This window comes from Capra hircus, chromosome 3 (genome assembly GCF_001704415.2).
Source record: "Capra hircus breed San Clemente chromosome 3, ASM170441v1, whole genome shotgun sequence".
Taxonomy (NCBI): Eukaryota; Metazoa; Chordata; class Mammalia; order Artiodactyla; family Bovidae; genus Capra; species Capra hircus.
In genome coordinates this window covers 117,413-189,501 of record NC_030810.1, presented here as the reverse complement: position 1 = coordinate 189,501, position 72,089 = coordinate 117,413, and the positions used below count along the sequence as shown (strand labels likewise).

The window sequence follows — 72,089 nt, the reverse complement described above, 5'->3', positions numbered from 1 at the left end:
GCAAATAGATGGGGACACAGTGGAAGCAGTGTCTGACTTTATTTTTGGGGGGCTCCAAAATCACTGCAGATGGTGATTGCAGCCATGAAATTAAAAGAAGAAAGTTATGACTAACCTAGACAGCATATTAAAAAACAGACATTATTTTGTCAACAAAGGTCCATCTAGTCAAGGCTATGCTTTTTCCAGTAGTCATGTATGGATGTGAGAGTTGAACTATAAAGAAAGCTGAGCTCTGAAGAATTGATGCTTTTGAACTGTGATGTTAGAGAAGACTCTTGAGAGTCCCTTGGACTGCAAGGAGATCCAACGAGTCCATTCTAAAGGAGATCAGTTCTGAGTGTTATTTGGAAGGACTGATGTTGAAGCTGAAACTCCAATACTTTGGCCACCTGATGCGAAGAACTGACTCATTTGAAAAGACCCTGATGCTGGGAAAGATTGAGGGCAGGAGAAGAGGATGACAGAGGATAAGATGGTTGGATGCCATCACCAACTCAATGGACATGAGTTTGAGTAAACTTCAGTTTGGTGATGGACAGGGAGGCCTGGCATGCTGCGGTTCATGGGGTCACAAAGAGTTGGACATGACTGAGTGACTGAACTGAACTGAACTTAAGCTGAGCCACAGTGAGCTCCCAGTCTTGTTTTTTTCTGACTGTATAGATTTCTCTATCTTTGACTGTATAGAATATAATCAATCTGATTTCGGTTTTGATCTTCTGGTGATGTCCATGTGTAGAGTCATCTCTTGTGTTGTTTGAAGAGGGTATTTAGGATGACCAATGTGTTCTCTTGGTGAAGTTCTCTTAGCCTTTGCCCTGCTCCATTTTGTATTCAAGGCCAAGCTTGTCTCTTACTCCAGGTATCTCTTGACTTCCTACTTTTGCATTCCAATCTCCTATGATGAAAGGACAGTGTGTGTGTGTGTGTGTGTGTGTGTGTGTGTGTGTGTGTGTATTAGTTCTAGGAGGTTTTGTAGGTCTTCATAGAATCTTCATTCTATCTTCATAGAATCAACTTCATCTTCTTCAGCATTAGTAGTTGGGGCATAGACTTGGATTACTGTGATGCTGAATGATTTGCTAGAGGAGAAACAAGAGAAAACATGTGAATATGTTCACTAGCAGACATGAAGAAAATGTCATATGTTCCTAAATCTCCAAATAGGAAATGATAAAGGTCAACCAAGAGTACCCAACGAGAGAAATAAAGTGTTATACAGCATAACAAAAAGATGGTATGCAGTATAATTCCCTTTATATGAAGAAATATCTCAAAATATTATAGCTAAATTACTCATTTTTAAGCTTCATATAAAAGGAATTATACTGCATACCATCTTCTTGTCTCTCTTCTTTAAGTCGACACGATAGTTTTAGTTTCTTCACTAGTGTATTTTGCATATAATTGCATCCTATGTAATGCTTCACTTCTCTCTTTGTGGTACTCTTGGTTGAGCTTTAAGTCGTTTCCTATTGGAGACATAGGGACACTATGACATTATCTTCACGCCTGCTAGTGAACATGTTCACACGTTTTCTAGGGTTCCCAGAAGCACATACATCTTCTCATGCTACCCTAAGGTTTCGTTCTCTGAATTACCATCAATTATTTCAAAAGCTTTTGCCTTTAGATCTTTCTCATCTTGGGTCATTACTTCTGTTGGAGCAAAACCTCAAGAAGCTACATCAGAAAACATAAGCCTAGACTTTTGTATTTGTGGAAAATATATTATTTTATTCATATTTGATGAATAGTTTGGCTAGATGTGAAACTGTAGGTTCAAAAAGTATTCCCCCCTTGAAATTTTAAAGGCTTTGCTCTTTAATCTTTGAGCATGCATACTTGCTGATGATTTCTTCTTGCCCTCATGGCTTACTTAGTCTCTCTTCTACTCATCCCCAAGACAGTCAACTTCTCTCCTATTATTAGTCTCTAAGTAACATCCAGCAAATGATCATGCAGATATACAAGATTCTCAGAGATTCAATTTGCTACAAATGCTTCAATTATTCATCATTGAAAACAGTAAGGATCACCAGTCCTTTAGTCATTTTTCCTGTGTATCAAGAAGTAATTATTATTCTAAGTCAGTAACCTCATTCAGCACTCTTTTCTTAAGAAAATCCAATTATCTTTCAATTTATCAAACATAAGTGACAACCCATATAATTTATTTGTAAAAAAAAATAACTTTGGAATCCATTAGCAATTCATCAGGCAAGAAAAGCAAGTTTAAAGTTATGTTGGTAGAACTGTTCTAAGTCACATGTTCCTTAGATAACTCTTTTGCTCCAGCAGGCCCCACCTAGTTCTCGGACTTCAACATGAAAAGAATGTCACGAAAGCACTTGACCCATCCCAAGACATGCCTGTTCCTTCTGGAATCAGTGAAGAATGTCTGTTTCCTATTAATGATCTTGGTTACTCCATTGTGAAATCTCAGAGGACTAGGCAGGAACAGCTGTCTTCATTTTGGTTTTCTGAGATACTGAGAAAGAGATCAGGAACAAGGCTCAATCTACAGAATTTCTACCTCTTTAAATACCCAGGTTATGTCACTGATTTTTTTTTGTACGACAGCAACCTAGTCAAGACAGAAACATGTGAGATGCCACACATTATTCTTCCAAGAAAGGGCACAAGGTGTGATCTCTTCCCTCAGGCTGTAGGGAGGATCTTTCTTACTAGTTAAGAAGATGTGGACTCTGAAAATGCCTTCAGACTGATGCCTTCAAATTCACAGTGATGTCAGCTAGAACAAAGCAGGGAGCAGGGCAAGGGTCTTAGCAAAGGAGCCCTTACTCTACATAATGCTATTATTTACCACATTTTGGGACATGTTTGACATTAAGAGTAGCTATTCATAATTATTAGTTTTTCATTACTTTTTTCTACCTTTTAGATTTCACATATCTTTTTTAAAATTTATTTTTAATTGAAAGATAGTTGCTTTACTGTATCCTGTTGATTTCTACCATACAATAATGTGGATCAGGTTTAAGTACACATATATTTCCTCTCCCTTGTGTCTCCCTTTCACCCCACTCCTCCAACTCACCTCTCTAGGCCATCACAGAGCACCAAGCTGAGCTCTTGTACTATATAGCAGCTTTTCATCAACCATCTATTCTACACATGGCAATGTATATATTTCAATGGAACTCTCTTAGTTCATCCCATTCTCTCCTTCCTCTGCTCTGTTCACAGATATGTTCTCTATTCTTACCATGCAAATAGGTTCATCATTGTCATTTTTATAGATTCCATTTATATGTGTTAATATATGATCTTTATTTTACACTTTCTGACACACTTCACTATGTATAACAGCTCTGAGTTTACCCAACTCAGTTCAACTGACTTAGATTCTTTTCTTTATATGCGTGAGTGATATTCCATTGTATATATGTACCACAACTCCTTTATCCATTCATCTGTCAATGGATATCTAGGTTGCTTCCATGTCCTGCTATTGTAAATAGTACTGCAATGAACACTGGGGTACATGTGTCTTTTTTTTTTTTTTAATTTTACTTGATAATACTGTGTTGGTTTCTCCTGGCATATGCAGGCTTCCCTGGTGGCTCAGACAGTAAAGTGTCTGTCTGCAGTGCAGGGGACCCGAGTTCGATCCCTGGGTTGGGAAGAGCCCCTGGAGAAGGAAATGGCAGCCCACTCCAGTACTCTTGCCTGGAAAATGCCCTGGATGGAGGAGCCTGGCAGGCTACAGTTCATGGGGTAGCAAAGAGTCGGACACGACTGAGTGACTTCACTTTCACTTTCACTTTCACTTTCAGGTCATATGCTCAGTAGTGGAATTACTGGGTCATATGGTAGCTTTATTCTTACTTTTTAAAGGAATCTCCATATGGTTCTCCATAGTGGCAATTCACCTTCTTAAAAAATTTTATTGTGTTAAAAACACTTACCATGAGGTGTATTCTCTTAACCATATTTTAAGTATATAATACAGTGTTTTTATATACAGGCTTGATGTGGTAAGCAGATCTCTCAAACTGATTGACCTTGCAGGACTGAAACTTTATACCTATTGATTAGCAACACCTTGTTTTCTTTCCCCTCAGTTCCTGGCAACTACTATTCTATTCTTCACTTCCATGAGTTTGACTGTTTCCAATCTCCTTCATATAAGATTCATGCAGTATTTGTCCTTCTGAGTCTGGTTTATTTCCCTTGGCACAATGTCTTTCAGGTTGATCTACGTTGTCTCATATGGCAGGATTTCCTTCTTTTTAAGGAACAATAATACATTGAATGCATATGGTAGAGGATATTTATCCATTCATCTATTGATGGACGTTTAAGTTGTAACCACATTTTGGCTACAGTGAGTACTGCTGCAGGGAACTTCAAAGTGCTATTATGTCTTTGAGACCCATATTTAAATTATCCTGTATAAATACACAGATTTGAAATGGGTGAATCATATGACAGCACTTTTTTCTCTTTTTAAATTTTTGATTAACCTTCATATTTTTCATAGTGGTCGCACCATTTTGCCATCCCACTAACAGGTTCAAGGATTATTTTTTTCTCCACAACGACACCAATATTGTTATTTGTGTGTGTGTGTGTTTGATTATAGTCATTCTAACAGGTGTGAAGTGACATGTCATTGTGGTTTTGATTTGCCTTTCCCTGTTGATCAGTAATGATATTAAGCTCCTTTTCATGTACCTATGGTTATTTATAGGTCATCTTTAAAGAGAATTAAAGTTGTTGTTAAATTTTCTTTGTTATTATGTTGTAGAAGTTTCTTATGTAGTTTGGAAATTAACCCCTTATTAAATATATGGTAGCTCATACTTACTTAAGACTGACCATGCAATGTGCCTTATATTAGGCATTTTGTTGCATTCATAGGAAAATTTTGAGACAGGTATAGTTTTATCCCTAATTAACAACTGTATAATATACTGATCTTCAAGGAGGTTGGGAAATATTTAATGCCACAAAGTACTGGTGTGTATGGATGTCTGCATACCCAAGGCACTCAAGCTTTCCCCTGGAAGGCACAGTGAATAATATTAGCTGAAATGCTACTGTAGTTCTACAAATTATACTAATAAATTATCAATGGGTTCTATGTCACCCATATTTTATTTATTTAAGAAAAAATACCCATGGATTGAATGGCTGAATCAGTGATTCATTGAGGTTCATTCTCTGAGTGTATTAAGAATGTTTGAAAACCCACTAAATGTTATTTAAAATAAAGGGCCTGATAGAGTCAATTGAATTACTGTTGTAAGGGAAAGAAGCACGAGGTATTTAGGAATCAATAGTGGAAAAACTTCTAAAAAGGATATAGCCCAGACAGTGAGTCCATTTTGAAGATAATGCTGCTGCTAAGTCATTTCAGTCATGTCCGACTTTGTGCGACCCCATAGACGGCAGCTCCAAGGCTCCCCCATCCCTGGGATTCTCAAGGCAAGAACACTGGAGTGGATTGCCATTTCCTTCTCCAATGCCTTAAAGTGAAAAGTGAAAGTGAAGTCGCTCAGTTGTGTCCAACTCCTAGCGACTCCATGGACTGTCGCCTACCAGGCTCCTCCATCCATGGGATTTTGCAGGCAAGAGTACTGGAGAGGGGTGCCATTGCCTTCTCCGTTGAAGATAATGAGAGGAGAGGAATATGAGTTCCTAGCAGACCACAAGTGACACATATCATGGGACTGCAGAGATCAGATCAGTGTATAAATCTGCAAAAGTAGGGCTTCACGAAAGGGCCAGAGCCTTATTTGTGATTTATGGCCTAGAAAACTGAGGGATCAGGTTGTTCTGTTCAACTCATGTATGGAGCCATGTGAAAACAGACCTGCCATGAGACTGTTTGCACTGGATAATCAAGATAGAATTTGTGGTTGGGTTTAAGTCACTTGATTGTCAAGTAAAGCCCAGAGACCAGTAGGATATAGTACAAGGGGAAACTAGAAAAAAATGTGTGTATAGGTTAAGGTATATCCTGTTAGCAAACTCTGGTTTCTACCATCAAAGGAAACAAAGGTGAGTGCTGGCAGGTGAAATGGAGTGGAGTGATGAATTTTGCATACCAGATGCTTGGAGAGCTGGGGAGTGGGGGAAATACCAAGGCTGACAATGGAAGAGGAGCACCATTGTCAAAGAAATCCTCATATTTCCTGACAGGTGCATGACATTGGCCAAGGAAGTATGTGACAAAGTATTGAATGAATCACTCTATACTTTCTCAGTGAAGGGTAAGGAAGTCCACGGACAAGGGAGCTATGTGATATCAGCATGAGTGTGGCAAGTTACTTTTGAGATTGGAAGCATGTGGTATTTGGGGTGGGAAACAAGTGCATCATGAGAGTGCTAGGCTGTTCCCCTGGGTGGAGCTGTCTAATCCTGATAAAAGGAGTTCCCCTCACAGTGCTGCTAGTTTCGTGATACTCAGTCATAGGTCTTCTTTGGAGCCTCTGGTGAGTACAACTCTTAGAGGTCTTTTTCGCACTTGGCTGGCAGAGCTTCATCTGAAGGTAGAAGTAACTTTATTTAACCATTTAGTGCTCTCTATGGGAAAAAGAAGATAATGTGTTTTAGGAGTATATTTTGTTATTTGGTCTTGAATGTCATCTTGAATGTGATGAGAGACTTGGAATCAGAGGCACAGTCTTCACCTGAGGGAGAGTAAGTGAGACGAGATGCTGTGCTGTAGCATATCCCATATTAGTTCCTAACGCATCAGTCTCAGCATTCAATCCCACCGAATGCTAGATGTGGGCCTTTGCATTTCTCCTCAGAAACCAACAGTCAAGTCAGTTAGACCAGCAACCAAGACCTCATGGGAGATATAAGTAGAGATTTATTTTGAGATTGGCTACAATTTTAATATCCAAATTCCTCTTCTTCAGACTACATTTGTACTGACACTAGACCTGTGCAGGTAATTTTGTCTTTAGAAAGTGGTAGGATGAGAGATTAATCAGCAAAGACTGAAGGTCTGAGGGCAAGAGGTGCTAAAAAGGAAGGGTAAAGAAGCTACAAAAACCCACAAGGACTATATTTAGGGATCACAAAGGATTCTTGGAAATGGGAGGGTTGTTGGCTCAGCTAATTGTTCTACTTACTGGTAGGACTCTCTGTTATGAACGATGTTGTCTGTTTGTATTTCAGATTCCGTGACACCCAGGAAAGATGTCTCACCACGAGCATCGCATCCTCATCCGCATCCACATCCACAGCAGCATCAGCATCACCATCACCATCAGTGCAAGGAGCCCTGCCATCCACCTCCAAAAGTGTGCCCACCAAAGTGCCATGAGCCTTGCCCACCTCATCCATGCCCACCTCCATTGAGCCAGCAGAAATGCCCTCCTGTGCCACCATGCCCACCATGTGAGCAGAAGTGTCCACCCAAGTGGAAGTAAGCACCAGATTTCATCTGGACCAAGAAACAAGATCCAGGCTCTTCCATTGTCCTCCCTTCGGCCATGGTGATGGATTACATCTTCCTTAATCTCTCTCCTCAACCGACAGCTGACAGAGAAAAGGCTTGCTGCCTGAAGCTGGCACCATGTTGTTGGAAGAAGAGCAGCAGGACCATCGCCTGACCTCTCTGTGCCATGTGCCCATCTGTTATCTGCGATGTGACCTCTACCCCATGAGCAATTAGTGTGTCTATTCCTTTGCTTCTCCAATAAAGCACATTCACACTTGAACCCATATTTCTTTCTTTTTTGTGTGTGTATAATGTTTTTAACCTCTTATGCCAACTACAAGTATTCTTCTGAGTGTTCCTTTCCATTTCCATTGGATTATCAGAATTAGCCTTTTCCATCTCTGAGTTCAGCTTTGTCTGAAATATGTCTTTTGGACTGGCTACATCAAAGAATTCTTTTATTGGTTTCAAACCCATGTCTATCTCTTCCTACCTTGTAAGACCTTGAAAAGAATTGAATTCCTTCAGCCTCAATGTAAAAAATTAGGAAAGAATATATTCAACTTAGTGTACTCATATAAATTAATTTTATTTATTTGCAAATGTTTCCTAGTTATTAACACACGTCAGGCAGTCTCTCATGTGCTAGGGACTCATATGATGATGGTGACCAAAGTCTTTGTCTAAATTCTTGAGTGGATTTTACAAGTACACACATACACATAAGCAAATAATAGTGACGCATGGGTATATGTTAGAGACAGTTGTTTAGAAAAGCTCTTCTAAAGTGGTTTTATGTGCAAAGCATTGAGTGAAGAGAAGAGGAAGCTGTGAGTGTATCTGGGGTACATTGTACCATGAGAGGAGATGGCGAGTGTTAAGGCAGAGGAAAGGAACAGCAGCAGGATGGTGATCAAGGAGACACTGTCCCCAGTGGGGTCAGACACATTGGATCTCAAAGATGTAGTAAAGGTTTTGAAAATTTGTTTACAGTTTGACAGCCATATTATGCTGATGGCCAAAGGAATCAAATTTTATATTTATATGTGTGCATGCTAAGTTGCTTCAGTCATATTTGACACTTTGTAACCCTATGGACTGTAGCCCACCAGGCTTTTCTGTCCATGGGATTCTCCAGGCAAGAATACAATCGGTAGTGGGATGCTGTGCCTGGCTTCAGGGAATCATCCTGACCTAGGGATCGAACCTGCATCTCTTACAGCTTTAGCACTATCAGATGGGTTCTTTACCACTAGTGCCACCTGGCAAGCCCTTTTTATCTATATAATTCTCAACTATCCCATGTAATTTCTTTTAACTAAAAGTATATATGATCTTAAAGACATTTTCCAAAAGATCAAAACTAGTGAAGAATAAATTTAAAACTCCTTTGCCAAATGAAAATTTATTTTGTGGGCATGACTATATGAGAAATAAATCTATTATTAATAGTTTTCCCATCCTATACTGAAATTGACTCCATTAATTTTTATCACCTTATCAGTTCAGTTCAGTCGCTCAGTCATGTCCGACTCTTTGCGACCCCATGAATCTCAGCATGCCAGGCCTCCCTGTCCATCACCAACTCCTGGAGTTCACTCAGACTCAACAAAAATGTGTAGAGAATTTTACTCTTATTGTGCCTCCAACACTAAAAAGAATTGATTCTCATTTTAAGAGGGTTGACTTCACACTCTTGGAAAGGGCTCTGGACTACTATTATTGTTGACAGATTCTCTCTCATTTTTGTCTCGAAGTAAAACAAAAATATAAGCCTTTTGATTTTAGGAGAACAGGACTGACACACTCAGAAAGTTTGTAAACTTTTGTTTTATAAAGTGGATAATTATAAATTGATCACTCTTTTATAGTCAAGAAACTCAACATCAAGAAAAATAACATTATCAACCCTTCAAAAGACCCAGTTTTCCTTATTAGATTATATCCCATATGTTCTCCACTACAAATAACCACAATCCTCACTCCTAATAATCACTTTCCTGTTATTCTATGTGTTTTTTATCCACCAGTATAGAAATATCTCTAAAAATTATAGTTAAGTTACTAGTTTTTTGCTTTGTATAAATGGGATTATACTGCATTCCATATTTTTTTCTCTCTTCTTTCTACTGATGGTATATAGTTTTGGTTTGCTCACTAGTTTGTTTTAGTATATTGTTGTGTGGCTATATCACACTTCATTTCTCTCTTTTTTCTACTCTCACTGACCTTTAAGTTGTTTCCTGTTTGGACCTGTTAGGAACACTATGATGTCTTCTTCATGCCCGCTGCACATGTTCACACATTTCTCTTGGGTATGTTCCCCAAAGTACATGCATCTTCTGCTTCGATAGATAATTAATGCTCAACTGCTTTCCAACATTGTTGCACCAATTCAAACCCTCTGACAGGAGTGTAATGTATTTCCTGCTTATTCTCTCTCTTTAAATTAGTTGATTATTTCCATATTTCTGACAGTTTTGCCCATCTGTTGAACAGTAGTTGTAGTCACCTTTCCTTGCATTTTGAATAAAGTCTTTACTAAATACTAATAACTTTCAGAAGCTCTAAAATACTTTCCTTGGCTGTTTGGAGGCATCCTTTTTTATGAAGTGACTGTTGCACATTTTTCTACTGAGCTGTCTTTTTATGATTGATTTTATGACTTATTTATGTATTTTGGATACTGATTTTTAATAACAATTTTCCTGACCCACGGTAACTAATTTTGTCCCATGTTTTCTCCCAGAAATTATAGAGTCTTAGATCTTATGTTTCAGTGTGTGATATAGCTGAGTTAATTTTTAATATAATGTGAGGTGAAGGCCAAGCTTTGTTTATTTCTGTATCAGTATCCACCATTTGTTGACAAGATTATTTTTTTTGTCCATTGAATTTCTTTGACACCTTTATTGAAAATCAGTTGGCTATATATGTTTTGGAGCTAATTTTTCAGCTTCTCATAGCAAAATTTAGGCTTAAACTAAAGAAAGCAGGGAAAACTACTAGGCCAGTCAGGTACGACTCAAATCAAATCTCCTATGAATATTCAGTGGAGGTGATGAATAGATTCAAGGGATTAGATCTAGTCAACAGTGTGCCTAAACAACTGTTATGATATTGTACAGGAGGCAGAGAACAAAACCATCCCAAAGGACAAAAAAAGAAAAAAGCCAGAAGACAAATTAGTTATCTGAGGAGGCTTTACAAATAGCTGAATAAAGGAGAGAAGCTAAAACAAAGGAAAAAGGGAAAGGTATTCTGACTAAATGCAGAGTTCTAAAGAATAGCAAGGAGAGACAAGAAGACCTTCTTCAATGAACAGTGCATAAAAATAGAGGCAAACAGCAGAAAGGGAAAGACTATCTCTTTCCCCTTCTTCAAGAATATTAGAAATACAAGGGAATATTTCACCCAAATATGGGCACAATAAAAGACAAAAATAGTAGAGACCTAGTAGACACAGAAGAGATCAAGAAGAGATGAAAAGATTACACAGAAGAACTACTGAAAAATGATCTTAATGAACAGGATAACTACAATGGTGTGGTCAGTCACCCAGAGCCAGACATTCTGGAGTGTGTAGTTAAGTGGGCCTTAGGAAGCATTGCTGTCAATAAAGCTAGTGGGTGTCGTGGAATTCTAGTAGAGCTATTCAAAACCCTAAAAGATGATGCTATCAAAGTGTTGTGCTCAGTATGTCAGGAAATCTGGAAGACCCTGCAGTGGCCACAGGACTGGAAAAGGTCAACCTTTACCCAAATTCCCAAGAAGGGTAGCGCTAAAGAGTGTTCAAAAACATCAGACAATTGCACTCATTTCTCAAGCTAGAAAGGTAATTAATGCTTAAAATTTTGTATGCTAGGCTTCAGTATTATGTGAACCAAGAAATTTCAGACATCCAAGGTGGGTTTAGAAAAGGCAGAGGAACCAGAGATCAAATTGTCAACATTCCCTGGATCATAAAGGAAGCAAGGCAATTCCAGAAAAATGTTTACCTCTGACTTGACTATCCTAAAGCCTTTGACTGTGTAGAATACAACTATGGAAAGCTCTTAAAGAAATGGGAATACTAGACTATCTGTCTTACCTGTCTCCTGAGAAACCTGTATATGGGTCAAGAAGCAAGAGTTAGAACCCTGTATGGAACAACTGACTGGTTCAGGATTGAGAGAGGAGCACGACAAGGCTGTCTCCTGTCACCCTGGTTTTTAGCCTCTATGCTGAACACATCATGAGAAATGCTGGGGTGGATGAGTTACAAGCTGGAACCAAGAAATGTGCAAGAAACATCAACAGCCTCAGATATGCAGATGATACCACTCTAATGGCAGAAAGCGAAGAAGAACTAAAGAGCCTCTTGATGAGAGTGAAGGAAGAGAGTGAAAGAGCCGGCTTAAAACTAAATATTAAATATGCCCTAGTTTCATTCTTTTACATGTGGTTGACCAGTTTTCCCAGCACCACTTGTTAAAGAGATTGTCTTTACTCCATTGTATAGTCTTGCCTCCTTAAAATAAACTCAATATGGATTAAAGATCTAAATGTAAGACCAGAAACTATAAAACTCCTAGAGGAGAACATAGGCAAAACACTCTCAGACATAAATCACAGCAGGGTCCTCTATGATCCACCTCCCAGAATTCTGGAAATAAAAGCAAAAATAAACAAATGGGATCTAATTAAAATTAAAAGCTTCTGCACAACAAAGGAAAATATAAGCAAGGTGAAAAGACAGCCTTCTGAATGGGAGAAAATAATAGCAAATGAAGCAACTGACAAACAACTAATCTCAAAAATATACAAGCAACTTATGCAGCTCAATTCCAGAAAAATAAACGACCCAATCAAAAAATGGGCCAAAGAACTAAATAGACATTTCTCCAAAGAAGACATATGGATGGCTAACAAACACATGAAAAGATGCTCAACATCACTCATTATTAGAGAAATGCAAATCAAAACCACAATGAGGTACCACTTCACACCAGTCAGAATGGCTGCGATCCAAAAATCTGCAAGCAATGCATGCTGGAGAGGGTGTGGAGAAAAGGGAACCCTCCTACACTGTTGGTGGGAATGCAAACTAGTACAGCCACTATGGAGAACAGTGTGGAGATTCCTTAAAACATTGCAAATAGAACTACCTTATGACCCAGCAATCCCACTGCTGGGCATACACACCAAGGAAACCAGAATTGAAAGAGACACATGTACCCCAATGTTCATCGCAGCACTGCTTATAATAGCCAGGACATGGAAACAACCTAGATGTCCATCAGCAGATGAATGGATAAGAAAGCTGTGGTACATATACACAATGGAGTATTACTCAGCCATTAAAAAGAATTCATTTGAATCAGTTCTGATGAGATGGATGAAACTGGAGCCGATTATACAGAGTGAAGTAAGCCAGAAAGAAAAACACCAATACAGTATACTAACATATATATATGGAATTTAGAAAGATGGCAATGACGACCCTGTATGCAAGATAGGAAAAAAGACACAGATGTGTATAACGGACTTTTGGACTCAGAGGGAGAGGGAGAGGGTGGGATGATTTGGGAGAATGGCATTCTAACATGTATACTATCATGTAAGAATTGAATCGCCAGTCTATGTCTGACGCAGGATACAGCATGCTTGGGGCTGGTGCATGGGGATGACCCACAGAGATGTTATGGGGAGGGAGGTGGGAGGGGGGTTCATGTTTGGGAACTCATGTAAGAATTAAAGATTTTAAAATTAAAAAAAAAAAATCATTCATCATCCCACTACCCAATAACAGACATTTAAACATCTTGGTATATAGCTTTCTGAACTTGTAGCTATTGTGTCTAAATATGGAATAATTGTGCTTAAATATATATAAATATATAAACAGCATTTTTAAGATATATATTCCCTGAGCATATGCCCAATATTTTGAATCCTCCTCTATTACAAGATTTCTAATTGCTGCATTCTGTGCCATTGTCTGAATATTGTACTTTATCAATCTCTGAGCATTTATGGTGTTTTTCCTCTTATGAAATTTGATACCTCTCTGATAAACATCAGTGCACTGAAAAAAAAATGCCCTATATTTTTTTAGTTGGAATTTCATAAAGGTGTTTTTAAAATAATTTAAAACACCCCAAATTAGAGTGTAAACATTTTTATCCAACAAATATGAAATACTCAGAAAACCTATAGACATGCTAGGCCACAAAGCAAGTGTCAACAAATTTCAAGGAATAAAATCATACAAAGCATATTCACTAATCAAAACACAGTTAATTTAGAAGTAAAATTAAAAAGTTAAACACAAAGTCATTTATTTAAAAGTTTAAATAATTTTTTATATGGAAAACATCTTAGGATTGAGTAATACTTAAAACATGGCATTATCAATTAGGGAAATACAGAGAAAGCTGTGTTTCTAGGCAAATTTACAGAAATAGATGCTTTTATTATATTTACTTAATATATTTCTTATAAAATAAAAAATTAGAAAAAGTTATAAATGTTCAGAGTACATCATGCAAAATGGGCTGGATGAATCACAAGCTAGAATCTAGACTGCTGGGAGAAAGATCGACAACCTCAGATATGCAGATAATACCACTCTAATTGCAGAAAGTGAAGAGGGACTAAAGTGCCTCTTGATGAGGGTGACAGAGTGAAAAAGCTGGATTGAAACTCAATATGAAGAAAAACTAAGATCACGGCACTGGGTTCCATTACTTCATGGCAAATAGAAGGGGAAATAGTGGAAGCCGTGGCAGATTTTGTTTCCCTGGGCTCAAAAATCACTGCAGATGGTGACTGCAGCCATGAAATTAAAAGATGCTTGCCCCTTGGAAAGAAAGCTATGACAAACCTAGACCGCATATTAAAGAGCAGAGCCATCACTTTGCTGACAAGTTCTATATAGTTGCTGCTGCTGCTGCTGCTAAGTCACTTCAGTCGTGTCCGATCCTGTGCGACCCCACAGACGGCAGCCCACCAGGCTCCCCCGTCCCTGGGATTCTCCAGGCAAGAACACTGGAGTGGGTTGCCATGTCCTTCTCCAATGCATGAAAGTGGAAAGTGAAAGTGAAGTCGCTCAGTCGTGTCTGACTCTTAGCGACCCCGTGGACTGCAGCCTACCAGGCTCCTCTGTCCATGGGATTTTCCAGGCGAGAGTACTGGAGTGGAGCTATGATTTTTCTAGTATTCATGTATGTATGTAACAGTTGGACCATAAAGAAGGCTAGCCCCAAAGAATTGATGCTTCTGAATTATGGTGCTGGAGAAGACTCATGAGGGTCCCTTCGACTGCAAGATCAAACTAGTCAATCCTAAAGGAAATTAACCCTGAATATTCACTGAAAAGACTTGCTGAAACTGAAGCTCCAACACTTTTGGAACCTAGTCTGTAGAGTCAGTTACATTGGAAGAGACCTTGGTGCTGGGAAAGATTGAAGGCAAAAGGAGAAGGGTAGCAGCGGAAGATGAAATGGCTAGATAGTATCACTGATTCAATGGACATGAATTTGAGCAAAGTCCCAGAGATAGGGGCTTCCCTTGTGGCTCAGCTGGTAAAGAATCCACCTGCCATGTGGGAGACCTGGGTTCCATCCCTGGGTTGGGAAGATCCCCTGGAGAATGGAAAGGGTACCCACTCCAGTATTCTGGCCTGGACAATTACATGGACATATAGTCCCTGGGGTCACAAAGAGTTATCCAAGACTGAGCAACTTTCACTTTCACTTTCCAGAGACAGTGGAGAATAGAGGAGCCTGGTATGCTACAGTCCATGGGGTTGCAAAAAGTTGGACATGACTCAGCAACTCAACAACAATAAATTAAGTATCTATCAAAGCATTATTTTTGAAAAGTACAACATAAAAAAGGGAGGAATGAGGTAATTAAAATATGATCAGTATTTGATAATATGGAAAAGAAAGATATAATTTTGAGAAAAATCAAGACAATCAAAAACTAGATTTTTGGAAAAGCAATAAATATGATGGATATCTGGTAAGATAAAAAACAGAAAATAAATTGCATATATCATATATATGTGTGTGTGATATATATACACATAGGCATGTGTGTGTGTGTATGTGTGTGTGTGCTGAGACTCTTCAGTCGTGTCCAACTCTGTGTGATCCTATGGATTGTAGCCCACCAGGCCCCTCTGTCCTTGGGGTTCTCAAGGCAAGAGTACTGGGGTTGGTTGCCATGCCCTCCTCCAGGGGATCTTCCTGATCCCCTGATCTGCCTGATTCAGGGATTCTCCTGATCCAGGGATCCAACTTGCATCTATTATGTCTCCTGCTAGTAACACCTGGGAAGCCCCATATATATATATATATATATATATATATATATATATATATATATATATATATATATGTAGAGAGAGAGAGAGAGAGAATTTTATTCTAGCCAACCTGAGGATTGTAACCAGGGGGACAGTCTTTCAGAATACTCCAAAGACTCTTCTGCTTGTTAGAAACTGAAGACATAGTCATACACATTTTTGAGAAAAGATTATACATCAAAATGACACACTGAAATTTTATGCAAAGTTCACTAATATACATAGCCCAGATCTACAAGAAGAAGACGTGCAGTAGGTCCTGATGACCACATGCAGAATTAGGAAAGAAAAATTAATCTTCTCAGGAGTTACAATGCTGGCATTAGAATAAGGAAAAACTACATTGATCTTTATGGTCAAGCAGGCTTTCCCACCTTTGAGGAGATCTGGTTAATATATAATACAGATGCGTACTGTACATTAGGGAGGGCTCAATAAGGGGCAGGAAGTATGTTATGCTTAACTTTGCTTGTCTTGCCTTCAAACATAAGTTTTGTTCCATCAGATAATATTGTTTGTAACACAGTTAAACTTTCTGCAAAGAACTGGCTAGTAAATATTGCCGTTTTTGAGTGTAATATAATCTCTGTTGCAACTATTTAATTCTGTTAGAAGAAAGCAGCCATAAAGAATAGATAAATGAGTCGATGCAGCTGTGTCCCACTGGAACTTTGTTCACAAATTTGAAAAACAGGGTGCCAGACCGGATTCAGCACAAGCTGTATAGTATCTTCTTTATATTACTAATACCTGTTTTAATTTCATTCCTACTATTGACAATGTGTGCTTTCTCCTGTTTCCACTTATTAGCTTCCATAGAAGTCTATCAATTACTTTGGCCTTTTCAAAAAACCAATTTGTGTCTTTGTTAAGTTTCTGTGTTCTTCTTCCTTGAGATTTAACTTGCTGTTCTTTTACCAGTTTCAGAAGGTGCTAGGTTATTGCTTAGTTAGTCCAAGCTTAGGTTATTGATTTTGATGTCTGTCTAAAGTATGCACTTATTGCTATAAATGCCCTCTAATCAGTTCTTAGCCATATTTAATAAATTTCAATAATTTTAATTTTACTATGATTCAACTAAAATTAAAACAAGAAATTCCATTGTTATTCCCTCTTTGACTCAAGGGTTATTTAGAAGTGTAATGTTGCACTTTCAAGCACTTGAGGATTTTCTTGTCACATTTTATTTTTTAATTTCTAGCTTTATTTTACATGATTTGTAATATTCTTAATGATTGAAACTTTAACAGTTTTGAAAGTTGGTTTATGCCAGTTGTGGTCATTAAAACATGCATTTTAGAAGAATGTGCATTCTTCAGATATTGTGTGTGATGTTTTTGACCTGTCAATTAAGTCAAGTGTATTAATTATGTTTTTCAAATCTTTTCTGTCCTTACTGATTTGTACCTATTTATCATATCAATTATTGCAAAAGGTGTGTGAAACTCTCTCACTGTGATTATGGATTTATCTATTTCTTCATTTATTTCTGTCAGTTATTATTTACATATTTTAAGTTATGTTATGTGCATCATGAAAATTTAGAATTGCTATACTTACTGATTGATTGACCTTTTCTTATTTTTGAAATGCCCTTTTTCATGCCTGAGGTGAATAATTTTATGTCTAGATAATGGCAGGCCTCTCTTTCAGGGCTGTTAGTATGGGAATTGGGTAAACTTGCTAAGAAGTGGAGGTGAATCTGGGATTCTTCGGTTGCTATGGTTATGTTTGGGCAACTCAGATTTCAAATTCTTCTAGTATTAGCTCGTGCTTAGGGTGGAGACTGGGGTGATGGAAGGCTTTTCTCAGTTTTCCTGCTCCACCCTCAGCTCTGAGTTTTCCTGGTACACTTATACTACAGAATTGGTCTCTTTCTACACTCTTTTCTCCCCTCCACTGGACTGTTACTGCTTGCTTTGTTGTTCAGTCCTAAGTCGTATCCAACTCTTTGCGACCCCATGGACCTCGGCACACCAGGCTCCTCTGTCCTTCACTATCTCCAGAGTTTGCTCAAACTCATGTCCACTGAGTTGGTGATGCCATCCAACCATCTCATCTTCTGTTGCTCCCTTCTCCTCCTACCCTCAACCTTTCATTACTTGATGTTTATGAGTCTGGTAAGGGCTCTAGGGCATTATCTATCATCCTGGTCCATCCTCAGTCTTAGGCAGGACCTCAGTGCTTGTGTCTTCAGTATGGGGCTTTCTCAGTGGTCTTGTGTCTGCTCCCTCTAGCAACCAAGCTCTTCTTTGTATTGTTGGAAGATCTATATGAGAGAAAGTTTCTGCTATCTCCTAGTATAAAAAATCTCAAATGATATTTGTACACGAATTTGGGACCAAGACGTTTCCTTCTATCATCCCTAGGAATATAAGAAATTTCTTTGCTTCTACTTTTCCCCCAGTCAGTCACGATGGATCTTTATCTGTGCCATGGGGGCAACAGAGTTTGAAACTTCCCCCTCCAAACAGATAGGAAAGATCTCAGTGGGGCTTTGTGCCTTTTTTACAATAATGGTTGCTCCCTCCCCTATGTCAGCACCACTGAAGGTATTTGCCTGTTCCCAGAATTTCTCCTTCTTGGAGAAGGAAATGGCAACCCACTCCAGTGTTCTTACCTGGAGAATCCCAGGGACAGGGGAGCCTGTTGGGCTGCCGTCTATGGGGTCGCACAGAGTCGGACACGACTGAAGTGTCTTAGCAACAGCAGCAGAATTTCTCACAAGCACCAAGTGGGGAATCAAGCAGAATCTTCAAGTGACTGCAAAGTCCCCTGCTTCTGTGATACCCAGGCATGCTAGCTCATACTCTGGTTTTGGCAGTTTGTTAGACACTTAATCTGTGTTCACCTTGTTTGATTTACAGCACTTAATCTCTGTTTCTCCAGTGTCTGACATAGGTGGTCAGTGCTCGCCTTCTGCCTCCTTGTGAGTCTCAAGATCTTTGATTATTTTGAAACTTCTGCCCTGGTGACTTTGAGAAACTTTGGCTCTTGTAGTTTATGTGATGTTTGCCTTTTGTTGAGGTGGACGTGAAACTCTCTCCAACTTTTTTCATCCTCGCTGGAACTGGAACTCTTCTCCCATTGCTTTAACATCCCCTCATGTCCCCGCTCTTGCTTCCTTTTTTTTTTTTTATTTATTTTTTTTTTTAAGGTTTTAATTTTATTTTATTTTTTTTTTTTTTTTTTTTTTAATTTTAAATTTTTAATTCTTACATGCGTTCCCAAACATGAACCCCCTCCCACCTCCCTCCCCACAACATCTCTCTGGTCATCCCCATGCACCTGCCCCAAGCAAGCTGCACCCTACGTCAGACATGACTGGCGATTCATTCTTACATGACAGTTATATTGTTTTACTTCTCTTTTTTATGCTTTGCTTTTAGCCACGAAGTATGTGGGATCTTAGCTCCCTGACCAGGGATCGAGCCCATACCCCCTGCATTGGGAGGCGAAGTCCTAACCACTGGACCACCATGGAAGTCCCTTGCCTCCTTTTAGATTGAGTAAGTGTTCTAGATTATACCTCCCTCCCCCTACCTTTTTCAGGTTCTTTTGAACTCATGTACACCCGTGGCTGATTCATGTCAATGTATGGCAAAACCAATACAGTATTGTAAAGTAAAAAAGAATTAAAAGTAAAAAATAAAGAGTAAAATAAATAAATAAATAAAATAACATCACTTGGCAGAATAATAAAAAAAAGTATTTTAGAGGGTGCTCCAGAGATTATTGGGTTTGATCCCTGGGTTGGGAAGATTACCCTGGAGGAGGGCATGGCGACCCACTCCAGTATTCTTGCCTGGAGAATCCCATGGACAGAGAAGCCTGGTGGAAGAGCTGGACACAACTGAAGCAACTTTGCACACATATACACACCAGAGACTATAACATATATCTTTGATTTATAATCTAATAAATATGAATGCTTATACTCTTTCTCAGAAAAATCTAGGAAACTTAGAATGTTTTAAATTTGCTAACTTACTTCCAGGCTCATGTGTTATTGTTGTCATGCAATTTAATTATACATAAACTTTAAACCTCAGACATCATTATTATTACACATTGTATTTTTTTACATTGAGAGACATCTAGATTTCCTTTGCCCTGTATTTTTTCCACTCCATGTGTTGAGTTTCACATCACTCTTGTGTTTTAGGTCAAACATGGACTGAGGCTGAAGAGATGAAGTAGTTCATTTTTGGGTTTTGCCTACTCACTGAGCTAGTCATCCATGAATCAAATCTGGGCTTTTTCTCCCTGTCAGCTGGTTTCAGGGACTCCATATTAGTCAAGGAGGAGGTGTCGGTGGCCAGCTAACCTAACAGGTTAACACTGACTGAGTGGCTGGAGGAGCTGTCATGCACTCTTCACTTAATGGCAGCTGCAGTGATTGCAGCCATGAAATTAAAAGATGCTTACTTCTTGGAAGGAAAGGTATGACAAACCTAGACAGTGTATTAAAAAACAGAAATATCACTTTGTAGTCAAAGTTCCATATAGTCAAAGCTATGGTTTTTCCAGAAGTTATGTATGGGTGTGAGGTGGACAATAAAAAGTCTAAGGGTCAAAGAACTGATGCTGGAGAAGACTCTTGAGAGTCCCTTGGACAGAAAGATCAAACCAGTCAATCCTAAAGGAGATCAGCCCTGAATATTGATTGGAAGGACTGATGCTGAGGCTGAAGCTCCAACACTTTGGCCAACTAATGCAAAGAACCAACTCATTGGAAAAGACCTTGATGCTGGGAAAAATTAAGGGCAGGAGGAGAAGGGGATGACAGAGGGTGAGTTGGTTGGATGGTACCATCAACTAAATGAACATAAGTTTGAAGGAACTCTTGGAGATAGTGAAGGACAGGGAAGCCTGGCACCCTGCAGTCCACAGGGTTGCAAAGAGTTGAACATGACGCAGCGACTGAACCACAACAACCTGTGGCTGACTCAGTGCCTGAGGAGAAGTTTGTAGATCCAAGGGGCCAAGCTTCCAATAGACTTTTTCTCTGAGTGGTCTGGGGACACCAAAGCTAAAGAAACATCAGTATCTTCACCATCATGGACAGCAGCCACTTTTTGGCAGGTGTGCCCTCAGAGACTCATGTTCCTGTCATTGTGACCCAGATTTAAGCAAATGATTCAAAATTCTGGTTGGTAGAAGTCAGGCATGATTTTAAGGAATTATATTTTGGGTGTGTTTCTAGGATACAAGGAGTCGCTTTCTGTTAGGGAAAGTCCCTTGGCGTATCCAAGAGTGTGTCCCAGTAATCCCAAGATTACTGACACTGCCGGTGACTCAGTTTGCAGATACCTGTTCTTAAGCTATTGAGGGTGGAGCCTTTATGCCTGGTAGTTATGACCAAGACTCACCTCACGCAAAACTCCCTGTTTCCTGTGAGGTCAGATAGCTCCCTGAGTCGGAGCTTAGATGGTTCAGTGTTTCTGCCCTGTCCTGAGATCATCTGGAGAGCAATGTCCTGCCCATACTTTTCCATTTGGAAAACCACATCATAGGAAAGATTTTTGATGATCTCACTAGATAAGGTAAATTAAAATAAGGTCACTTCTGAGATTGAGGAGAGAAAAAAAAAAAGAGAATAATGGAATCAATTCACTAAACCTTTCTTCATGGTCTACTATTTGCTAGACTCTATTCTGGATCACGTGGATATACTTATAAAAGGTCTCAGCTCTGTCCTTTCGAATCTTAAACTTGGAAGTGGTGTAAGAGGGTCTGTGTATATGATTGGTGGGGTGTATAAAGATAAGACCAATATTAAACAAGTAGATAATACCAAACATGAAATTTCTTGCTTTGAAGGACTTAGAGCCTAGGTTTGGAAAGAGAAAGCACACATACTAGTCTAACAGACCTTAAGCCTCTTGTATTTTTCTGTACTCACTCCTCCTTTAAATATACAGTCAGTCATGTACATGTTTGTGTGCAAACTTAAAACACTATTGTACACTTCTCTTAGGTTTGTGCATGTTGAACCTTGTTTTATCTCTGGAGTTTAGGATGTATAGGGCATGGAGTATGCAGATGTTGTCCTGAGATTCAGAGATAGAAGTGACCCTCTTTCTGTACCTTCATAAATGAGCAAAGGGTCCTTAAGCATTCATGTTAAAAATGAACAGCCTCGCTGAAGGACACATAGAAGAAAAGCAACAGTGGTGAGCTCTGAGTAGGTTAAGGAAAATGAAACTACCAGGGGGTTTTTGTGGCAAGTAAATCTCTGTCTAGGCAGAAATAAGGTTATTCTGGAAGGACCTGAAGATATTTTAGGAAGGTGTTTTTCAAACCTCAATAAATTCCATGCTGCTTTTCTTATTTCTGCATATTGCCAACATTATTACATATATATTTTACTGAAATTCCCCTCAAATCAACAGACCTTAAAAACTTATACCAATTTGAGGCAGTACTACATATTACATAAATCTGAAATTCAGCTTATGAACTTTTCAATACAGATTAAGCCTGATAATACTTAAGGTATAAAACATTGTTTGCCATGTGGGATTGTCTTCTGTAACAAGTCACACCATGGCAAACTTGGAAAATGCTGCAACAGGAAGTCCCGTTCACAGATGGGTGGCTATAATATGAACAAAATAAAATTAAAATGAAGCATTACCTTCCTAGGAGACCCTTCCCTTTCTAAAAAAAACTTTCATTCAGTTCTTTGATCCTTCCTCATGAGGGTAGAAATGAAAGGCAGGGGAAAGCACATTTCAAGTGGGCACCAGAAGAGGGGTGGGTAGGGCCTTGATCTTCCTTGATTAAATTTCAGGCTGAAGATATGTGAGGAGGGTAGGAAAGAGGAAGGGACAGTAAGAGTTATTGGAGGCTAAGGGAATACCAGACCACTTTACCTGCCTCCTGAGAAATCTGTAGGCAGGTCAAGAAACAAGAGCTAGAACTGGACATGGAACAACAGACTGGTTCCAAATCAGGAAAGGAGTATGTCCAGGCTGTATATTGTCATCCTGCTTATTTAACTTATATGCAGAGTACATCATGAGAAATGCTGAGCTGGAAGAAGTACAAGCTGGAATCAAGATTGCTGGGAGAAATATCAATAACCTCAGACATGCAGATGACACCACCATTATGGCAGAAAGCGTAGAAGAACTAAACAGCCTCTTGATGAAAGTGAAAGAGAACAGTGAAAAAGTTGGCTTTAAACAACATTCAAAAAACTAATATCATGGCATCTGGTTATATCACTTCATGGCAAATAGACAGGGAAACAATGCAAACAGTGATAGACTTTATTTTGGGGGGGCTCCAAAATCACTGCAGATGGTGACTTCAGCCATGAAATTAAAAGAAACTTGCTCCTTGGAAGAAAAGGTATGACCAGTCTTGACAGCATATTAAAAAGCAGAGACATTACTTTGCCAACAAAGGCCCATCTAGTCAAAGCTATGGTGTTTACAGTAGTCATGTATGGATGTGAGAGTTGGATGATAAAGAAAGCTGAGCACTAAAGAGTTGATGCTTCTGACCTGTGGTGTTGGAGAAAAGTCTTGAGAGTCCCTTGGACTGCAAAGAGATAAAACCAGTCCATCTTAAAGGAAATCAGTCCTGAATATCCACTGGAAAGACTGATGCTGAAGCTGAAGCTCCAATACTTTGGCCACCTGATGCGAAGAACTGACTTATTGGAAAAGACCCTGATGCTGAGAAAGACTGAAGTTGGGAGGTGAAGGGGAAGACAGAAGATGAGATGGTTGGATGGCATCACCGACTCAATGGACCTGAGTTTGAGAAAACTCCGGGCGTTGGTGATGGACAGGGAGGCCTGGCATGCTGCAGTCCATGGGATCGCAAAGAGTCAGACACGACTGAACGACTTAACTGAACTGAAGTGAAAGGAGGGTGAGAGAAGGGCTTCTGGCTACTGTCTTGGTCTCACAGGGCATACCAGGAACATTGTACCAGATAGCCTAGCTTGTTGTCTGCCACTCCACTAGCCTATAATTGTTGGAAGGCAGGTTCTGTTCCCAATAAGGCATGCATTAACATTTCTATAAACAATTATTATTAAATAAATATTTAAAATAGTCCTTCAGTTCAGCTCAGTTCAGTCACTCAGTCATGTCCAACTCTTTGCAACCCCATGAATCACAGCACGCCAGGCCTCCCTGTCCATCACTAACTTCTGGAGTTAACTCAGACTCATGTCCATCGAGTTGGTGATGCCATCCAGCCATCTCATCCTCTGTCATCCCCTTTTCCTCCTGCCCTTCATCTTTCCAAGCATCAGGGTCTTTTCCAATGAGTCAACTCTTTGCATGAGATGGCCAAAATATTGGAGTTTCACCTTCAACATCAGTCCTTCCAATGAACACCCAGGACTGATCTTCTTTAGGATGGGCTGGTTGGACCTCCTTGCAGTCTAAGGGACTCTCAAGAACCTTCTCCAACACCACAGTTCAAAAGCATCAATTCTTTGGCACTCAGCTTTCTTCACAGTGCAACTCTCACATCCATACATGACCACAGGAAAAACCATAGCCTTGACTAAATGGACTTTGTTGGCAAAGTAATATCTTGATTTTAAATATGCTATCTAGGTTGGTCATAACTTTCCTTCTAAAGAGTAAGCATCTTTTAATTTCATGGCTGCAGTCACCATCTGCAGTGATTTCGGAGCCCCCCAAATAAAGTCTGACACTGTTTCCACTGTTTCCCCATCTATTTCCCATGAAGTGATGGGACCAGATGCCATGATCTTAATATAAACAGTAAAGTTACTAAAAGGAATAGACCTAAGTAGTCTTTTTGGAGGAAAGTAGAGATGGAGCAAGCTGAGGAGCTGGAATACCATACACAGGCAGTTCTAGAGAGACACAAACCTCCAGGGGTGAGATTGGAAACAGCATCCCTAAAGGAGCATCCAGTATCTGTCAGCAGGCAAGCAGACCCAGGAGGTAGTTAGGATCTGAGCTGTGTCAAAGGAAAACTCAATGTGATCTCACCCCAGGAGTCTTATCTCCTAGCCACACAACCAGAGTATATGAAAAAGTGGAACTAGAAACTCATGGTGGTAAGTCTCTTTGAGGAATATGATCACGAGGAACAGTGTTGAAAGCCACAATCATTAATAACAATAATTTAGCAATAATTCATAGCTAAGATATTCTCAAATGAAATAACAGTTAATAATAATGACCAAATTTTTAGTAACCTGACATGAACATTTTCCCGAATTTATGCCTGGCTTCCCTGACAATCACATTGTCATTTAAATACATAGATCAATTAAAATAACAAATATATTTGTCCTTTGAGTGGCTGACTTAAGAGGATATTTGGAGATTCCGTTTTTCAGAAATGGAACAGGGGGTCAAAATGTATGTTTGCCCTTCAAATATTGAAGAAGTGAAAGGAGGTCATCTGGTAGTAATTCTATAGGACAAAAAAAAAAAAAAGGAACATGATGGGCTAACTATGAGGAGAACTTATTCCTGTGCCAGTCCGGAAGCTGTGACTTAGAGACCTGAAATGCTAAAAGTCTTGGAGTTATTGGTGAAATTCAAATGTCCACAGTGGTGCAGGCTTTATTAGATCATCAAAGGCAAGCTCTGAGCATGTCTATGTTCTATTCAGAGTAACGTAACATGTGAAAATATGGCCCCAGTAATCACTGTTGGGGGCTCCCCTGGTAACTCAGTGTAAGGAATCTGCCTGCTGATGCAGAAGACATGGGAGATGTGGGTTCGATATCTGGGTCAGGAAGATTCTCTGGAGAAGGAGATGGCAACCCACTCCAGTATTCTTGCCTGGAAAACCCCATGGACAGAAAGCCTGGCAGGCTACTATCCATGGAGTCACAAAGAATTGGACAAGACTTATCAACTGAACAATAACAATGAAATCACTCTTGAGAAATATTCATATGTCTCTAATTGTAAAAAAGAAAATTAAGAATATTTTCCAAGTCACACAAATTATTTAGTGATCATTAAATAAGCATTGAGACGAAAGGGGAGTAAACTGCAGAGGAATGTTACAAGTGTGACTTGGAGAAACGTCTAGGGTGGGGCCAGGTGCTCAATTACATGGGCAAGGAGAGCTAAGAAGAGTGGCCAGGCTCATGATGCAGAAAATCTGAGATGATGTGACATGGGTATTAACCCTATCATTTAGATACCCCATTAGTTGTCAGTGAGAATTTGCCCTCAAACTGGGCCAAGGTCCTGAAGATGCCAGGTAGGCAGGGCTCCAGTTTAAGCAAGCTTCTCACCAAGCATATGCCCCAGGAAACCGAATCATGGTACAGAATGCTCCCAGTAACAGGGTCCCTGTCAGGCCCTTTTTAGAGTTCCGGGTAAACTGCACTGAGTTGTGCTGTATTTAGGGATTCTCCATTGGCTCAGCAGTAAAGAATCCACTTGTAGTGCAGGAGACATAGGTTCAATCTCTGGGTCAGGAAGAGCCCCTGGAGAAGAGCATGACAGCCCACTCCAGTATTCCTGCCTAGAAAATCCCATGGACTGAGGAGCCTGGGTGGGCTACAGTTCAGGGGGTCCCAGAGGGTCGGACAGGACTGGAAGGCCTGAGCATGATGACAGTGCAGTGTTTCAAGCTGCTCAGGCTTGGGCTGTTCTATTTTTAGTTAGGGTTCTCTGCAATATAGTCTGCATCTCAGGTCCCTGCCAGCTTTGGGGAATCTACAGAGTCTGATTGGGGGTACGGTGGAGGGATCGTATGTGCTCCAGGCGCACCAAAATGTTTTATTTAATATGGAGGCCCAAATTGTGTTTAACGTCATCCATTTAGTCACTGGAAGTTTCAAATGATGATACGGGTTTTTCTGCCTTCCTTCCACTCCCCTACCTCTCTGCCAGGTCTTTTATAAGAACTGTATTAAAAATCACAGGGGAACATAAAAGTATGGGAAATAAAAATGAATGACAGGCAGAGGAATCTCCCCTTTCCCTGATTCTTTTAAAAGTATCTAGAGATATGATTTTAAAAAACAAGTTGGGCTGGCTCTTGCACTCAAGGAATCACATGAAGCTGACATTGTCTTCCCTTAAGACAACCTCCCTCAAATCAGTAGAACTTTTCTTCTCATATATGCCCAGTGGAAACTCTTAAAGGAAAACTGATTGCATCAGTTGCAGAGGAAGAGGCAACAGTCCCAAATAATAAGATGACTTAAAGGGACACTCCTATAAGTATACAAGCCAAAGCTCCTGTAAAGGACTGTATAATTATCCCTTTAGTTTTCAAGGATCTGCTTTGATTTCTTAATGCCTTCTTGGTGACTGGATTCCACACCCTTTCCCTGAGACATAGCAGCCATGAGAACCACCTCCTGTTTCCTCCTCAAGCGTCCTGAACCATGTCTACTTGCAAATGTCCATGGGTGCAGTGCCAGCAGAAGGGCCCTTCTGGGCAATAACTCTCATCCTGCTAGAAGAAAGGTGTACCAAGGTCACTTTCAGCTGCCAAACTTTCAGGACCATGAAACAAAAGCAAATGTGGCATTATAATCCATGGGTTCTAAATCCAACCACGACGCCTTTTTTTTTTGAGGGGGTATCCTTATTCACCTTTGCCTCTGTTCTGCATGAAATAAATATGTGACAAACAACTGGCTTTTCTGAAGTGGATGTTCTCTCTGAACAAGGACCGCCCTTGATTACAAAAACCTCAGAAAAAGAGCAAGATCAAACCCTATTGTGTGCTTTCTGCCTATGATAAAGGTGGGATTCCATTCCTCCAACGACACACACTCATTTCAGCATGAACAAAAAATAAAAGATACAGTTCATAGTCAAATGTAAATTTAGTCTGTTTCTCTATTTTTTGGTCATTTTTAAAACTTGTTTTTAGTAACTATAGTTGATAAGTATTTTAGTTGTGGTGGTAGGAAAGATGGTAGTGGTCTGTGTGTGGGTAAAACTTTTATCTTTTTTCCATTGATCCGGAATTCTAGCCTCTTGCAATAAAAGTTTTATGAATCCTGTTTAAACTTTTGCATGTAGTTGTCCAGTTTCCACAGCACCACTTGTTGAAGGGACTGTATTTTACCCATTGTATATTTTTCACTTTTTTTTTGTAGATTAATAGACTGTATGTGCATGGGTTTGGGGTTTCCCAGGTGGTACTAGTGGTAAAAAAAAACAAAAACAAAAACAAAAAAAAACTCGTCTGCCAATGCAGGAAACCTAAGGGACTCAGGTTCAATCCCTGTTTTGGGACGATCCCTTGGAGGAGGGCGCCACTTCAGTACTCTTGCCTTGAGAATCCCATGGACAGAGGAGCCTGGTGAGCCACTATCTATAGGGTTACAAAGAGTTGGACACCACTGAGCAACTTAGCATGCATGCATAGGCTTATTTCTGGGCCCTCTATTCTGGTCCATTGATCTATGTGTCTGTTTTTGTCCCAGTATCAGTTGTAGATTTTTAGTATAGTCTACAATCAGGGGGTACGATACTCCTAGGGTTTTTTTTTTTTTTTCCTCTCCAGATTGCTTTGGCTATTTAATGTCTTTTATGGCTCAAAATTCTTCAAGCCAGGCTTCAGCAATACATGAACCGTGAACTTCCTGATGTTCAAGCTGGTTTTAGAAAAGGCAGAGGAACCAGAGATCAAATTGCCAACATCTGTTGGATCATGGAAAAAGGAAGAGAGTTCCAGAAAAGCATCCATTTCTGCTTTATTGACTATGCCAAAGCCTTTGACTCTGTGGATCACAATAAACTGTGGAAAATTCTGAAAGAGATGGGAATACCAGACCACCTGACCTGCCTCTTGAGAAACCTGTATGCAGGTCAGGAAGCAACAGTTAGAACTGGACATGCAACAAAAGACTGGTTCCAAATAGGAAAAGGAGTACATCAAGGCTGTATATTTAACTTACTTACTTGCTTAAATTCTTACTTACTGCTTCTTCTTACTTACTACTACTTCTTACTTACTTACTACTTCTTCTTACTTACTTACCTGCTTACTTAACTTCTATGCAGAGTACATCATGAGAAACGCTGGGCTAGAAGAAGCACAAGCTGGAATCAAGAAATATCAATAACCTCAGATATGCAGATGATACCACCCTTATGGCAGAAAGTGAAGAGGAACTAAAAAGCCTCTTGATGAAAGTGAAAGAGGAGAGTGAAAAAGTTGGCTTAAAGCTCAACATTCAGAAAACAAAGATCATGGCATCCGGTCCCATCACTTCATGGGAAATAGATGGGGAAACAGTGGAAACAGTGTCAGACTTTATTTTGGGGGGCTCCAAAATCACTGCAGATGGTGACTGCAGACATGAAATTAAAAGATGCTTACTCCTTGGAAGAAAAGTTATGACCAACCTAAATAGCATATTAAAAAGCAGAGACATTGCTTTGCCAACAAAGGTCCATCTAGTCAAGGCTATGGTTTTTCCCAGTAGTCATGTATGGATGAGAGAGTTGCACTGTGAAGAAAGCTGAGCCCCGAAGAATTGATGCTTTTGAACTGTGGTGTTGGAGAAGACTCTTGAGATTCCCTTGGACTTCAAGGAGATCCAACCAATCCATTCAAAATGAGATCAGCCCTGGGATTTCTTTGGAAGGAATGATGCTAAAGCTGAAACTCCAGTACTTTGTCCACCTTATGAGAAGAGTTGACTCATTGGAAAAGACTCTGATGCTGGGAGGGATTGGGGGCAGGAGGAGAAGGGGACAACCAAGGATGAGATGGCTGGATAGCATCACTGAATCAATGGACGTGAGTCTGAGTGAACTCCAGGAGTTGGTGATGGACAGGGAGGCCTGGTGTGCTGCAATTCATGGGGTCGCAAAGAGTCGGACATGACTGAGCAACCGAACTGAACTGAACTGATGGTTTAATACAAAAATTCAACATTCAAAAAATGATGATCATGGCAGCCAGTCCCCATCACTTCATAGAAGTGGGAAAATAGAAGGGGACAAAGTAGAAGCAGGGACAGATTTTATTTTCTTGGGCTCCAAAATAATTTCAGATGGTGATGGCAGCCATGAAATTAAAAGACAATGGTACTGGCACAAAGACAGACATATAGATCAATGGAACAAAATAGAAAGCCCAGAGATAAATCCACACACATATGGACACCTTATCTTTGACAAAGGAGGCAAGAATATACAATGGAGTAAAGACAATCTCTTTAAAAGTGGTGCTGGGAAAACTGGTCAACCACTTGTAAAAGAATGAAACTAGATCACTTTCTAACACCGTACACAAAAATAAACTCAAAATGGATTAAAGATCTAAATGTAAGATCAGAAACTATAAAACTCCTAGAGGAGAACATAGGCAAAACACTCTCAGACATAAATCACAGCAGGATCCTCTATGATCCACCTCCCAGAATTCTGGAAATAAAAGCAAAAATAAACAAATGGGATCTAATTAAAATTAAAAGCTTCTGTACAACAAAGGAAAATATAAGCAAGGTGAAAAGACAGCCTTCTGAATGGGAGAAAATAATAGCAAATGAAACAACTGACAAACAACTAATCTCAAAAATATACAAGCAACTTATGCAGCTCAATTCCAGAAAAATAAACGACCCAATCAAAAAATGGGCCAAAGAACTAAATAGACATTTCTCCAAAGAAGACATACGGATGGCTAACAAACACATGAAAAGATGCTCAACATCACTCATTATTAGAGAAATGCAAATCAAAACCACAATGAGGTACTACTTCACACCAGTCAGAATGGCTGCGATCCAAAAATCTACAAGCAATAAATGCTGGAGAGGGTGTGGAGAAAAGGAAACCCTCCTACACTGTTGGTGGGAATGCAAACTAGTACAGCCACTATGGAGAACAGTGTGGAGATTCCTTAAAAAATTGCAAATAGAACTACCTTATGACCCAGCAATCCCACTGCTGGGCATACACACCGAGGAAACCAGAATTGAAAGAGACACATGTACCCCAATGTTCATCGCAGCACTGCTTATAATAGCCAGGACATGGAAACAACCTAGATGTCCATCAGCAGACGAATGGATAAGAAAGCTTTGGTACATATACACAATGGAGTATTACTCAGCCGTTAAAAAGAATTCATTTGAATCAGTTCTGATGAGATGGATGAAACTGGAGCCAATTATACAGAGTGAAGTAAGCCAGAAAGAAAAACACCGATACAGTATACTAACACATATATATGGAATTTAGGAAGATGGCAATGACGACCCTGTATGCAAGACAGCAAAAAAGACACAGATGTGTATACCGGACTTTTGGACTCAGAGGGAGAGGGAGAGGGTGGGATGATTTGGGAGAATGGGAATTCTAACATGTATACTGTCATGTAAGAATTGAATCGCCAGTCCATGTCTGACGTAGGGTGCAGCTTGCTTGGGGCTGGTGCATGGGGATGACCCAGAGAGATGTTGTGGGGAGGGAGGTGGGAGGGGGGTTCATGTTTGGGAACGCATGTAAGAATTAAAGATTTTAAAATTTAAAAAAAATAAAAAATTAAAAAAAAAAAAAAGACAATTGCTCCTTGGAAGAATGCAGGAGAGGATGAGATGGTTAGGTAGTATCACCAACTCAGTAGACATGAATTTGTGCAAACTCTGAGATATAGTGAAGGACTGGGAAGTCTGGCATGAAGCAGTCCAAGGGGTTGCAAAAAGTTGGACAAGACATAGTGATAGAACAACAAGAAATGGTTTGATACAAATTTTAGGGTTATTTGTTCTAGTTCTGTGAAAAATGTCAATGGTATCATTAAATCTGAAGATTGCTTTGGATAGTATGGACACTTTAAGACAATGAATACTTTTAATCCATGAACATCTTTTCATTTCTTTGTATCAACTTCAATTTCCTTCATCAACATATTATAGCTTTCAGGGTATGTATATATGCTTTTCACCACCTTGGTTAATTTTATCCTGAGGCATTTTATTCTTTTTGATGTGATTTTAAACAGCATTATTTTCTTGCTTTATCCTTTATAGCCCATTATTAGTGTATAGAAAACTGCAGATTTCTACCCATTAATCTTGAATCTTGTAACTTTTTGTGTATGTGTACTTAGTTGCTTAGTTGTGTTCAACTCTTTGTGACCCCATGGATTATAGCTTCCCAGGCTCCTCTGCCCATGGGATTATCCCAGCAAGAATACTGGAGTGGCTTGCCATTTTATTCTGCAAGGGATCTTGCTGACTCAGGGACTGAACGTGCATCTCCAGCACTGGCAGGTTGCGGCCTGGGAAGCCCTACTGAACACATTTATTATTTTCAATCATTTTTGGTGGAGACATTAGGTTTTTAATTTGTTTTCATATTATTTTATACTGTCATGACATCTGTAAACAGTAACAGTTTTGCCACTGCCTTTCTAATTACTATGGCTAACACTTCAAATCGGAGAAGGCGATGGCACCCCACTCCAGCACTCTTGCCTGGCAAATCCCATGGACAGAGGAGCCTGGTAGGCTGCAGTCTATGGGGTTGCTAAGAGTCGGACGTGACTGAGCGACTTCTCTTTCACTTTTCACTTTCATGCAGTGGAGAAGAAAATGGCAACCCACTCCAGTGTTCTTGCCTGGAGAATCCCGGGGACGGGGGAGCCTGGCGGGTTGCCGTCTCTGGGGTGGCACAGAGTCGGACATGACTGAAGCGACTTAGCAGCAGCAACACTTCAAATACCCTAATTAGAAATGGTGAGAGTGGGTATCCTTGCCTTGTTCCTAATTTTAGAGGAAAAGCTTTTAATTTTTCACCACTGAGTATGATGTTAATGGTGATTTTGTCATTATATTGATATATGTTCTCTCCATATTTACTTTGTTGAGCATCTTTATTATGAATGGGCTTTGAATGTTGTCAAATGCTTTCTCTGCATCTTTTTCAGCCTGTGGTTTTCATATCTTGCAGTGTTTTTGTCTGGCTTTTAATGTATGACAAAACCAATACAATATTGTAAAGTAATTAGCCTCCAATTAAAATAAATTAATTAATATTAAAAAAAGAGTAATGCTGGCCTTATAAAACAAGCTAGGAAGTGTTCCCCACTTTTCAATTTTTTGAAGATTTTGAGAATTGGTGCATATTCCATATGTATTTACCTTATGGTTACAATGGTGATTACATCCTAAGGTTAAAACAACCTAGTTTGGACTGATGCCAACTTAACTCCAATTGCATTTTAAAAGATTACTGCTATAAAGCTCTATCCCATTTTTATGCTGCTGATATCACAAATTATGTATTTATATTTTTGTCACAAATATAGTTTTGAAATTATTTTTAAATAAATTTGTATTTTAAATATAGTAGTAATTATAAAGTGAAGTTGCAAAATAAAATTACCATAATACTGGCTGTTCTAGACATTCATAACATTGTACAAAAGGCAGTGACCAAAACCATCCCAAAGGAAAAGAAATGCAAGAAGGCAAAGTGATTGTTTGAGGAGGCTTTACAAAAAGCTATGGAAAGAAGAGAAACAAAAGGCAAGGGAGAAAGGGAAAGATATCCCCGACTGAATGCACTGTTCCAGAGAATAGCAAGGAGTGATTAAAAAAAATAGCCTTCTTAAATGAACAAGACAAAGAAAGAGATGGAAGCAATAAGATGGGAAAGACCAGAGATGTCATCAAGAAAACTGGAGATATCAAGGAAAAATTTCATGCAACGATGGGCATGATAAAGGACAAAAATGGTAAGGATCTAACAAATGCATAAGAGATTAAGAAGAGATGGCAAGAACAGACGGAAGAACTGTGCCAAAAATGTCTTGATGCAGATAATCACAATGGTCACTCGCCTAGAGACAGACATACTGGAGTGCGAAGTCAAGTGGGTCTAAGAAAGCATTACTACAAATAAAGCCAGTGGAGGTGATGAAATTCCAGCTGAGCTATTTAAAATCCTAAAATACAGAGCTGTTCAAGTGCTGCACTCAGTATATCAGCAAATTTGGAAAACAGCAGAGGCCACAGGACTGGAAAATGTCAGTTTCCATTCCAATCCCAAAGAAGGACAATGCCAAAGTATGTTCTGACTATTGTACAATTGCACTCGTTTCACATGCTAGCAAAGTAATGCTCAAAATCCTTCAAGCTAGGCTTCAGCAGTACACGAACCAAGAACTTCCAGACTTATCATCTATGTTTAGAAAAGGCAGAGAAACCAGAGGTCAAAATGCCAACATTCATTGGATTATAGAGAAAGCAAGGGAATTCCAGAATAACATCTACTTTTGCTTCATTGAGTATGATAAAGCCTTTGACACTGTGGATCACAACAAACTATGGAAAATTCTTAAAGAGATGGGAATACCAAGTCACTTTACCTGTCTTGTATGAAGGTAAAGAAGCATTAGTTAGAATCAGACATGGAATAATGAACTGGTTCAAAATTGGGGAAGAAGTGCGTCAAGGCTGTATATTGTCACACTGAATATTTAACTTATATGCAGAGCACATTATGTGAAATGCCAGGCTGGATAACTCACAAGCTGGAACTAAGATTGCCAAGAGAAATATCAACAACCTCAGATATACAGATGATACCACTCTAGGCTCTTAATGAGGATGAAAGAGGAGAGTGAGAAAGCTGGCTTAAAACTCAACATTCAAAAAACTAAGATCATGGCATCCAATCCCATCACTTCATGGCAAATAGAGGGGGAAAAGGTGAAAGTAGTGAGAGATTTATTTTCTTGGTCTCCAAAATCACTGTGGACGGTGATTACAAATATGAAATTTAAAGACGCTTGTCCTTAGAAGGAAAGCTATGACAAACCTAGACAGCATACAAAAGAGCAGGGACATCTTTGCTGACAAAGGTTCCTATAGTCAAAGCTTTGGTTTTTCCAGTAGTTATGAGAGCTGGACAATAAAGAAGGCTGAGCACTGAAGAACTGATGCTTTCGAACTGTGGTGCTGGAGAACACACTTGAGAGTCCCTTGGACAGCAAGGAGATCAAACCAGTCGATCCTAAAGGAAATCAACCCTGAATATTCATTGGAATATTGGAATATTCATTGGAATATTCATTGAAGCTCCAATACTTTGGCCACCTGATGTGAAGAACTAACTCACTGGAAAAACCCTGATGCTGGGAAAGACTGAAGGCAGGAGCAGAAGGAGTGGACAGAGGATAATATTGTTGGATGGCATCACCGACTCAATGGACATGAATTTGAGCAAACTCGGGGATATAGTGAAGGACAGGGAAGCCTGGTGTGCTATATTCCATGGGGTTGCAAAGAGTTGGACACGACTTAGAGCCTGAACAACAACAAATATTTTCCCACCTTTACTGGAAATTTTTATATATTCAAATGATTTCAAGTTTCTTTTTAACATCCATTCATTATCAATCTGAAAGTCTCCCTTGAGCATTTCTTGTAGGGTAAATCAGGTGATAATGAATTACCTCAGGCTTTGTTTATCCAGAATATTATATTTTCCCCCTCATTTTTAAAGGACAGTTTTGTCAGATTTAGAATTCTAGGTTGATAGAGTTTTTCTATCAGTGTTTTAAATATACTATGCCCCACTTCCTCCTAGCCTCTAAACTTTTGATGAGAAATTTGTTGAGGATCCTTTATACATTAGTCTTCATTTCTTGCTGCTTTCAAGTTTCTACATTTTTACTGTTTAATTATAATGTGATTTTCTCTGGAGTTAACCCACTTGGATTTTTTGAGCTTCTTGGAAGTGTAATTTTTTTTTCCAGAAGTCATATAAATATAATCATACAGGATATAGCCTTTCAGACTGACTTCTTTTATTTAGCAATTTGCATTTAGTAATCATAATATCTTTCCGTGGATTGGCAGTTATTTCCTTTTTGTCACTGAATGGTATTCCATTCTTTAGGTCTGCTACAATTTATTTATCTGTAAATCTATTGTGGTACAACTTGGTTTTTGCCAGTTCTTGGCAAAATAAAGCTGCTATAAACATTACTTTGCCAATTTTTGTGTGGACACATTTTGAAAGTAGGTAAATTTCTAAGAGGGCTATTACTAATCGTATGGTAAAATTACATTAGCTCTGTAAGTTCTTGAGTCACTGTTTTATAACTTATCCTTTTGTAGTTCTTTCAGCCCTGTCAGTCCTCTGTCTAGGCAACAGTTATCTACTCCTCCATGCTAGAGTTTAAAGAGTTTTTCTCCCCAGAATTTTCCACAGCTTAACCTAATTTCTTTATTTCCCTTTATGACTTTTTGTGGAGAGACCTACTGCTGCTGCTGCTAAGTCACTTCAGTCGTGTCTGACTGTGTGCGACCCCATAGACGGCAGCCCACCAGGCTCCCCTGTCCTGGGATTCTCCAGGCAAGAACACTGGAGTGGGTTGCCCTTTCCTTCTCCAATGCAAGAAAGTGAAAAGTGAAAGAGAAGTCACTCAGTCGTGTCCGACCCTCAGCAGCCCCATGGACTGCAGCCTTCTAGGCTCCTCCGTCTCCTCCGTCCATGGGATTTTCCAGGCAAGAGTACTGGAGTGGGGAGAGACCTACTGGCCTGTGTAATTTCACTGTCTTGGAAGACTGTTATAAGAAGTGTCTGATTCATTCAATTTTTTACCTCATTGTTCTTCTTAATTTCACTAGCACATACCACACAAGATCAGTTCATATTTTTGTTAGCTCTTGAAATCACTCCCTTAAATATTCTGATCCCATATTTAGGGAATACAAAATTAGAATTTATTTGTTTGCAATTGAAAAGTTAGTGCTGATGGCTAGCATTTTCTTATAAGGACTTAGCCTGACATTTGGATAAAATGCCACCAGGAGCAATGTGATTTTTAAACTACAGATTTTCTTATTGTCTTAAATTGTCTAAAATTGAGATGATATAAAAACTCTTTTAAAATGAGGCAAGTAACTTCCTCAACCATCAAACACAACTTTAACTTGATGTTTTGACTCTATTTATTTAACAATTTATTATTTAACTACTTGTATACTTTCTACAGCCTGTGTTAAATGCTTTATATAATTTATTATTTTATTTCTCCTAACAGTTAAAAGTAGGTGCTGTTATTATTGCTGTGCTATTATCATTACTACCTCTTTTATTAACATCCACTTCTACCTAATTTATCATAGTCTGACCAATTTTAGGATTTCTATCTGTCTGACATTTGCAATCTGGACAAACTCTTTCCTCATTATATATTTTTTTCTTTTTTTAAAATTGGAATATCATTGCTTTGCAATATTGTGCTGGCTTCTCTCATACATCAACATGCATCAGCCACAGGTTATACATATATCCCCTCCCTCTTGAACCTCCTCTGAATCTCCCACCCCATCCCAGCTCTCTAGGTTATCACGGAGCACTGGGTCGAGCTCTGTGTGTCACACAGCAAATTTCCACTGGCTATCTGTTTTGCATATGCTAATGTATGTTTTCATTCTACTCTCTCAAATCACCCCACCTCCTCCCTCCTCCCTATATTTTAAGCTAAGTATGATCTCCCATTTTTATTTGAACTGTTTCATAGGTACATATAACTGTTAGCGGCTTGTGGCTTTTTTGTATATATGTCAATGCTGGGAAGATGGTGAATTATCATTGTGACTTTTCTTCAGGAAAGATATATATTGAAATGTGATCAAATACGGAGAGAATAACAAAAAGCATCTACCACTTCCAGGCCCAGCTTTGATGACTGGCCAGAAATACTAGTGTAGAACCTCAGATCTGGAAAGGAAAAAGAATATTTTACCTCTAATTGGGGAATAGAGAAACTTGACTCATGTAACCTTTTCAAGTAACATTTTAAGATCCTTTACTTGTTAACAAATATTCTTTGGAGAATCTTTTGAAAATAAAAACACAAAAGTAAAAATTATCTGTAACTACATCAGCTAAAGGTAAACACTCAGCAAATTATTCTATGTACTGTCTGTCTTTTCTTAAATATATGTTAATCAAAATCTCATCATGCTTTACAAATGATTTTTAAATTATAATTTGAATATTTCTGATAGTGTTAACTTTAATGATCTTAAGAATACATATATGCATGTATTGTAACTTATCCAATTAAGCAAGATTATGGAAGGATGGTGAAGATTGAGACTTACCCTCAGAAATAAAAGCGAAAAGGAAGAAATTCAACGACACTTGTAGTTACTTCTCTACAAGTGTTTGGAACATTTCACCATAATTCTCATTTACTTATTTTCACTCCTCTATTTTATTATAGATTCTTAATTATCAGAAATTATTTTGTTCAATAGTAAATAACATAAAGTAGTAAAATGTGGGATAAAATGTTGAAGCAAAAATTGGACAAAAAGTTTTAAAACTGTTCTTTCCTTTCATTTTTCTTATAACAGTTCACAGTGAAACCCTCAGAAAGCTAGAGAATGGAGGCAGTAGTCTTGCAGCAGCGCTTCATGTGGTTGATCTTGAGGAACTCTTGACTATTCAAGTTACCGCTGTAACCTATAACGTGACTGTGGCTGACATGTTGGGGGCACCATGTCTGTTGTGACCTTGGTGCTTTGTAATGATTTGTTCTCTTTTTAAGAGAGGTGTCCTCAATGGAATGTCTCCAGATGTGACCAAAGCTGGAGCGCCTGGCACTGAAATCCCGTTTGACCAGTTAATTCTCAAAATTTTTGATGACAGAAATCAGACATTTCTTTAAGGATTTATGTCTTGGATGTGATGTGAAACTAAGAAAAGTAGTAACTGATCTGTTGAGTAAAGTTCCTTCTCTTCGTGCTCTGAAATACTCTATATGTTCCAATCAGTGATGGCATTGCTTGTAGAGATCTGTTCTGAAGGTGCTGTAGTTGATGCCTCTGTCCCTGCATGGTCAGGGCCGATGGTTAAAAGCTCTTCCTCAGTGATAGGAGAAAAACAGCTCAGGAGCCCCAACCTGTTCAACAGACGGGATGTGATGCTGTGTTGAATCAGTGATTCTTTACTTTCTGGAGCTTAGCTAGGGATTGTTTTGGAGATTTTGAGTGCTTCCTCTTTCTCCTCCTCTTCTCCTCATTCTCATCTTCTTCCTCCTTTCCCATCTACAAAACCACATTCTTGAAAAGCTTCTTGATTATTTGATCAAAAGGAGGAAGGAGACTTAAGTACCATCACTTTAAATGTTTAATTTTCAATTAGTCACCTCTACTGACTGCAGGCAGAATTTTTTTTAAATATGAAAGGACTAATCAGTAAATGTATTGCCAACATGTCAAAGTACCAAATTGGAGAGCAAAAGGTAATATGGCAAATTGAGGGGACTGGAGGGCTGAAGGAAAAGGCAGAAGAATGAGCATGAAAATACATTTTAAGATTTACTGGCTTTTAAAGACCTAAAACATATCTGGAAAGAGTAGAATAAAGTAAATATATCAGGTCAGCCCTAAGTTCATGTTTTACCTAGATTTCAGACTTTTAGTGCTCTGACCCTCTCTTCCCTCCCCAAACCTACTCTCAGTCACTTATTTGTGATGACATAAGTCTTAAATGATATTGGACATTGACTTTTGGTTTCATACAATTTAAACTTGCTATTTGCTTATAGAATATAAAGGACTTATTTCGCAGTTTAGCAGAGTGTTGGAGTCAGGTGAGATGGTACATCCTGATTCTGTTGAACATATGCTCCCACATTCTACAGTAACATAGACAGCATTGTAACTTTTTTTGTACACCAGACAGGGCCCCTCAGCAGCCAAGGCCCATAACAAAAAGCTTTAAGCCCAAGGGGACAGAGGATAGTTTATATCCAAGACTAAAAAGGCAGAAATGAAGTCTTTTGATAGAATTGAAGAACATAATAAGGCATTGCTTCCCAAATATTAGTCACTTTCTAAAGGCTCATTATATTTCTCATAATTACATATCACATGTATCATAATATTAAAACTTTATTTTAGATTCACTTTAAACTAACTTTTAAATTTTTTAATTTAATAGATCATAGGCAGTACTCTTGCCTGGAAAATCCCATGGACGGAGGAGCCTGGTAGGCTGCAGTCCTTGGGATCACTAAGAGTCGGACATGACTGGGCGACTTTACTTTCAATTTTCACTTTCATGAATTGGAGAAGGAAATGGCAACCCACTCCAGTGTTCTTGCCTGGAGAATCCCAGGGACGGCGGAGTCTGGTGGGCTGCTGTCTATGGGGTTGCACAGAGTCGGACACGACTGAAGCGACTTAGCAGTAGCAGCAGGCAAGACTGTGCATGAAATGGCAGATTCAGTATATATATATATATATATATATATATATATATATATATATGTATACCCACACATGCATGCAGGCTAAGTTGCTTCTGTTTGGTCTGACTCTTTGTGACTCTATGGACTGTAGCCTGCCAGGCTCCTCTGTCCATGGGATTCTCCAGGTAAGGATAATAGACTGCAGTGATAACCATTTCCTTCTCCAGATCTTCCTGACTCAGGGGTTGAACCCATGTCTCTTATGTCTCCTGCATTAGCAGATGGGTTCTTTACCACTAGCATTACCTGGGAAGCCCATACTTCCCAGAGAGAGAGAGAGAGTGAAAAAGAGAGAGAGATGATGAAGACTGGCAACTTCAAAATCTGCAGATCCAAAAACCCTGGTGGAAGTCCATCAAGCAGGGGGATTGTCTCTTACCTGCAGGAGGGTCAGATTTTGTTCTATTTGGGCTTTCAATGGATTGTTTGAGGCTTATGCACTTTACAGAGGCAACCTCCTTTACTCAGTCCACTGATGAATGTTAATCTCATTCAAAAACATCCTTAGAGTAACACCCAGAATAATATTTGACTAAATATCTGGGCATAGGAATCTGCTTGGTTGATGTTCATTATTTGAAGGAGCAAAGCAGTGAAAGGAGGACCCTAGATGTCATCCCTTTACTGAATGTGTCTAAGTATCAGGATGGGAAGGTTGGTGAGATGATCTGCAATCTGCACTCAGTCAATTTAGAAGAAAGGAAACTTAGATTAGCAGGTCACGCATCAAGGGGAAAAGCACTATAAGAACTTGAAGTAAAGAGAAAGGTGTCACCAAGTAGCTAGGCTCTTTGCAACCCACTATGTACTGCAAAATGGCAACCAGTTCAAGTGGAACAAGGCAAGCAATTTTATAATTCACAGAACATGAAAGATATCAAAGGGTCTTCATCCCCAAACAAGAAAGAGAGGCTTTGATTACAAGTTAGAGAACTCTGCAAATCCTTCCGCTGTCCTAAACCACTGTAACTGAGAGCTAAGGTAGGGCCTCTGTGAGTCATGAGAACATAATCCAGTGAGGAGATCCTGGAGCAGGACACTTCCTGATTTTGGAGTCCCTACCAAGCCAGTTATGGATGGATTTGCATTTTAGTTGGGAAATGATTGGATCAGCAAGTTTTGGCAGCTCCACTCCCCCCTGGGAGGGGCAGCGAGCTCAATAAAGAGGCCCTCTGCTGCACCGCCACCATTCTGCTACTCAAATCCCGATAGACTGTGGAGAACCTGGTGAGTCTGATTCTTTAGTTCTGCTTTGTTCTTGGGCTCCTGAATGTTGAACTTATGCTGGACACAGCAAATTTCATGGGTTCAAAGTTAAAATCATAGGTTTATTAGTACTTACCGGATGGGAACTTGGAATTTGGGCAAAATCGTATGCTGTCTTTATTAGGTTTCTGGTACAGAGATTGAATTCTTCTATTGAAAAAGACATTAATAAGAAATCTTTGACATTAAGAGGTAAAGAAGAAAGTATATTTTCCTTTTTTTGATATCGTTTTGGTGTCCCTCTGTTGTGATTTCAGAGGCATTTATCCTAGAAAGTATGAGGCCCTTGTATCCTTCCTGGTGGCCCTTTGCTCTGTACACAAGTCATACTGCTGGGACCTCATGAGAGATAATGAAGATAGGAATCGCTTGTGAGCTTGCCCAGGATTTTAGAGCTTGTGATGGCCTTTTTTGAAGATGTTGTTTTCATAAAACAAACCCAAAAGCCATTGCTTGGTTCTTTAAAAACAAAGATATTTCCTTTGGAAAAATTATATGAGAAAAGGGAAGGTTTTCTCTGGGCTGATGATACAATTTCCTAAAAGGGAGAGAGAGGCCAGAAACTCATTAAAAGGGATTAAAAAGATTAAAGCACATTCTTAGAGTCTGGATACTCTCAGATGGTATTACACAATTTTTGCCATGTCCTTCTGTAGCAGTTCTTTCTTGTGAACACTGTCATGTAATTTCTTTCAGATTCTAAGACTCCAGAAAGATGTCTCAGCAGCAGCAGCAGTGCAAGCAGCCCTGCCAGCCACCTCCAGTAGTGTGCCCTCCCAAGTGCCCTGAGCCCTGCCCACCTCCAAAGTGCCCTGAGCCCTGCCCACCTCCAAAGTGCCAGCAAAAATGCCCTCCTGTGCCACCTCCACAGAAATGCCAAGAGAAGTGCCCACCCAAGTGCAAATAAAAGCTTCAGCTTTTATTTGGATCAGGAAAGGATGAGGACAGTAGACTCACCCAGCTCCACAGCTCCACCTTCATCTTCTCTTCAAATCCTATCATGAATACAGAAGAAGCTTCTCCATCCTTCAGCCTGCAGTATGCCTGTGGTGATTTCTGACAGTCAGAGGTTTCCTTCCGGAGGCTGCTACACCACTTCCCTCTGGGAGGACAGCTGAGAAAGCATCACAGCTCTTCAGAGGAAAAGAGCACCAGCTCTCCTCCTGGGTGTCATCAGGGAATTCACTCACTGTCTTCTGTGTCTCTCTGTCACCTGGGCAGGGGTTTCTACCAGCTGGGCAATTGTTACTTATCTTCCACTCCTGAATAAACTACAGTTCCTTTGTGTGATGTTAAAAAATGTTTTCTTTCTTTTAAAACCTGCTTTTAGTAATACCATATCATCATCTTGGTTTGTTCCTAGCCTCCTTTGATGCCAAGGTTTAGGCTCTCATAAACAGAGTTGTCTAAATTTTGAGTCATATAAAAGATTATTTCTATATACTTTAAAATCCCACCCTATTTTCTTAACTATCACTTCTTGATTGATTTGAGGAACAATTTATGCAATTCCTCAGGATTTCAGTCCCTTTGCTAAAATGTAAGGGAAATCATACTTACATTGCAAACTTGTCTGAGGCATAAAACTTACATGACTGTTGTAATTTAGTTGGCACAATGCCAGCTAAATAAACACATACATAGCACTTGGTGAAGCAGCAGATCAGCACTGTGCCCATCAGCACCGCTGGCACCACCAGCACCAGCATCACCACCAGCACCAGGGCGACCACAGCAGCAAAGTGGCGCACACAGAGCTGGAAAGCAAAGCTTCTTAAACGCTATTACCCTTTCATATTCTCTTCTTTTCCTTTTATAATTTAACCTTATTTTAAAGTGATAATACAGACAAAAAGCCTTTGCAAATTAGTGAAATGTTCTGCATAAAATTAAAGTAGTTCTGAAAACATGGGTAGTACAGGAGAACAGGAAATTAAAAAGGTCCTAACCAGACAAGGTGTCACCTCACCTCCATGTGTAAAATCAGCTCCTCTTAATCTAAAAACTTAGTTTTATATTTTTTTCACCTCTGAAGTTACTTTCCTGACTGTTTTGACCCCACCTTTAAAGAACATTGAGGTTGCAATATTTACTTAGATTTACAAAGTCACTGTTGCTAAGTACCTGGTTTTCTAAGTGCTTAGCTTACTAGTCAATAAGCTGTGTAAAGGGATGTGCTCTTTAAGCATTTTGGTCATAAGTGTCCAACAACAGAAGAGTTAATTCAGATCATATGCACACACATAAACATACAACAGGTACACACAAAAACCAGTCTTATTCTTAAAAACAGTGTTATTTTTAAAAGTTTTCATATTAAATCATATTGTACCTAAACATATACAAAATCAAGAGGATCTTTGTCTTGCACGTTCTTCACTTAAAAATCTAGAAGTGAACGACTCCAAGATAACAGAGCTGCAGATGGAAAAAGATTCCCAGATTCCTGCTCAGTCCTCATCAGACTATGACAAGTGTGAGAAATAAACACGGATATTTTGAACCTGTCTCTATTGTAGCTAGTATAATTTGACATGACACAGAAGTCCGTTCTCTGAGGAGGGATGCTCCTGTAATAAATCTTAAAATTATGGCATTGCCTTAGAGACAGGGGGTGGTTGGCAAGGTAACTGGTATTGGAACCCACAAACATGGTGATGCATGTTATTCAATGGCAAAACATTTGAAATAATAATTGTCCGTGGTAAATTAAGTGGTTAAGCATACGTTGGTTACTTGTTGAATTTACCAGGGTGTTTTGATAGACATACGTTCAGGAAATAATTGACTGATTTGCAGGCCAGAATAAAAAAAAATGAAAAAAAGTATATCCTAGATATCCAAAAACTTGTTGAATTAGAAAACTCACCACTTGTAAAGCACAAAGACAAAGAGATGAGATTATAGGCAGTTTTGAATTTTACATCCACCTCCAGTTGACTATAATAACAGAGAAAAGAGAAAGAAGTTGTGGTCTTTCTACCTGTGTATCAGGGAACTGTGAACAGTAGACTAAAGAGTTTAAAACAGACAAATTACAGCTCAGTTACAGCTTATGCAAACAGATCTTTTATTAAACAGACACTCCCAAGACATGGGAGCAGACCTGCTCCGAAAGAGTTATCATAACTATTCCTCTTGGCTTTCTCCTTTTTGTACTTCCTGTCTTTTCCTTTCTGGTTGTGCCGTGTGCAAAGTGGGCTTTGTACCTGCTACCAATTAAGAAAGGGAATGTAAGTGGACATACATTCAAGGTCTATAGAGTTTCAAGTTAGATAACAACAGGCTCTGTTGTGTATGTCTTCCCATAATTCAGTCAGCTATAATCAGATGTATATACGCATAGAATATTTATGAATCCTTAATAGGCTCCTAGCTGCCTGAGGTTACTTGAGCAAGGCCCTGTGGTTAGTTTGTATCCACTGTGTGCCTAGGGCGCATGTGCAGGAGTTGGTAAACTCTCTGTGGTTATTTTGTGGCATATCTGTGAGCTCCTTTGGGCATGAATGGCCTGGGGTTTAGAGATCAGCTTTCCTCCTCTTACCCTAGGCCACCCCTAGTTGTTCATGCTTAACTTCCTGCCTAACAGCTCTGCCGTGTTCAGGTGAAAAGGCAGCAAAATAAATGAAGCCGCCAAGTTACTTCCAGGAAGGGAGCTGATTGTGGTCCCTATTGGAGAACTGAAATATAGCCAATGTTTAATAACTTTCTGAGGAAACTGATGACTAAATAAACTATGCCCCCAAACTAAAGAGACTGATTTTTCAGGAACAGAAACCACTTTCTAGCTCTCCTTTCCCCACTTGCCACACATTTCAGATGTGGTCAGTACAGAGACTGAAAGGAAATAACCACTGAGATGGATACAAGGTCCATAGAGAGTAATGGATGAGGGAAGTTCTCTCAGAGACTAGCATCAGAGCCTAATAGAGCAAGGAGGAAAAGGAACGCTGCTGCTGTAGCTGCTAAGTCGCTTCAGTCGTGTCTGACTCTGTGCGACCCCATAGACGGTAGCCCACTAGGGTCCCCCATCCCTTGGATTCTCCAGGCAAGAACATTGGAGTGGGTTGCCATTCCTTCTCCAAATGCATGAAAGTGAAAAGTGAAAGTGAAGTCGCTCAGTCGTGTCTGACTCTTCACGACCCCATGGACTGCAGCCCACCAGGCAAGAGTACTGGAGTGAGGTACCATTGAGGAGGAAAAGGAACACAGAGATTCCCAAACTTTGTTATTCTGTTGTCTGGCTGTTATTCTTTCACCTCCCCTGCCCTCAGTTTTATTAAGGCATAACTAAGATATTCAGTTCAGTTCAGTTCAGTCACTCAGTCTCGTCCGACTCTTTGCGACCCCATGAATCGCAGCACGCCAGGCCTCCCTGTCCATCACCATCTCCCGGAGTTCACTCAGACTCACGTCCATCGAGTCAGTAATGCCATTCAGCCATCTCATCCTCGGTCGTCCCCTTCTCCTCCTGTCCCCAATCCCTCCCAGCATCAGTCTTTTCCAATGAGACAACTCTTCGCATGAGGTGGCCAAAGTACTGGAGTTTCAGCTTTAGCATCATTCCTTCCAAAGAAATCCCAGGGCTGATCTCCTTCAGAATGGACGGGTGGGATCTCCTTGCAGTCCAGGGGACTCTCTAGAGTCTTCTCCAACACCACAGTTCAAAAGCATCAATTCTTCAGCACTCAGCCTTCTTCACAGTCCAACTCTCACATGCATACATGACCACTGGAAAAACCATAGCCTTGACTAGACGGACCTTAGCTGGCAAAGCAACGTCTCTGCTTTTGAATATGCTATCTAGATTGGTCATAACTTTTCTTCCAAGGAGTAAGTGTCTTTTAATTTCATGGCTGCAATCACCATCTGCAGTGATTTTGGAGCCCCGCAAAATAAAGTCAGCTACTGTTTCCTCTGTTTCTCCATCTATTTCCCATGAAGTGATGGGACCGGATGCCATGATCTTCGTTTTCTGAATGTTGAGCTTTAAGCCACCTTTTTCACTCTCCTCTTTCACTTTCATCAAGAGGCTTTTTAGTTCCTCTTCACTTTCTGCCATAAGGGTGGTATCATCTGCACATCTGAGGTTATTGATATTTCTCCCAGCAATCTTGATTCCAGCTTGTGTTTCTTCCAGTCCAGTGTTTCTCATGATGTACTCTGCACAGAAGTTAAATAAGCAGGGTGACAATATACAGCCTTGATGTACTCCTTTTCCTATTTGGAATCAGTCTGTTGTTCCATGTCCAGTTCTAACTGTATTACATTGTATATCTTCACCATGTAGGGAGACCATGGCAACTCACTCTACTATTCTTGCCTGGAGAATTCCAAGGACAGAGGAGCCTGGTGGGCCACAGTCCTTGGGGTCGCAGAGTCGGACACAACTGAGTGACTTTCACTTCACTTCACCATGTATAATGTGGTGATTTGACATATGTACATTTTGTGTGTTTACCATCATTGGGTTACTTCACACATTAATCACCTCAATAATAACCATTAAGCATGTGGGTGTGTGGGTGTGTGGCGAGAATGCTTAAGGTTTACTGTTTTAGCAAGTTGCAAGTACAAAACACAGTGTTATTAACTAGAGTCACCTTGCTGTACATTAGACTTGAGAGCTTATTCATCCTATGACTGAAGGTGTGTTGCCATTCCCTAGAATCTCCACTTTTGCCCCACCCCTCAGTGCCTGCTAACCACCAGTTTGCCTTGTTTTTGTGAGTTCTTTGAGTTTGGCAACACATTTCTAAAAAAACCAATGGGTTGAACAAGAAATAATAAATAAAATTAGAACATACTTTAGGAGAAATTAAAACAGCATACAATAACTTTAATGATACATGTAATGCAAAATAAAAACAGAAATTTATGTCTGGAAACATCCATATTACAAAAGAGGAAAGATCTCAAATCAATAACCTTTAGAGACATACATGCATGTGTGTGGGTTTATGAAAAATAAAAATTTCTAACACTAAATACAGCAAAAATATAAGCAGTTATTATTTCTTGGAGTTTAATAATGGTACTCTTTTTTTTGAATAGCTTTATGCTTTCCTGATTATATACATTGTGATGTAATTTCATTTTTATAACTATTCATCATTATATCTAAAAAGTATATGGCAGTTGGTGAAGATGTTGCTGAGCTAGAGGAATATGCTGTGTCCCAGCTTCTGGAACATAATTTCTGGTGACTGTTTCAAATGTTTCCAGTGTCTTTCCTCTTCTTCCTCATTCTCCACTTCTTCCTCCTTTCACATTACAAAGTCATGTTCTTGTAAAGCTTCCTGATTATTTGACCAAGACAAGTTAGTGGACAAATTCTTCCTACTGACCGCAGGAAGAATTTTAAAATTTTTTTAAAAAGAGTATAAAAAGTTATTTTTAAAAGCATCGACAACGTGTCAATGTACCATGTGGGACATTTAAGAGGTATACATTGGGAGTGAGGGGTAATATAGCCAGATAAGGGGTCTAGAGGGTTGAAGGAGAAGACAGAGAATAAAAAAATTGAAACAGATTTTTAAAATCATTGTCTTTTAAAGATCAAAAGCATGTTTGGAAAGCGTTGATGAAAGCAAATGTATCAGATCAGTCCTAAGTTCATATTTCGCCTAGATTTCAGACCTTTGTGCTCTGACCCTCTTATCCCTCCCAAACCTAACTCTCTATTACTTATATCTTAAATGGTATTTTATATTTATTTTTCCTCTCACAGAATTTGAACCTGATACTTATGGAATAAAACAGTTTTAATTCCTGACAAAAGAATTTTAAGAACATGATAGCAGTCTAGGGAAGTGTTTGGGTCAGATGAGATGGGACATCATGATTCATTAAGAATATATTTCCATATCTATAGTAACATAAAGCTAGCATTGTAAATTTATTCCTAAATCAGACAGGGCCCCTTCGCCAGCCATGGCCCACAAGACACAGCTTCAGTGCCCAAGAGGACAGCACAGAAAAAAGTATAACTCATGTCCAGGATAGAAGATAGTACCTATAGAAGAACTGTTGACTGCTAAATCTGTGAAAAGGCACAAATAAAATCTTTGCTAGGGTTGGAGAACATACTAGGGTATTGTTTTCTGAACTTCAGTTATTCCCTAAAAGTTCATTATGTTTGTCCTAATTACACATCACAAGTATCATATAATATTTTAAATTTAAAATTTTCTTTATGCTAACTTTTTGAATTTTTAATTTAATTGGCCATAGTCAGTCATGTACATAAAATGGCAGATGAAATAGTATATATATATATATATATATATATATATATATACACACACACACATATATATATGTAGAGAGAGAGAGAGAGAGGAGAGATTATGAATTCTGGAAAATTTGAAGTTTTTAGAGCTGAAAACTTGCTGGAAGTCCATTAGACAGGGGAATTATCTCTTGTTTGGAGGAGGGTCAGCCTTGTTCTATTCAGGCTTTCAGTGAGGACTACCCACCTTTTAGAAGGCAACCTCCTTTACTCAGGCCACTGATAAATATTAATCCCAACCAAAAGCATCCTTTGAGAAAAATCCCGAATAATGTTTGACCAAATATCTGGATATCCTGTGCCAGTCAAGTTGATCTATGAGTTAACCATCAAACTTTCTTCCCAGTAAACTGGCAAATTGTACAAAAAAAAGAGCAGATCAATGTTCTATGGCAGCCTGGAAGGGTGAGTTTGAGGGAGAATGGATACATGTATATATACAGCTGGGTCTCTTTGCTGTCCACCTGAAACTGTCACAACACTTGTTAATTGATTATACTCTAGTATAAAATAAAAATTGAAAAAAATAGAAAAAATTTAAAAACAGGCAAAACAAGAAAGAGTGAAAAATTAGTTTATTTCACATATATTCCACTGTGACCAATACGGAAAATGTAAAGGTTAAAATTATCATAAAATTATTATTAATAATTAAAAGTTTTATACGAATGACAATGAACGTCAATCACTGAATTATTAATAAAGTGATTTCAACTTTCTCTTAAATCTACTACTAGATTTGATGTCAAGAAACATGTGTTTCAATAATTAATAAATAGTAAATATATAAAAAAGCCATTTGAATAGCATTGCATTTTATATTGGGTTTTTCAATAATTTCAAAGAGGCAGGAAAATTTAAACAATCCTTGGAAATTTCTCAAAAGTTGAAGAAATAAAAAGAGATCAGTTGGAGAAATTATGTAGGAGCAGGTGGTGGGTCATGGTGGGGAGTTATGAGCAAAAAGCTTGCTTTCTATCATAGGTCTAAGGTCTGAGCTGCCACAATATTTGAATTACATTAGGTGATGCTACACTTGTAGTGAATTTCCTGTGATTCAAGGTGAGACAGATTTATAAAGGTCACAAGAATTTTCTTGATGTCCATGGACCAAAGCAGTGAAAGGAAGACCCTAGAGGGTTACCACTTTACTGAAGGTGTCTGTCTATCATGATGGGAAGGCTGGTGAGATGACCTGCAACCTGCCCTCAGTTTATTTTAGAAGCAAGCAGACCTTAGATTAGCAGGCCAGGGATCAAAGGGAAATGCATCATAAGAAGAGTCTGAGGTAGTGAGAAAGATGTCCCAGATAGCCAGGCCCTTTGCAACCCAGTATGTAGAAAAGAATGGCAACCAGTTCAAGTGGACAAAACAGTTTTATAATTCAAGGAAGGTGAAAGAGAGAGAAGAGCATATCCTCTGATCAAGAAAAGGAGACCTCGATGACAAATTAGAGAACAACCCCCCACAACCCCTGCAAATCCTTCTGTCATAAATTCCTGAAACTAAGAGCTAAGCAGAGACTCTGTGAGTCATGAGAACATAATCCAGTGAGGAGATCCTGGAGCAGGGCATTTCCTCTTTTCGGAGTCCCTGTCAAGCCAGTTATGGATGGATTTGCATTTTGGTTGGGAAATGACTGAACCAGGCCCATTTTGGCAGCTCCACTTCCCCTGGGGTGGGGCAGCAAGCCCCAATAAAAAGGCCCTCTGCTGCATCAGTGCCATCCTCCTGCTACTCAAGTCCTGATAGACTTTGGAGAAACTGGTGAGTCTGATTCTTCAGTTCTACTTTGTTCTTGGGCTCCCAAATATTGAATTTATGCTGGAGGCAGCATTTGGTGGGTCCAAAGTTATGATCAAGTGTTTCATGCTCCTTAGTGGATGGGAACTTGGAATTTGTATTCTATATTTATTAGGTTTCTGGTAGAAACTTTGAATTTCCCTATTGAAAAAGAAGTTAATAGGAAATCTTTGACATTTAAGAGGTAAAGAAGAAAGTATTTTTCCTTTTTTGATATCATTTGGTGTCCCTCTGTTGTGATTTCAGAGGCATTTATCCTAGAAAGTATGAGGCCCTTGTATCCTTCCTGGTGGCCCTTTGCTCTGTACACAAGTCATACTGCTGGGACCTCATGAGAGATAATGAAGATAAGAATTGCTTGTGAGCTTGCCCAGGATTTTAGAACTTGTGATGAACTTTTTTTGAAGATGTTGTTTTAATTTAAAAAAAGCTACTGCTTTGTTCTTTCAAACAAAAATATTTTCTTTAGAAAATTTGTATGAGCAAAGAGAAGGTTTTTTCTGGGCTGATGAAACAATTTCCTAAGAGAGCAAGAGAAGCCAGAAATTCATTAAAAGGGATTAAAGAAATTAAAGCACATTCTTGGAGACTGGCTCCTAGCTGATGGTATTGCATAATTTTTGCCATGTCCTTCTTTAAGAATTCCTTCTTGTGAACACTGTCATGTAATTTCTTTCAGATTCTAAGACTCCAGAAAAATGTCTCAGCAGCAGCAGCAGTGCAAGCAGCCCTGCCAGCCACCTCCAGTAGTGTGCCCTCCCAAGTGCCCTGAGCCCTGCCCACCCAAGTGCCCGGAGCCCTGCCCACCTCCCAAGTGCCCAGAGCCCTGCCCACCTCCAAAGTGCCCTGAGCCCTGCCCACCTCCAAAGTGCCCTGAGCCCTGCCCACCTCCTCAGTGCCAGCAGAAGTGCCCTCCTGTGCCACCTCCCCAACAATGCCAAGAGAAGTGCCCACCCAAGTGCAAGTAACAGCATCAGCTTTTATCTGGATCAGGAAAGGATAAGGACAGTTGACTCACCTAGCTCCACAGCTCTACCTTTGCCTTCTCTTCAAATCCCATCATGGATACAGAAGGAGCTTCTCCACCCTTCAGCCAGCAATATGCCTGCGGCGATTTCAGACAGCTAGAGGTTTCCTTTCTGATGTTGCTATACTGCTTTGCTCTTGGAAGTGCCCAAGAAAGCATCACAAAGCTTCAGAAGGAAGAACAGCAGCTCTTCTCCTGGGTCCCATCAGAGGATTCTCTCACTGTCTTCTGTGTCTGTCACCTGGGCAGGGGTTTCTACAGGCTGGAAAATTGTTACTTATCCTCTACGTCCTGAATAAAGTAAAATTCCTTTGATGTTAAAAATGCTTTCTTTCTTTTAAAAGTTGTGTTTAGCAATACTATATAATTGTTTTGGTTTATGTGTATTCTTCTTTGATATCAAGGTTCAGGATCTCACAATCATTGTTGCCTGAAATTTGAGTGACATAACAGATTATTTTTATATAATTTCTAATCCATATTACTTATTTAATTGAAGATTGACTGATCTGAGAAATTTTAAACTCCTCAGGATTTTTGCTTCTTTACTAAAAAGTAGGGAAAATCTTAGATTTATTGCTCACTCATCTGGGGCATACAAATTAAGTGAATGTGTTTAGCTTAGCTGGCACATTGCTAGATGCAGAGTTAGCACTCAGCGAGGCAGCGAAACATCATTGTCTTAGTCATTACCAGCATCACTACTGTCATCAGCATCACCACCGTACTGGTTCCAGCAGGAAAGTGGCTCAAACAAAACTAGTATAGCAAACAGAAAGATTCTTAACCTTTGTTACTATTTCCTAACTTGTTGTTCTTTTTCTTCTTCATTAACTTTATTTTTAATGTGATATTGCAAATATAGAATTTGGGGTAATTACTGGAATATTCTTGCATAAAATTATAGTGGTTTTTAAAACATAGGTAGTAGAGAAGAAAGAGAAATTTTAAAAAAAAATGATCCTTACCAGGCAAAGTGCTGTCTCCTCTCCGTGTGTACCACCTGCTCTTCTTTCTCCAACAACTAATCCATGGTCTGTCTATATTTTTTCACCTCTAAGATTACTTTTTTATTGAAGAACACATTGGTTTTGCAATGTTTAGATTGGTAAAATTACTGTTGCTATGTACCTTTCTTTTCTAAGTGCTTAGCCTACTATCATGTAAGCTGGGAAATGAGGGATATTTTCTTTAAATATATCTTTTTTTTGTGGTTCTAAGCTTCCACTTAAAGAACAGTTAAGTCAGACCACACACTCACATACACAATGATGGACAGGATGCTATTTTTTAAAGTGATAAAGTCTTTGTGTTAAATCATACTATGCCTAAATATACTTAAGATTAAAAGGAGTTTTCTTTATCTACATTCTTCACTGATAAAGCTAGAATTAAAGGATTCTTTGATAATAGAACTGAAGATGGGGAAAGAGTCCATTATTCCTCAACCCTCATCAGACTATGACTTGTGTGGGTGTGGTGGGGGACGCACCAGTGTCTGGGAGTTGTCTCTTCTGTAGCTAGTGTTATTTGACCTGACACAGAAATTAGTTGCTAGAGGTAAGGTGTTATTGTAACAAATCTTAAATATGTGGCCATAGCTTAAGAGTCTGGAGTAGGTTGGCAAGAAAACTGACACTCAAAAATGTAAATGTGGTGACACATGATATTCAATGGCAAATTCTTTGCTATATAGGTGACTTGGGAGGCAAACTGAATGTTGGTAGCTTGTTGTGTTCACCAGGGTATTTCAGTGAACTTATGTTCAGAAAATAATTGTTTAGTTTTCACGTCAGAAACGAAAAGAAAAAAAACATAGCCCAGAAATTCAAAACTTTGTTGAATTAGAAAAATGCACCACTTGTAAGCTCCAAAGAAGAAGAGATGAGATTAGAAGTGGTTGTGAACTTTAGATCTACTTTCAGTTGACTGTAACAAGAGAGAAAAGAGAAATAAGTTGTAGTCTTTCCATCTGTGTGCCAGGGAGCCTCATCGTAGCTCTATTATGTTCAGAAGGAAAGAATGAAAAATAAATCAAACCACAAAATTACTTCTAGGAAAGGACCTAAGTGTAGTCCCTAAAACATTGAAATGATTGAAGGAGTGAAACCTGTTGGGCGTCTAATAAGTTTTTGAGGGAATTGATGGCTAAATATACTATGTACCAAAACTAAAATGGCTTTGACTTTTCAAGAATAGAAATAACTTTCCAGGCCTCCTTTCCCCACCTTCCACACTACCCATTTCAGATGTGGTCAGTACAGATAAATAAAAGGATACAACTGCTATGAGATGGACACCAGGCCCACAGAGAATAATGGATGAGGGACGCTCTCTCAGAGAATAGTATCAGAGCCTAACAGAGGTAAGGAGGAGAAGGAACACAGAAATTTTCAAACTTTTTTACTCTATGGTGGTTATTCTTTCATTCCCCCCCTCTAGCTTAATTGATATATAATTGACAGTTTAAATTGTATATATTTACCAACTTCAGGCTATACTACAAAACCACAAGACAGTATGGTACTGGCACAAAGACAGAAACATAGATCAATGGAACAAAATAGAAAGCCCAGAGGTAAATCCATGCACCTATGGACACCTTATCTTTGACAAAGGAAGCAAGAATATACAATAGAGAAAAGATAATCTCTTTAACAAGTGGTGCTGGGAAAACTGGTCAACTGCTTGTACAAGAATGAAACTAGAACACTTTCTAACACCATACACAAAAATAAACTCAAAATGGATTAAAGATCTAAATGTAAGACCAGAAACTATAAAACTCCTAGAGGAAAACATAGGCAAAACTCTCTCTGACATAAATCATAGCAAGATTCACTATGACCCACCTCCCAGAGTAATGGAAATAAAAGTAAAAATAAACAAATGGGACCTAATTAAACTTAAAAGCTTTTGCACAACAAAGGAAACTATAAGCAAGGTGAAAAGACAGCCTTCAGAATGGAAGAAAATAATAGGAAATGAAGCAATTGAGAAATAATTAATATCAAAAATATATAAGCAACTCCTGCAGCTCAATTCCAGAAAAATACACAACCCAATAAAAAACAATGGGCCAAAGAACTAAACAGACATTTCTCCAAGGAAGACATACAAATGGCTAACAAACACATGAAAAAATGCTCAATATCACTCATTGTCAGAGAAATGCAAATCAAAACCACAATGAGGTACCATCTCATGCCAGTCAGAATGGCTGCAACCCAAAAGTCTATAAGCAACAAATGCTGGAGAGGGTGTGGAGGAAAAGGAACCCTCTTATACTGTTGGTGGGAATGAAACTAGTACAGCCACTATGGAGAATAGAGTGGAGATTCCTTAAAAAACTGGAAATGGAGCTGCCATACAACCCAGCAATCCCACTTCTGGGCATAAACAATGAGGAAACCAGAATTGAAAGAGATACGTGTACCCCAATGTTCATCACAGCACTGTTTACAATAGCCAGGACATGGAAGCAACCTAGATGTCCATCAGCAGATGAATGGATAAGAAAGCTGTGGTACATATACACGATGGAGTATTACTCAGCTATTAAAAAGAATGCATTTGAATCAGTTCTGATGAGGTGGTTGAAATTGAAGCCTATTATACAGAATGAAGTAAGTCAGGAAGAAAAACACCAATACAGTATACTAACGCATATATATGGAATTTAGAAAGATGGTAATGATGACCCTATATGTGAGATAGCAAGAGAGACACAGATGTAAAGAACAGACTGTTGGACTCTGTGGGAGAGGGCGAGGGTGGGATGATTTGAGAGAATAGCATTGAAACATGTGTATTATCATATGTGAAATAGATTGCCAATCCAGGTTCGATGCATGAGGCATGATTCTCAGGCCTGGTGCGCTGGGATGACCCTGAGGGATGGGATGGGGAGGGAGGTGGGAGGGGGCTTCACGATGGGGAACACATGTACACCCATGGCTGATTCATGTCAATGTATGGCAAAAACCACCACAATATTGTAAAGTAATTAGCCTCCAATTAAAGTAAAAAATGGAAAAAATTGTATATATTTAGAGTATATAATGTGATGATTTGACCTATACATATTTTGTGCAATGATTGTCACTATCAGTTTACTTATAAGTCACCTCAATAATAACCATTTAAGAGAGTGTGTGTGTTTGTGTGTATGTGTGTGCTTATGTGTATGGTCAGAATGCTTAAGGTCTTCTTTATGAGTAAGTTGCAAGTGCACAACACTGTATGTTAGACTCTCAGGGCTTCTTCATCTTATAACTGAAGACTTATTCTCTCTGCCAAGCATCTCCACTTTTGCTGCATCCCTCAGTTCCTGTTAACCACAGTTCTACTCTGTTTCTGTGAGTTCCATAGGTTCAGCAACACATTCCAAACAATCAATTGCTCAAAGGAGAAATAACAAGTAAAATTAGAACATGATTTGGCAGGAATGAAAGTGAAAATACAACATACAAAATCTTGTGTGATACACATAATGTTGTGCATAAAGAGATTATTTATGGCTGGAAATATCTATATTAAAAGTGATGAAAAATCTCAAACCTTATAGAACTTTAAGGCAAAGAACAGCAAAGAGAAAAGTCAAAATAATATAGACTAGAACAGAAATAAATGAATTTAAAGATTAAAAAAAAACAAAAGAAGAAATAAAGATAACACGTTGGTTCTTTGAAAGAATCAACAAAATTGACAACCCATGGGGATACTGATCAAGACAAAAAGATATAAGGATCAGGTTTCTGAAATCAGCAAAGAGGAGGAGACAACACTGCGGATCTTAAAGAAATAAAGGACTATAAGAGAATACTCTGAGCACTGACCATGAGCACTAAAAAATTAGAAAACATAGATGAAATGGATACATCCTAAGTAAGATGCAAAGTATGGAAATGCATTCATGAAAGTGTAGGAAATCTGAATATCTGTAGCAAATAAAGGGATAACATTATTAATGCAAAAAAAAATGTCCACAGAGGAAGACCTTGGTCCAGATGGCTGCACTGTCAAAGGCTACCTAATATTTATATTACAATTAGCATAACTCTTTCATGAATTTTGTAAAAAAACAGAATAGAAGGACTTAATACCATAGAACTGCACCTTTAAAATTGTTTAAGAGGAAATATTTAATGTTATGTGTATTTTATCATAATTAAAAATAATTTTAAATGTAGAAAACAAGGGTCGTTTACCAGCTCATTATACGAGGCTTATTACCAGAAATGACATCACAAGGGAAGAAATAAATATTCCTTAAGGATATAGGTACAAAAAGATCTTCACAACCCAGATAATCATGATGGTGTGATCACTAATCCAGAGCCAGACATCCTGGAATGTGAAGTCAAGTGGGCCTTGGAAAGCATCGCTACGAACAAAGCTAGTGGAGGTGATGGAATTCCAGTGGAGCTGTTTCAAATCCTGAAAGATGATGCTGCAGAAGTTCTGCACTCAATATGCCAGCAAATTTGGAAAACTCAGCAGTGGCCACAGGACTGGAAAAAGTCAGTTTTCATTCCAATCCCAAAGAAGGGCAATGCCAAGGAATGCTCAAACTACCACACAATTGCACTCATCTCACATGCTAGTAAAGTAATGCTCAAAATTCTCCAAGCCAGGCTTCAGCAATACATGAGCTGTGTACTTCCGGATGTTCAAGCTGGTTTTAGAAAAGGCAGAGGAACCAGAGATCAAATTGCCAACATCCGCTGGATCATGAAAAAAGCAAGAGAGTTCCAGAAAAACATGTATTTCTGCTTTATTGACTATGCCAAAGCCTTTGACTGTGTGGATCACAATAAACTGTGAAAAATTCTGAGAGAGATGGGAATACCAAACCATCTGACCTGCCTCTTGAGAAATCTGTATGCAGGTTAGGAAGCAACAGTTAGAACTGGATATGGAACAACAGACTGGTTCCAAATAGGAAAAGGAGGATGTCAAGGCTGTATATTGTCACCCTGCTTATTTAACTTATATGCAGAGTACATCATGAGAAACGTTGGACTGGAAGAAACACAAGCTGGAATCAAGATTGCTGGGAGAAATATCAATAACCTCAGATATGCAGATGACACCACCTTTATGGCAGAAACTGAAGAGGAACTAAAAAGCCTCTTGATGAAAGTGAAAGTGGAGAGTGAAAAAGTTGGCCTAAAGCTCAACCTTCAGAAAACGAAGATCATGGCATCTGATCCCATCACTTCATGGGAAATAGATGGAGAAACAGTGGAATCAGTGTCAGACTTTATTTTTCCGGGCTCCAAAATCACTGCAGATGGTGACTGCAGCCATGATATTAAAAGATGCTTATTCCTTGGAAGAAAAGTTATGACCAACCTAGATAGCATATTCAAAAGCAGAGACATTACTTTGCTGACTAAGGTCCGTCTAGTCAAGGCTATGGTTTTTCCAGTGGTCATGTATGGATGTGAGAGTTGGACTGTGAAGAAGGCTGAGTGCCGAAGAATTGATGCTTTTGAACTGTGATGTTGGAGAAGACTCTTGAGAGTCCCTTGGACTCCAAGGAGATCCAACCAGTCCATTCTGAAGGAGATCAGCCCTGGGATTTCTTTGGAAGGAATGAAGCTGAAACTCCAGTACTTTGGCCACCTCATGTGAAGAGTTTACTTATTGGGAAAGACTCTGATGCTGGGAGGGATTGGGGGCTGGAGGAGAAGGGGACGACAGAGGATGAGATGGCTGGATGGCATCACTGACTCGATGGATGTGAATCTGAGTGAACTCTGGGAGTTGGTGATGGACAGGGAGGCCTGGCATGCTGCAATTCATGGGGTCGTAAAGAGTTGGACACAACTGAGAGACTGAACTGTACTGAACTGAAGGATATAGGTTAATATTCTCCATAAAATACTAGCAAACTAAATCCATTACCCTTATGAAAGATTATACACCACAAGCAAAAGGAGTTTATTCCTGGAATGCAAGGTTGTTTGAACATATATTATCAATCAATGCAATGCAGCATATTCATAAAATAAAGACAAAAAAAACACATGACCATTTCAGTAGGTATTTGACAAAATGTAATGTCCTTTTATGATAAAAAGAAAAAAAAACAATTAAGTTGAAATGGAAGGAAAAGTTCTTAACTTCAAAAGGTCATCTATGAAAAACCCACAGGCAACATCACACCTAATGGTGAAAGACTAGATGCATATCACCAATGTCAGGAATAGTACAAGATTGTATACTCTTGCCACATCTACTAAATTATTAAATATTGTAGAGGAAGCTCTTGCTAGCGCAATTAGGTAAGAAAAAAAGATACCCAGATTGGAGAAGAAGATATAAAATGTTTCCTGTTTGTAGATTGCATGATCTGTATGTAGATAATCTTAAGGAATTCACACATGAAATAGTATTAGAATGAATAAGCAAGTTCAGTGAGATTGCAGGATACAATATCAGTATGCATAAATCAGCCTTTACACAAGTCTTTGTAAATTTGTAATTTTGTAAATTTGTAAAATTGTGAATTTGTGTAAATATGTCTTTACACAAGTAATGAATAATCTGAATGTGAAAGTAGAATAATTTCTTTCACAATAGCATTAAAAAACAACAGGAGTAAAATAAACACGTGCAACACTTACTTATACACTGAAAACTACAAAAGATGATTGAAAGAAATTCAAGATGATAAATGAAAAGATACTTTTCATTCATGAATTTGAAGGTTTAATATTGTTAAGATGGTAACACTCCCTAAATTGATCTGCAAATTCACAAAATCTCTACAAGAATCCTTGCTCCCTCTTTTGCAGAAATTGACAAGGAGATCCTAAAATTCAAATGGAAATGTAAGGGGCCCCAGATAGGCAAAATAATCTCAGAAACCACCTCGCCCCAAGTTAGAGGATTCCCACATTCCAATTTCCAAACTTTCCACAAAGATACAGTAGTGCAGGCTTGTTACACTAGTATAAGAAGTTCAGAAACAAATTGTTACATTTATGATCAACTGATTTTGACAAGACTGGCCAGACAGTTCAATCCGGGAAAGAGTAGTCTTTTCAACAAATGGTACTGGGACAACTCAATATCTATAGGTGAAAGGATAAAGTTGGACCATTACCTCATAATATATATATAAATTAATTAAAAATGGATCATAGAACTAAATGTAAGTAGGAAAACTGTAAAATTTAGCAAGAATGTAAATGTAAGTCTTCATGGCCATGAATTAGGCAATGGTTTCTTAGCTATGATATCAAAAGTTTAATATTTAGAGAGAAAAAAAGAAAAGAGAGATTGAGTTTATCAAAATTTAAAAATTCCTTTGCATTTTCAAGTACACCTGGTCAGTTGGTAAAGAATCCACCTGCAATGTAGGAGACCCCAGTTTGATTTCTGGGTTGGGAAGATCCACTGGAGAAGGGATAGGCTACCCACTCCAGTATTCTAGAGTTTCCCTTGTGGGTCAGCTGGTAAAGAATCCACCTGCAATGTGGGAGACCTGGGTTTGATCCCTGGGTTGGGAAGGTCCCCTGGAGAGGGGAAAGTATTCACTTCAGTATTCTGGCCTGGAGAATTCAATGGACTGTATAGTCCATGAGGTCTCAAAGAGCTGGACATGACTGAACAACTTTCACTTTCACTTTCACTTGAGAGAATGAGTAGATAACCCAAAGAATGAAAGAGAATATTTATTTGTAAGTCATATATCTGATTAAGGAAGTCATATATCTGATTAAGGACTTTTATTCAGAGTATATAAGAACACTTAAAACAACAATAAAATGAAAAAAAAAACTGTTCTAAATGGACAAAGGATTTGAATAAATTGACAATAAAGTACAGATGAGAATAGACAGAAACCAGAAATCTAGAAGCCTAGAGGTTTGGAAAGTTACGTACTTCTGTGAAAGTTTCTCAGTTGTGTCTGACTCTTTGCAAGCCCATGGACTGTAGTCCATGGAATTCTCCAGGCCAGAATACTGGAGTGGGTAGCCTTTCCCTTCTCCAGGGGATCCTTCCAACCCAGGGATTGAACTGAGGTCTCCCACATGGGTGGATTCTTTACCAGCTGAGCCACAAGGGAAGTTCAAGAATACTGGAGTGGACAGCCTAGCCCTTCTCCAGGGGATCTTCCCAACCCAGGAAATGAACCGGGGTCTCCTGCATTGCAAGCAGATTCTTTACCAACTGAGCTATCAGGGAAGTCCCTTATATACTTCTATACCATTCTGTTTTATCTCTTTATATTAATAAAGAGTTAATTAATATATTAAGTGTCTTCATATTAATATAAAGAGATAAAACAGAATGGTTTTGAGAGAATTAAAGCTCAGATTTTCAGCCAAGATTGAAGTTTAAGGCCATCCCACTGAAGTCAATTTTTCCAATAGTGTCAAACAAAGTAAGTTGACAAAGGCATTTGAAAAGGAAGCAAATGAATAACAGAATGTTTTCTGGAAAATAAATTTGGTTATCGTTATTGACATGTAGAACTGACTAGAAGCAAATAGAAGTCTAGGAAACTTTCCAGAAATCATATCACCAAAGCAACCACAGGCTCAAACGAAACAAAACGTGCCTCCAAGATCCTTAAAACCACACTTGGTTAGAAAGTGAGCTGCAAAAAGTTACCGAATAAGGATTCTAAAATCCACGATGCATGCTTCAGATTTGATCATACAAAAACAATAGGCAGAACAAAGGAAAAGGAGTTCCTTACAGAGAGTGGAATCAAGACCTTAACACAGAGCTTTTATCACTTCTGCATGTTGGGGCTCAGTTCAGTTTCGTCGCTCAGTCATGTTCAACTCTTTGCAACATCATGGATTGCAGCACACCAGGCTTCCCTGTCCATCACCAGCTCCCAGAGATTGCTCAAACTCATGTCCATCGAGTCAGTAATGCCATACAACCATCTCATCCTCAGTCGTCCCTTCTTCTCCTGCCTTCAATCTTTCCCAGGATCAGGCTCTTTTCCAATGAGTCAATTCTTCGCATCAGTTAAAGGATTGGAGTTTCAGCTTCAGCATCAGTCCTTCCAATGACTATTCAGGACTGATTTCCTTTAGATTGACTGGCTAGATCTCCTTGCAGTCCAAGGGACTCTCAAGAGTCTTCTCCAACACCACAGTTCAAAAGCATAAATTCTTTAGTGTTCAGCTTTCTTCATAGTCTAACTCTCACATTCATACATGGCTACTGGAAAAAAACATGGCTTTGACTAGACAGACCTTTGTTGGCAAAGTGATGTCTCTGCTTTTTAATATGCTGTCTAGGTTGGTCATAGTTTTTCTTCCAAGGAGCAAGCATCTTTCAATTTCATGGCTGAGGTCACCATCTGCAATGATCTTGGAGCCCCCCCAAAATAAAGTCTCTTACTGTTTCCATTGTTTTCCCATCTATTTGCCTTGAAGTGATGGGACAGATTGCCATGATCTTAGTTTTCTGAATGTTGAGTTTTTTTGTTTTTTTTTTTTTTTGAGAAGAGACAACTGACATTTGAATTGTCTGTGCATGTTTTTAGATGGAGTTACTGAGAATGAAAATAAGTTTTAAGCCAAATTTTTCACTCTTCTTTTTCACTTTCATCAAGAGGCTCTTTAGTTCTTCGCTTTTTGCTACAAGGGTGGTGTCATATGGCTTCACAATATTCATAGAACTGAATTTCAGAAAACTAAGGCCTGATTACTATGTGTCTTCCCATTATTTCCTCTTGCATATGGTAGTTTCTATTTAGATTTCCTGTATCTGTTTCACCCTTGGTTCCTGGGTAATAGGAAGAAATGGTTCATCTGCTTACCTCATAGTCTGATGAATCAATAGAAGCCATAGGAAGATATGATAGAGACAATTACATGCCATCCAGAGGCTTTATATTTTGAGTTAGATGAAACTATAATGTTTCTTCCTTGGGGACTGTTTTCTGCATAGGAACCAAAAGGAGTAAACAGATCTTTGAACACCTCAAGTGTAGACTGTGACAGTAACTTGAAGAGCTCACCAGCATCTACTTTCCTCTTTTTTTCTGGGCACACTGATAAATTAAATTTCTTGATTTTCTAAGGTAGACAGGACCATGTGACTAATTTTGAGTCAAGCCAATGAATAAAAACAGGGCTATCTCTGCCTTACTCAGTCTATTGCCCTTTTCTTATATCTGGAATTCAGAGGAGAACAAGGCCCTCAGTGATGGTAAGACCATACAGTGGAAGGAACCTGGCTCCCTTTATGACTGAATGGAGCAAAGACCTTGCAAACTCACACTGGAATTGGAAATGAGTAAGAAATAACTTCTGGGAATTTCCTGGCTGCCCATTGGTTAGTACTTCGTGCTTTCACTGCTGTGGCCCAGGTTTAAATCTTGGTCAGGGAACTATAGTCCCACAACCCTCACAGTATGGTCAGAAAAAAAAAAAAAAAAAAAAGGAAGAAAGATAAGGGAAAAAAGAAAAGAAAAAAAGGAAGAGAAATAAATTCTACTGGATAGAGCCACAATAACAACTTGAAAATGGTAGCCGCTCAGTTGTGTTCGACTCTTTGTGACCCTATGGACTTAGCCCACGAGGCTCCTCTGCCTATGGAATTCTCCAGGCAAGAATACTGGAGTGGGTAGCCATTTTCTTCTCCAGGAGATCTTTCTGACTCGAGGATCAAACCCAGGGATTGAAGCCAGGTCTCCAGAATTGGAGGCAGATTCTTTACCATCTGAGCCACCAGGGAAGCCCACAGCTTAGAGGGTGTTCATTGTAGTGGCTTACCCATGCTGCTGTGAAGACTAATGAAGATAGTTATGTGGCAGCCTGGATGGAAGAGGAATTTGGGGAGAATGGGTACATGTATATGTATGGTGGAGTCCCTTTCCTGTCCACCTGAAACTATCACAGCACTGTTAATTACTTATACTCCAATATAAAACTTAATGTTTATAAAAATTGTTTTAAATGGTAGCATGGTTAGAGCGCAATTTTTTCCCTGTTTGTTTGGCTAGTTGATTTTTGTTCTAGGAGGCACTGTTTACTTGGTAAACCTTATTTACCAATTAAACACAAAGGTATTTAGGATAATAAGATGTTGAGGGTAAAGATTTTTTAAGTAGACAATAAATTTAAAGAATGCAATCAGATAAAAATGTTATGATCAAGAGAGTCACTATAGCTTGAATTATACCTTTTAATATTATTTCTTATAGTATTTTATTTCACAGTTGAAAACATGTCCTGTTTTTGGATTTCTCTGGTGGTCCACTGGTTAAGAATCTGCCTTGCAGTGCAGAACACAAGTATTGTTCCTGACCTGGGAAGATTCCACATGCCAGGGGGCAACTAAGCCTATGTGCCACAACGGCTGAAGCCCACGCACCCTAGAGCCTGTGCCCTTCAGCAAGAGAAGCCACCACAAATAGAAGCACATGAACAGTGACTGGGGTAAACCTGCTCCATGACTAGAGAAAGCCCACGTGCAGCAACAGGGCCCCAGTGCAGCCAAAAGTAAAATAAATAAATAAAAACTTTAACAATTTTAAAAAAGAAAGTCTCTTTCTATACTGCCAAAGGAAAATTTGCTTTGTTTCTCAGTAACATAAAAAAGAAACACACTTTTTATATAAGTATAAACATACACATGTGTATACGAATGCACAGTTGGTAATTCTATTGCGTTTCATTTCACTGTAAACATTTTTATACTCTAGGGAGATGGGGGTGGACTTTCCAGTCCTCACTTTCTGTGGTTCCTGCTGTACTGTTCATGAAGTAAACCGTTTCATACCTGGGGATACAGGGGATGAGCTTTTGTGTGTCACTCTGGGAGATTCCAAGATTCCAGATCTAGTATGCATAGGTGTGTATGTATGTTTGCATGAGGGATGGTGTAGAGAGTGAAGTACATCCTTCTCAAAGACTGTAAAGGCCCAAGGCAAGCATTTTAAGTCCTCCTCATCTGCTTTCTGGCACAGAGTGGACACTCAGTGAATGGAAGAGGGTTGATGGAGACGACTAAAGTGGAGGGATCTTTGGGTATGTTCAGGAATCTGAATTATGGGTATCAGAAAGAAAGGTGTGAGGAGGAGCAGATTCACATAGATTGGAATAGCATCCCCTGAAATAAACGAGAAATGGATGGATAAGTCAGCAATCTGAAAGCTGGATTTGGGGAATGGGGTAGAGAGGAGGAGCTCACAATTAGTTCAGACAGGCACAGACTAGACTCCAGTGTGACTCACTGAGTTGTAAGAGGAGAGCCCTGCTCCAGCCCTGGCTGCCCAAAGTAACAGCCTCTGGCTAGTGTTGTACAACCTCCCATTTCCAGCCCTTAATCCTCAGGAATAGTTAATACCAGGAATACTCATTGAGGGCAACTCCCCACCCAACTATTACCAGGACCAGATGCTTCTGAATGAACCCCTTCCTCACCAACCTGTCTAGATGTAGGTCTTACTTTACGAAGGAAAGGAATGAAGGAGTTGTCAGACCACCACACACACACAGTCAGGAGTGGAATTGAAAATGCATTTAATGGTGGAAGAACAAAGCTGATCCACTTGTTTTCACCTTAAGCCCCTCTTTCAGGTGAATCCTGAGCACCAGATGGCTAAGGTTCTAAGGTACTCAGACCTTCAGCCTAACTCAGAGGGTAGAGGCCCAATGAGTTTGGGAAGGAAAGCTTCATGGCACACATATTTAGGGTGTAAATTAAGAAGGTCTGTGACTCAGGGTGACAGCAAGGCACATCAGAGTAGGGAAGGTCAACATCTGATGGTTGGTTCCTCTAAGGCTAGGCTGTAGCCCACCTCACTTCTGCTTAGTTTTCTGTTGAGTTGGTGCTGGAGTCGATTGTTGAGGAGCAGGGCTCTGGAAACTTGGGGTTACAGGGCTCTGGAACCTTGGGTTGGCAAGGGTCGGAAATCCTGGGGTGACAGGGCTCTGGTATTTTGGTGTAGCACAGCTCCTTGGTTTGGGGGATGCATGGTTGCTGGGGAGGAAGCTGGCAGGGACATTTCACCTGCTGCTGTTGAGGCTGGGAAAGTGGGATTCAGGGCTGCTTCTTCTCATGGGAACTCATGCCTCAAAGGCGGCTGGACCTAAAGACAGAACAGATAGTTTAAATAGGGATTAACTAGGGAAGAAGCCACATTCAATGCCATTTTACATCTCTTCAAAAGCATATGTTCTTCTCCCCTCACTCTACCACAAAGAATGCTTTAATGATTTCTGAACCTTTGGAAAGGAGGATTGTAAAGGTGATCGTTCTGCTGCACTTGAACATAGCTTCTCCCAGTGCTCTTCTTCCTGGCACATCTTAAAACCCAATAAGCAACACAACACATTTGCAGGCTCCTGGCAGGCACGTGAGATCACAGTGTTGGATCATATGGAAATGTGATATTATTTAGAAAAACAAAATACAAAACCCAGTAACTTCAGCCCATGCACACACAGAATGGCTGTTTTGTTTTTCAGTTGCTAAGCCATGTCTGACTCTTTGTGACCCCAGAGTCAAGACTGCAGTGTTCTAGGCTTCCTTGTCCTTCACTATCTCTTGGAGTTTTCTCAGACTCATGTCTATTGAGTCTGTGGTGCCATCCAACCATCTCATACTCTGTCACCCTCTTCTCCTCCTGGCCTTGATCTTTCCCAGCATCAGGGTCTTTTCCAATGAGTCAGCTCTTCATATCAGGTGGCCAAAGTATTGGAGTTTCAGCTTCAGCATCAGTCCTTCCAATGCATATTCAGGGTTGATTTCCTTTAGGACTGACTGGTTTGATCTCCTTGTAGTTCAAGGGACTCTCAAGACTCTTCTCCAGCATGATAGTTTGAAAGCTTATAAATAACGACTGACTTCTAAAGAACCTACACAAATCCACTTCTGGCTTCACTTATACCCTCAAATGTTTTCCTTATTCCTGCTTGTTCAAGTAGTATCCAGCCACCATGGATCACAGATGGCCTGAAATGGTGTTTTGGGAGGCTTTACTACAGCAAGACTTTTAGAAATTACCTGTCTTCCTGAACCACATTAGCACTTTACTTGTCCTCATCACCTCATGAGGGTGACTTTCTGTTGTACACTGTAATTTAGCTCTTCATGTCCATGTCTTATTTTTCTGAATAAATTGTAGTCTCATGGAGTAAATTCCCTGTTGCCTATATGGTTTTTTAGCACTAAAGGGCCAAACACAGTGAATATTCACAAAACAATTTGTTGAAGAATAAACTTCTCTGTATTGTTATTATGAATAAAGAAGTAATTTAAATGCTATTAAGAGTGCTGTGGCTGTTAGTATTATTCCTTATCCTGCCAACTCTGGGTCCTTGCACAAGCTAGTCCCCTTCTCACTGACACACTAGAAGTGATGGCACAGAACTGAGGAAGTCTTCAGTTCAATTCAGTCACTCAATTGTGTCCAACTCTTTGCAACCCCATGGATCGCAGCATGCCAGGCCTCCCTGTCTACCATCAACTCTCAGAGTTTACCCAAACTTAAGATAAAGTCTTAACTCCCTTCAAGCCTGAGCTATGATTGCTTTTAAAATAAAAAATATTCCTGAAGGTTAACATTCTAATGGCTGGACTTTAATAATGGGGGAAAAGACACCAAGAATACCAAGGAGATTCCAACAGAAGTCAAATACATTGAGGGAATGATAAAATGTTGCAAGAAAAAAGACTCACCTGCTACATGGAGAAGGGCAAGCTGTGTGGTTACTCAGATCTGGTGTGGTGTGCCCAACCAACTGGCTTTTTTTTAAAAATAGGGAATGAAACCTGTCTTGAGGAACAGAATATTTCCAGGTTGCTGTGTTTTCATTTTTTGCCTGCCAAACATGATTCATTCTACACCCCCTCATTTAACAGTTGGCTCAGCTTTTGTGATGAAATCACCAACTTATTTTTGCATTTGCTGTCTGACAACAATGTCACGTAGGCCTGACCTCCACTGAGCACCCTTTGCACCCTGGTCTGGAATTTATGATGAGGGCGATACGGGCTGAAAGGAGAGAGAAGGAAGAAGCTCTAGGACTGCTGACTCAAAATGAGCCTGCTTTCTAGAAGTTCCTAATCCTTAGTATAGACTGGACTTGGACTGCTTAACATTAGAAGTGGATGTGGAGAGGAACAAGAGGTGTTTCTGGTTCTTCTGGGAGGCCAAAGTCATGGTGGTATGAATTTCCCCAGGTTGGAACAAAGTAGTAATTTTATTTATCCATCATTCAGTGTAGCCTGGAAGAGGGAAGGAAATGCTAAAATGATTCTTTGGGTCCTAAAAAGCCTTTACTCCAAGAAAGGCTTTAGAGTCAATAGCAGAAGGGCATAGGGACCGTGATGAGTGAAAACACTGATCAAGACAGTTTCTGCAGCCCCAGAACAACCTGGAAATTTGGGGGCATCCACTTGTTCTGTCTTATGTAACAGCAGGCCATGAAGACCCTGCTTTTCAGGGTTACTATTTCCTAGAGACCACATAGGGAGGAGAGATACAGGATTCCTTACCCTTTATACTAGAGTTCATTCTGCTCAAGATGAAACGAAGCTGAGGTTACTAACCCAGATTGACCTCAAACATACAATCTGTATCAAGCTGCTGTATTTGGAAAATCCAGATTATTCTTTAAACCCTAGTGTCTGGGTAGTCCCTTCCTTCTTACACTGCTTACCTACATGTTTGTGGAGCAGCTGCTGGCTCCACAGCTGCGTCACTTCCCCTGAACTTGAGCCGACCAGACAGGCACCAGCAGAGGCTCCTCCCACTGGGTCCCTTTAGCCATTCCTCTACCTCCGTCCCCATCTGGCACCCTGTGTGGTATCTGCTTAGTGGATTGATGATCACAGAATGGATGCATCAATGAATGACACTGTTTGCTATGAGACACCCAGAGGCTGCTTGGGGAATGGGTAGGACATTTCTTATAAAAGGAACTTCACCCTCGTGACACGCCTCACAATATGGGCTGAGAGGAGGGGTAAGGGCTCATCAAGACACAGATGTTTCTGCTAGTATGCCAAACCACCTGTTTCTCTAGAGTTTATGCAGTTACTTCCCTGTGGGCAAAGGCCAATACCACCACCATGCCTGAGTTCCAGGCCTCGTCAACTAATTTAGTTCATCTTTAGCCTTGGGTACAAGCATTTTCTCACCCAAACCATAACTCTTAAGGACCCTATGGAAGGAGTTCCAAGCGCACTTTGCTGCTGATCTGGTGGGATTCTCAGACCTAGGGTGAACTGATTCCTGCTCATTGGTCCTCCAAGATACTGCTCGTGGACCTGGCAGACCTGAACCTCAGCTCAGCGGCTGAACTGCTGCCTCTCATGTCTCTCCTGGATCCACATCCCTGGGTGCAAAGGGGAACTGTCATTCAATATTCTCTAAGCTTTGACCTGGTGAACATGACTGACTTGTGCCTCCTTTTCCTCAGCAACACTTTTCCCTTTCCAGTTCCTGGAATTTCCTCTTTATTCTTCTGCTTTTGTCAAAAATGTACTGAATAGTTGAGTATTAAGGTCATTTCTACTATATATGGAAGCTCATTTTATTCACTAACAATGCTGGATTAGGCAGTGTATTTTCCGGGAAATCATATGGCTTCTGAGTGCAGCTAGCCTCTTCCCACATGCCCTTGACTCTTACAATGATGCATTTCTCGGGATAATAGGATGCTGCTAATTTTCTTATGTCTTGGCTTTGCTGGTTAACTGTGCTAGATACCTCTTGGGCATCCCTACAGATTCTCTCTGTTTTACTGGTTATCCACACACTGTCGCATGGTCCTTTCTGTATAGATTTGGATGGGCTTTGTGTAGAACCTCCTATCCCTTCTGGAGCCAGGGCTTCTATTGCACTACCATTCAGGGAACCTGTGGAACACAATGTACCCTTGTGTGTTCAGTCCAGAAGTGTGGGGGCAGTTAATGCACATGAAACCAAACTGGACAAATGGTGATAGTGAGGGCTATGGATAAATACTTCTTGCCTTCATCCCCAGGTGAGATCATCAAAGAGTTCTGAGATCATTTCCTAAAGATTCTCAAAAGGTCCCATGGGCTTGAACACCAGTTATTCCTGTTGATATGCAAAAAGAAAATAAGAAACAGAAGTGTTAGTGGCTCAGCTGTGTCTGATTCTTTGTGACCCAATGGACTGTAGCACACCAGGCTCCTCTATTCATAATGTCTCCTTGAATTTCTTCTTTCTCAGTTATCCCTGTATCCATCATTCCTTTCCTCTGAGATCACGTTTCCAAACAAACCCCTGCCCATGAGGCTTAGAATCAGATACAGCTTTCTGCAGAAGTCAGGTTAGGACAATTATGGAACAGGCCTGTAATTCACAAAGCAGATATATATATAGACGTACAGTCATTCAGAAAATGGAAATCAATGCTCAGAGCACATAAAGACAGATAGATCATTGTAAGAAAGTTGGGTTTGACCCAGGTGCCTTCTGAGACTTTGGAAATGTTGGTGTGGCTGAGGACAACTTCTGAGCGAGTCAATTCTTAGATAGGTTGACAAGAAGTCCTGAGTCCTCGAGGAGGAGAGAGAGGTCTGGGGTTCTCGAGGAGGAGAAAAGGACAAACATTATTTTCACTTAAGCCCAGACAGAGCTGATGATTGACAACAAAACAAACCAGCTTAAAATTTGTACCAATGATAATATAACAACAATGTATCCTCCTTGAGGATCTGTTTCTCCCTGAGAACCTTCCGAATAATCCTGTTATCTTAAAATGTATATTATGAAAGTCAGTTCAGTACACTTCAGTTCAGTTGATCAGCCGTGTCCGACTCTTTGAGACCCCATGAATCGCAGCACGCCAAGCCTCCCTGTCATTCACCAACTCCTGGAGTTCACTCAGACTCACATCCATCAAGTCGGTGATGCCATCCAGCCATCTCATCCTCTGTTGCCCCCTTCTCCTCCTGCCCCCAATCCCTCCCAGTATTGGAGTCTTTTCCAATGAGTCAACTCTTCTCATAAGGTGGCAAAAGTACTGGAGTTTCAGCTTTAGCATCATTCCTTCCAAAGAAATCCCAGGGCTGATCTCCTTCAGAATGGACTGGGTGGATCTCCTTGCAGTCCAAGGGACTCTAAAGAGTCTTCTCCAACACCACAGTTTAAAAGCACCAATTCTTCGGCACTCAGCCTTCTTCACAGTCCAACTCTCACATCCATACATGACCATAGAAAAACCATAGCCTTGACTAGATGCACCTTAGTTGGCGAAGTAATGTCTCTGCTTTTGAATATGCTGTCTAGGTTGGGCATAACTTTTCTTCCAAGGAGTAAGCATCTTTTAATTTCATGTCTGCAGTCACCATCTGCAGTGATTTTGGAGCCCCCCAAAATAAAGTCAGCCACTGTTTCCCCATCTATTTCCCATGAAGTGATGGGACCAGATGCCATGATCTTCATTTTCTGAAGGTTGAGCTTTAAGTCAACTTTTTTGCTCTCCACTTTCACTTTCATCAAGAAGTTTTTTAGCTCCTCTTCATTTTCTGCCATAAGGGTGGTGTCATCTGCATATCTGAGGTGATTGATATTTCTCCCGGCAATCTTGATTCCAGCTTGTTTTTCTTCCAGTCCAGCGTTTCTCATGATGTACTCTGCATAGAAGTTAAATAAGCAGGGTGACAATATACAGCCTTGATGTACTCCTTTGCCTATTTGGAACCAGTCTGTTGCTCCATGTCCAGTTCTAACTGTTGCTTCCTTACCTGCATACAGATTTCTCAAGAGGCAGGTCAGGTGGTCTGGCATTCCCATCTCATTCAGAATTTTCCACAGTTGATTGTGATCCATACAGTCCAAGGCTTTGGCATAGTCAATAAAGCAGAAATACATGTTTTTCTGGAACTCTCTTGCTTTTTTAATGATCCAGCGGATATTGGCAATTTGATCTCTGGTTCCTCTGCCTTTTCTAAAACCAGCTTGAACATCAGGAAGTACATGGTTCATGTATTGCTGAAGCCTGGCTTGGAGAATTTTGAGCATTACTTTACTAGCATGTGAGATGAGTGCAATTGTGCAGTAGTTTGAGCATTCTTTGGCATTGCCCTTCTTTGGGATTGGAATGAAAACTGACTTTTTCCAGTCCTGTGGCCACTGCTGAGTTTTCCAAATTTGCTGGCATATTGAGTGCAGCACTTTCACAGCATCATCTTTCAGAATTTGAAACAGCTCCACTGGAATTCCATCACCTCCACTAGCTTTGTTCGTAGTGATGCTTTCTAAGGCCCACTTGACTTCACATTCCAGGACGTCTGGCTCTAGATGAGTGATCACACCATCGTGATTATCTGGGTCGTGAAGATCTTTTTTGTACAGTTCTTCTGTGTGCTCTTGCCACCTCTTCTTAATATCTCCTGTTTCTGTTAGGTCCAGACCATTTCTGTCCTTTATGTAGCCCATCTTTGCATGAAATGTTCCCTTGGTGTCTCTGATTTTCTTGAAGAGATCTCTAGTCCTTCCCATTCTGTTCTCTTCCTCTATTTCTTTGCATTGATCGCTGAAGAAGGCTTTCTTATCTCTTCTTGCTGTTCTTTGGAACTCTGCATTCAGATGCTTGTATCTCTCTTTTCTCCTTTGTTTTTCACCTCTCTTCTTTTCACAGCTATTTGTAAGGCCTCCCCAGACAGCCATTTTGCTTTTTTGCATTTCTTTTCCATGGGGATGGTCTTGCTCCCTGTCTCCTGTACA

At 39.6% G+C, this 72,089-nt stretch overlaps 3 long non-coding RNA genes and 1 pseudogene across 3 annotated transcripts; 3 read left to right on the top strand and 1 right to left on the bottom strand.

Annotated features, from left to right (window-relative positions):
* LOC106503865 lies at positions 6,332–7,710 on the top strand. Its single transcript, XR_001297555.2, has 2 exons — positions 6,332–6,467; positions 7,162–7,710. It is a non-coding gene; the product is annotated as an uncharacterized LOC106503865 (long non-coding RNA).
* LOC106503869 lies at positions 41,101–42,573 on the top strand. Its single transcript, XR_001297558.2, has 2 exons — positions 41,101–41,234; positions 41,970–42,573. It is a non-coding gene; the product is annotated as an uncharacterized LOC106503869 (long non-coding RNA).
* On the top strand, positions 50,233–51,718 carry LOC108633797. Its single transcript, XR_001917176.1, has 2 exons — positions 50,233–50,331; positions 51,047–51,718. It is a non-coding gene; the product is annotated as an uncharacterized LOC108633797 (long non-coding RNA).
* On the bottom strand, positions 65,182–65,452 carry LOC106503868 (annotated as a pseudogene).